This window comes from Lethenteron reissneri, chromosome 50 (genome assembly GCF_015708825.2).
Source record: "Lethenteron reissneri isolate LAM-NWPU_2019-01 chromosome 50, ASM1570882v1, whole genome shotgun sequence".
Lineage (NCBI taxonomy): Eukaryota > Metazoa > Chordata > Hyperoartia > Petromyzontiformes > Petromyzontidae > Lethenteron > Lethenteron reissneri.
In genome coordinates, this window is record NC_083828.1 from 10,412,996 (window position 1) to 10,474,962 (window position 61,967).

The 61,967-nt window shown below is 50.2% G+C and overlaps 1 protein-coding gene across 1 annotated transcript; it reads right to left on the reverse strand.

The window, feature by feature from the left end:
- Positions 1-3,754: 3,754 nt before the first annotated feature.
- LOC133355207 (3'-5' RNA helicase YTHDC2-like) lies at positions 3,755-59,184 on the reverse strand. Its single transcript, XM_061572568.1, has 31 exons — positions 59,114-59,184; positions 53,360-53,537; positions 52,492-52,582; positions 51,646-51,845; positions 51,010-51,212; positions 50,628-50,794; positions 49,496-49,598; positions 48,714-48,870; positions 47,791-47,898; positions 45,145-45,290; positions 43,919-44,054; positions 42,904-43,030; positions 40,887-40,952; positions 38,653-38,828; positions 37,503-37,599; positions 36,355-36,442; positions 35,010-35,090; positions 33,894-33,976; positions 32,915-33,020; positions 31,820-31,939; positions 30,759-31,031; positions 29,365-29,491; positions 27,737-27,942; positions 23,921-24,119; positions 21,072-21,181; positions 17,997-18,415; positions 17,150-17,321; positions 16,023-16,229; positions 15,228-15,410; positions 13,816-14,055; positions 3,755-11,120 (listed from the first exon to the last, which is right to left on the reverse strand). The coding sequence occupies exons 2-31, from the start codon at positions 53,526-53,528 to the stop codon at positions 11,061-11,063; spliced, it is 4,620 nt and encodes a 1,539-aa protein (XP_061428552.1). The 5' UTR covers positions 53,529-53,537; positions 59,114-59,184; the 3' UTR covers positions 3,755-11,060.
- Between the last annotated feature and the right edge of the window lie 2,783 nt (positions 59,185-61,967).

The window sequence follows — 61,967 nt, forward strand, 5'->3', positions numbered from 1 at the left end:
GAGAAAAATCCACGCGACCACGGGGAGAGACACACAAACTCCAAATATGCAGCAGGCGTCACGGTCAGGCTCGAACCCATGAGCTGTATGCCAGGTGAGGTAGTTAACATCTAGCCACCGTGATTAAGAGAGAGAGACACAAACTCCAAATATACAGCAGGCGTCACGGTCGGGATTGAACCCACGAGCTGTATGCCAGGTGAGGTAGTGAGGTAGCCAAGCAGGTGTGCAGCCTGGCTAGTGCCTGGAAGGGCGACCGTCCATACCAGGTGTTACAGGCTGCAGCGGAGACTTGACATTGTCATCAACAGTGCTGTGCAGCAAATGCAATTGCCTTGTACTGTACTATGCTACCGCGTCTATGCACCCCCACTTTCACCAACCCGCACCGATCAGCGCGGTGAAGTATGTTCAAATAACCCCCACGAACTAGCGCACATCCAGCAGTGGATGGACAAGAAGGGGGCTGCTTCGATCGTTTAAGTCGACGTGACCCAGAGACTTACGACTACTGTTGACTGTTTTTATTTTATTTTACCAGGTAAGGCCCCATTGAGCTATAGAGCTTTTTTCAGAAGCGATGTGTCTATCACATCATCATCAATCACGACCCTGACGCTTGTATATTTGGAGTGTGCATGTCTCTCTCCCCTGGTCTCGTGTATTTTTCTCTGGGTCCTCTGGTTTTTCCCTCCCCATTTAGAATCGACATCACGCTGCTATACATTTTGACGTGACAAGACATTTCCATGAGCTTTCATTTTTTTCTCTCAAAAAATAGCTGTAGAGCTCAGTGGGCCTTATCTGGTGAAATAAAAAAAGTTTTTAAAATAGTTTGTCGGATATTTTGTTTGCGCACGATCTTTCTCTGCCTTTGCAGACGGCGAGCGATGATGAAGGCGGACGGACAGACGAGGTCAGACTCGGCGGCGGATGCCAACGGGACCAGCGGCGACGACGGCGGCCCCGTCGACGGACACCCCAACGGCCTGGCCGCCGACCCCGCGTCTCCGGCCGGCACCGGGGCGGTGCCCGGCGGTGACGACGGGCCGGCCGAGGAGCGCACGCTGACCGACCACCTCAACAAGCGCCTGCTCGAGTCCTTCCTGGGCCGCCTGAACCGCGGCGAGGCTCGCACGAGCGCCGCTCGGGGCGGGGAGGAGGAGGGAGACGCGCAGGCCTCGGGGCCCTCCCACGAGTGGGACGACTGTCGGCCGTGATGGCGCACGGGGCCCCGATGGGCCCCTGCTGGCATGGATGTGTACGGGGGGATGGGGCCTTGGCGGTGTTGGCTGTGGCAGGTCCAAGGGAGATGCCCCCGCCACCCGCCACCCTTCCCCCCTCCACCGCCCCCCCCACCACCACCCTTCCCCTCCACCGCCAACCCCCCCCCCCAGAGCAAATACATTGAATGTTTTTTTTTTATTGAAGCAGGGCCCTATTTTAAAATCCTGACATTTTGGGTTAAATGTGGTAGTCAGGTGGGTGGACGCGTGGGTGGACGTGTAGGTGGGTTGTTGACTGGGTGTCTAGGTGGGTTGGTGACTGGGTGGGTTGGGGAGTGGGTGTCTAGGTGGGTGGGTGACTGGGTGTGTAGGTGGGTGGGTGACTGGGTGTGTAGTTAGGTGGGGGAGTGGGTGTGTAGTTAGGAGCTCGCTAAGAAGTCTTGCTCCAACCGTTTGGTAAATGCTCTACGGCAGGGGTGAGAAACCTTTTTTCTGCCAAGGACCATTTGGATATTTACAACATCATTCGTGGCCCATACATAATTATCAACTTAAAAGTTAGCCTGTTATATTTGGTCAAACATTTAATCAACTCACCCCTAATGTGATGGCTGGAACTGCTTCTCTTTGGCGAGGCGTGTGATGTTAGCTGGTACTGATGATGTTGCTACTCGCAACTGCTTTTCCAGGTTTGCTCCTAGGTTTATTGAATTTCGAGTCCCGCCTGCGGTTGCCTTGGCAGGGCCACACCAAATGATTTTGCGGGCCTCGTACGGCCCGCGGGCCGTACGTTCCCCACTCCTGCTGTACGGGGTTAGGGTTAGGAGGATAATTTTCTTTGTGTAGGTGGACAGGTAGGTGATTCGGTGTAGGTGGGTGGATAGGTACGTAGTTCTGATAAGCATATAGGTTAGTGCGTAGGTATATGGGTAGGCTTTTAGTTTGGGTTTGTAGGTCGGTTGGTAGGTAGATAGGTTAGTAGGTAGATAGGAAACTGGGAGTGTATAGGGGTTGGGGTGTAGGTAGGTGGGTAGGCTTTTAGTTTTGTGGGTGTGTCGGTATGTTGGTAGATAGGTAAGTTGGTTTTTATGTAGGTTGATGTGTAGGTAGGTGGATAGGCTTTTAGCTTGGTGGGTGTGTAAGAATGTGGGTTAGTGTGTAGGTAGGTTGATAGGCAAGTGGGTGTGTAGGTATGTGGGTTGGTGAGTGGTCGTGTCGTGGTTAGCGTGCTGCGCTATGAACCTGGCGACCCGAATTCGCTTCCCGCTCATAGCCAACACTAGTGACCATTATCTGAACCGTTCCTAGGCCTCCCCTCGGTTGACTCAGCCTCAAATGAGTACCTGGTGCGGTGTGTAAACATCACCACTGGGGAGACAAAGGTGGCCGGGTGTGGAGTTGGCCACCCACCCCCTCGTGTGCCGTGCCGGCCTTCATAGGTGCTCGCGAACAGCACTGGCCCCAACAGTCGGTTGAGCCTATATGGGGGATCTTTGCCTTTGTTGGTGTATATAGGTGTGTGGGTGTTGATGTACGATCACATTTGCTGAGTAAACGCCTGAAGGCCTGCAATGCAAAGTGTGAAGCTAGGTAGTGGGGTCAGTGGATAGGTGTGGAGGGAAATGGATACATGTATGGATAGGCAAGTTGATATATATGTGTAGGTAGGTGGGTAGGTGATTAGCGAGTTTTGCTTTGTAAGTAGGATGGACAAAGTGTCCCCCCTAAATTCACGACGCAATGCTGCATTGCCCCCAATTATGGTTCATAATTCCCTTCACAAATCAATGGTGTCTCGTACTTGTGCATGTAGAATCCACAGTATACAATGCACACGCCTTCGCGAATCTCAAACGGTTTCCACGCGCACGACTCAAGCCACGTGCCTCGATTGTTTTAATGGACGAACCATTATTCCCTCTATGTAGGTGGCTATCAGAATCGAAATATTTATTTACGCTGGAGGAGGAATCCGATGAGCTATAAGCTCGTTTTCACAGATGTGTCCAGTAGGGGCACAGGGCCAGAACGTGACAATGGGTAGTTTGGCAGCGTTAGCCTTCGTAGCCTGGAGAGAGACGTGTGGGATGATATTAAATGTCTTGCAAAGGGGACACCTTTAGTCAGGAAAGGAATGGTAATACAGTACAGGGTATGACTAGTGCGTAAAATAAGATTGGCATAAAGACTGCGAAATCAGTTTGATTATCTGCATTCATATGAGAGCAAAATGTGTCTTTTTAAACAGTTTGTAATGTGAATCCGAGGCAACCGAAATTTGATATCAGAAGTTAGCCCCAGGTAGAATTAGTTTTGCCCTTTGCGTCATGCCCAACATGCTGTCTAAATATTGTATTTAAGGGGCTTTAATGTCACACTGGGAGTTTTTACATGACAATGGGATGTCTGTAAGCGGAGACGATGTCGCTGTTCAACTCAATAACAGAGCGCAGTATGTGGAATAAAGAGATGAAAGGAAAGGAAGAGCTTAAAATGACGGTACGAATGAAATTCGAGTCGAGTGAAACTGCATGAAACTCGCTGTTTTATTTACACGCTTTGTCACAAGGAACAGCAGCAGCACGTGCCTTCATATCACGAAGCCTCATTCTCTTTTTAACTCGGAAACGGTGCCGAGGTGTTAACATTCTAAACACGCTTCAATAAAGGTGCAACGCTTGCGGTTTTTCAAACGGACAAGCTGTCTTAATGAGCATCCAATCAAACTGGTCCGTGGCTGCACCGTAAAGTGCTCCGTTTACATCGTGAGAATCGCTTTCTTATTAGGGAATGCTTAACGGTAGATGCTATCAACAAAGGGGGGGGGGGGGCAAAGTAGCTTGTCGACGAGAAAACTGAACACATTGGTCAACAGCACTGCTAGACAACGGGCGACGTTTGGGCAATGTGGCCCCGTCTGCACGGCGTACACACAACGAGCGGCAGAGTGGAGTTGAGGCGGCACTGAACGATAGCGCCGCACTATTGTTCAGCGCCGCTGATCCACTCTGCCTCTCCGAACCCCTCCACAGACACGACGGAGTCCGTCGCGGCGACGATGATACACTCCCCCGCTGCTCCTGACGCGGCTATCTGGCTAGACCACCTGAATTGTGGAATTGTCGTTTGTTGCTCAGCGTCGACATCGGCAGCCGAGCGACGAGAAGAGAGATGGAACCTCCGTGGGAAGACGAGCCGCTTCCCCCGACGACGACGCCTGTTGTACACACGCTTTAGGGCTGCAGTGTTACTGGCGGAGATTGTTGGGTTTGTTTTTGTTGAGTACAAATATATATGCGCTATTGATTGATTGCGCACCGCTGCCAATGCTCCTGGTTAGCACGGTCGGCTACGTACGGTGCAAAAGAATTCAACATACACACGTACGCACAATGCAGTATCAGCATAGTTTATCGATTCTTGGGTTGTTTAAATCGTTGTTTTTTCCCCGCAACAACCAGTAACCACGCGAAACGAACTGGATTACTGATCGAAACGTCCAGCAACAAACGTAGCGAATCAATCTCTGAACCGAGGAATGAAGGGCAGCGTAATGGTTGGCAGCGCACTGGACTTGCAATCCAGAACGTTGCGATGTTACCCCATCTCCAGGGCACACGTTGCCCACGGCGGTGACCGAGGCCGCCGTGCAGTTCGCATGTCCGTGCACGCGCGTGCCAGTCGGCGCGTGTTCGTTTTCCACCGTTCAATCTGGAAACGGACGCCGGTCGGTTCCCGAATTCACGAACTGGTAAACGATTCTCAAAATGGTGACCGGTTCTAACAAGCTACAGTTCAACAATCCTCGTCGACACGCATTGCATGCTGGTACTCGAGAAACTCTTGACTTTGGGCTGTTGGTAACAAGTAAATTTTTTTACGGTGGCTTCTGCCTTCTGTACCGTCTGTCAAAAACCAAGATCACAAAGATGCTGACGCGGATTGGTTTCTTTACAACGTCTTATTCAACGAAACATTTTAACAGGCCACATCGGAAAAAGTGTGGTGTCAAGAGGCAAAGACATCTTTGATCTGTGAGCACAAGGCTCTTCAACTGGAGGCCCATGGGCCACATCTGTGGCTGAAGGCTCTTGGAGTGACCTGCCTGGCTATGGCACCCCGAGATAATGTAAAAGTGGTCCAGATTAGTGAGCTCAAAGAGCTAAACAAGAGACACGGATGAGAGAGAGAGAGAGAGCTGTTGTAGACAAGAGATAAAGATGGAAGCGAAACAAGACTGGTGAGAGACCTAGAGGCAAGAGATAAAGACGAGTGAGATTAAGGCTAAGCAAGAGGGAGTAATTTAATGAGTACATCTGTATCGGCGCTATCATTCTTACAGCACTTTGCTATCATGAAGGCGCTGCTGTTTCGCGGACGCAGTCTGCAAGTGGTTTCACAGCGGGGAGCGGTGTCGTTCCAATGCGCTATTTGCGGTGTAAATTTTTTAAATTTGGACGCCTACGACGGTTTATGTGGCATAGCCAAAAGTCTGTCCTCCGATAAAGCGGTGGTAGTTGCGCTCCCGAAGAACACCGCGTGATGGCAAAATCGCCTTATAATACAACAAAATATAATAAAGGGGTAAAGCACAGTGCGCGATAACACGTGAGATGCGTACGCAGGCCACACAGACCGAGGCGCGTGGGTAGCATCGAGATTCTCGGAGCATCAAGCAGCGTCCTGCTTCGTGCGATGCTACGAGGCAGCCGTAACCGCCGCGTACTCTTACTGGAGCGGCGTCGTACCGTTCACTCGATCGCGTTACATCACACTTCGCATCCGCGTCGTCAAAAAAAGTCTTCCCCAATACATTCATCGCATTGTATAATCCAATTCACGTAATTAAAACCCGCGGCGTTCTAGAACAGACTGCATTAGGTTTAATACACAGACGCCGTATTAACCGGGGCGGCCTGGAGTCGAACCGCGTACCCCTCTTGCGGTGAGTGGCGAACGCGCCACTGCCGGATCACGTCGCCGAGATGAAAGGGGGAAAAAACGAGCGAGATGAGAATTGGAGAATAGAGATTAGTGACTTGACAAGAGGCTCAAGAACGGGAGGCAGCTGTCGGAGAGCTCTGGGCATGAGCTACAGACGAGACAGATGAAATCAGACCGAACAATTGCTGTTATTGATCACCTAAGTGGCCACGGAAAGATGCAATTGACAGCACTGTAAATCATCATTACGTTGTTAATTTTATTAAGTGGCCGGGCAGAAAATGAAGTTGAAGAACCCTGACTCGGCCCATTAAACAAGGAACACATTTTATTTGTGATACTATGCTGGGAGTGGCGCATAAAAGACAATGAAATGGGGCGACGTTGCAGGAAATAGCCCTTCTACGGCGAGGTGGTAGGCGGTTCGTCTGCTTATCGCGTTTCATTTCGGGGCAGCGTCGTTGACGGCCGTGTCGAGTCGTCCCGGGGAGACGCGGCGATTGTTGTTTTTCTGTTCGTGCGCCTTCGCCAACAGCGTCATTCATTAAAGTGCTCGCGGGAGAGAAGAGCAAACCACTTCGGCAATGGCAAAACACTTGAGGATACGTAAACGAAAGTTAAAATGTACATTTTCTTAAAGAGAACTTTGTTTTCAACAATTTTCACGAAGATAACAATTTTAAACAGGATTAAGGTTGAAAGCGCAGTCGATCGGCAGGTCACGTGTGGTGGTGGGGCAAAGTGTGGGTACTCCCACTGCTACATCAGGTCAGAGTGGAGGAGTAGGCCAGAGTAACCTCTTCTAGAGGGGCTGCCGAGCTCCTTCGAGTAGAGGCCCCTTCTGCCAGCAGTGGCGTGAGCCAAGAATTGCGGGGCTGCACCTTTTACGTCGTGAATTTAGCAAAGTGAGACGTTCGTAAAAAGAAATAGAACATCTCAATCAAAAATCGTTGGACTCTTGAGAGATTCTTGGAAACTTTATGACAGCGATACAACCTTGACTGAACATTTTTAATTTTGTCAAACTTCTCATCACACAACCACAACAGTTTTCATGCGGATAAAAGAAAAAAACGCAAACTTTGAGCGCTGTGTTTCAAACGCAACGCATTTCCAAAAGCAGCTTTCTGACGGAGACCTAAAAGACCAACAGTGGACACGACACACGCCTCAGGGTATGGCCACGTCCCTCTCTCCCCTTGCAATCAGAACAACGGCCGTCAAAACGATGGGGAGGTCACCATGCCTTTCGGGATTCACGTCTCCATTGTGATCGTAGAGGGCGGGGCACGGCGAATACGGCTGGTAGGCAACTGCGCACGCACGCGCCGGCGTTTATCCAATAACAACGCAAACACAACAACGCGCACTTATGTGTGTGTGTTAACCAAAGAGTATAACAAGGCCCTTGCAGCGACGGGAGTGGACTGGCTTTGATCTAAAGTTCTCGTTTTCCAGATTATCTTAAAGATAGATACCTTCAACTACTTAGTTTCGATCGGGGTGCGGCCGAGACGATCGCAGCGACGGTCAAATGTAACTTTGCGGGCCGTTCCAAGGGCGGCCGGGTAAAAGTCACGTGGTCGTATTCCACGTCCCTGACGGTCGCCCCTCAGCGGATGCGGGGATCGCGTGAACAGAATAATTTTAAAACACAATAACGGAACTTTAAAAGGGCGGTCAAACGCACAGCCCAGGCGCGTACGGTTCAGTTTCTCGCGTGTCTCTCGCATCTTACTCCGAGCGGCAATTACCGCAGAGTACAGAAACGTCGAGAAGCGGTTCGTCCGGAACGACGCGCCCCTCTCCCCGCCACTGGGACTAAGCTAGGGGGCGAGCCCAAAGCATAAGAGACGCAGCCGGCTCCAGGCTGCCGCTGCTGCGGAGCAGTGTGGTGGGCAGCAGAGGACGGTGGAGAAGATCCATAGCTGCGGAGCACCTGTCTGTCGTCGCGTCCCCTCGCCAACCTTGGCCGACCCGCACCAACGCGCGCGGCGAATGAGCATGGTGATAAAACCCCCACGCGCCGCGCACAGCGTGGGCAGACGACTCATCCGGCAGCGGATTTACCGGAGGGTGGGTTACACTGCGCACGTTCAATGCCGTGTGTTGACCCGCGAAGGTTTGTCTCTCCATCCGACGTGGGTACGCCTTTGTAAAATCGTGCTTATGATGATGAAAATGATGATTTACCAATCCAATGTCCAGTTGGTGGTGGTGGTGATGACAGTGGCTTGGTGTAGGGAGGCCCTCATCTGGCAGTGGATCGGCAAGAATGGAAGTGACGAAACACACGTACATGTCCGCAAGGACCGCCAATGTTGCTGCCTCCGGTTGCTAACGATGCGCACGCACGACGTGGACAACACAAGTTGGGCCGAACAAGAGAAGTGAACGGGAGTCCGAGCCAACTCAGATTTTAAATCGCGTGGGGGACAATAAAATAAACATTTACAGACCCCCCCCCCCCCTCAATGATTAAACCGAGGCAGCTCAATACGATTGAGGTCTCGCAAGAAGCAGCATCGACATCACGGCGGCGCCGAATGAGCGCGCAACCAACGCCGTGTTGAATAACGCCGCGGCATTTCGACCGCGGGAATTTAAAAAAACGAAACGAGGTTTCCCACTCTCAGTCCACCGCTGCGGCTCCTTTAAAGCCACGAAATAACAACAATGCGTGGCGCAGTAAACAACAAAACAAGCCGGCACCACGGCCTTGACGTTACGACAGCGGGAGACGGCGTCAATCGACGACGGCGCTCCCCGCCAGAATGAACAATCTGTGACCACTTCTTGGGCGAGCGTGGGAGGGCCGACGGGGCGAGCGGCACCCGCCGGCCGGCGCGAGCTGTGACGCCTCCCCGTTGGGTAGCGGCGATGCGACGTCGCGTTCCGTTTTGAGTCGGGGATTTCGCCCGCCACAAACCCTAAATGACAGCGGCCTACAGACTAGGACGCAATGTCCCCCGAAACACGCTTGGTGTAGATTCAAGGAAAACGTCGGACGTCTAAATGACTAACCTTGGCTGTGAGAGTTTGCTCTTCAACCTCAGCGGTGAGTAGGCTTAGACAATAACAATCGGCGTGCGTTGTTGAACGCTTGTAAACGTGACGATTTTATTTGTTTGGCTGTGTCGGGTGGTGGAGGGTCTTACGACAAATTTGGCCGGATCATTACGCGGCCTAACCCAACAAAAACTAAATCGTAACATTGGCTGAAAAAACGTACCGCTTACTACGTGTTACGTTCATTCAAGGATCTCACTTTTGAAGATCCTGAGGACTTTAAAAGCCAATGTGACGATGACAATGATTACATTTGCGGCTGAAGATTTGCAGGACGGCTTCTGGAAGCCACGCGATCGCCGGCCGCAACGAATCGGTGACCTCTCTGAAGGGACCCCTCGTTTCGGACGCTTATAGCCGCACTACCGTGGGATATAACCCAACAACTAAGCAGACAACAATGAGCCTCTGTCACGGATCTGTCCCTCCGCGTAAAATTATTTAGTTTTTTTTACACCTTGTAATGTTTAGCTTCAGATATAACAGCATCACCATTCATGCCAATTCCATCTCTCGAAATCGCCGAGTAGCCACAGAGAAGCGGGAAGGCAGCAGCCAGGTGCTGGGATGGCGATAACCAACAATTGTCCAAGCTCTGCGATGCACTATATATTAAGGTGTTTGTCAACCAGTTAAAGAGTATACGTGAGGAAACCAGAGCACCCGGGGTAAACCCACACGTGCAAGTGAGCATCATTCTACCCCCTACGGAAGGGACAGATGATATTAGTCGGCACTTTGCTGTACTGCCTTCTCATCAGCTGCACAGCCTCATGGGAGTGAATATAAACTTACTAACATGTTGTACATGGACGGGCAGATATGTGAATGAGGCGTACTATCCGCTTGGTCATTGTGTTACTCGCTTTCTCCACTCAAGACGCGAACGATTACGCCAGCGTGAGGTGTCACCGCAGGACGTCCCTCTGCTGCGCTCGGGCAAATGTTCAGACGGGGAAAGACGGCAAACAGCAACAGCCGCCGTTCCCCAGCAAGTGGCGGCGACGTCACCACGGCGCTTGCGCCAGGCCGGGTGCACTTCGAGGCCACGTGTCGGGGCTCGCAGGCAGGTCACGGGACAGAATTCGAGTGCAGTGGGTTTGACCGACCGCGATGACAGAAGCAGCACCGCCTGTGGCAACTCGCTGCGTTTCAGCAGCCCGACGCTCCGCTAGTTGTTGTGAGGAGTGGTGAGGAAGATGCGCGCGCATGTACGCACACGCACACATGCACACGCATGCACACGCATGCACAGGCACGCATGCGCACGCGTGCACAGGCATGCACAGGCACGCATGCCCACGGGCGTACACGACGTGGTTCGTACTTCACAGTTGAGACGAGGTGACACACACACCTTGATTGAGACAATACCAACACTCAGTAAGGCGTGGTGTTGTTTGTTTCGTATTAAATGCCCGGAAAATTTAAAACACCAGAGCACTCAAGTAATAAAAGACAAAGATCCCCCATATAGCCTTTAACAGACTGTTGGGACAAGTGCTGTGAGCGCGCAGCTATGAAGGTCGGCACGGCACACGAGGGGGTGGGTGGCCAGCACCACGCCCGGCCGCCTTTGTCTCCCTCGCGGCGATTTTTACACACCGCACCAGGAACTCATTTAAGGCTGAATCGACCCAGGGGAGGGCCCAGGACTGGTGCAGGCAAATCATCACTTGCTGTTGGCCATGAGCAGGAATCGAACTCGGGCCGCCGGGTTCATAGCGCAAGCGCGCTAACCGCTGCACCGCTGCTCCCCGTACCAGAGGACTCGCCCACGCACACACGGCGCGCGGTGTGTCCGCTCGGCAAGGCTGCTGGTTAGTACCTCGGCATCTGCAGAGGGGACTGACTTGCAGCGGCCTGCTGTTCCAAGTCTCGCTGGAAACAAAAAAACAAATAAAACAGTCAACAAAACCTCCTCACATCCGATTAGCACGGTTGGCTACGTATGGTGCGAAATAAGTTCAACATACATCCACGCGCACATGCGAGGTTACTTATTATGATGTTTGTTTATCCATGAAAGCTCTTTTTCAGGAGGGTTCCTTTCCCACGTTTTCGCTGGCAGGGAGCGATGTTGCTGCTGTGTATGATCCCAAATGTGTAATTTGCGAGTATTTTCTTTTAGATAGCATTGGGATGTATTGGCCAAATCCAGTTACATTGTGTAGGTTTTCGTTTAGCTATGGGAAAAAAACCAGAGAACCAGCAGGAAACCCATGCAGAACAGGGTGAGAACATACACCTGCACACAAAGACACACATCCCCCGTATAGCCTCAACAGACTGTTGGGGCAAGTGCTGTTAGCGAGCACCTATGAAGGCCGGCACGGCACACGAAGAGGTGGGTGGCCAGCACCACACCCGGTCACCTTTGTCTCCCCAGTAGCAATATTTACACACCGCACAAGGTACTCAATTAAGGCAGAGCCCACCTAGCGGAGGCACCACGACTGGTTCAGTAATCATCACTGGTGTTCGCCTTGAGCAAGAATCAAACTCGGGCTTTCGGGTTCGTAGCGCGGCGCTTTAACCGCTGTGCCACAGCTCCCCACTTGCATACACAACTTCTTTCACACTCTCACACACACACACACCCTTGCACCCATCCAAAGTGGAATACGTGCACACTTTCACTCACACTCTAACGCACGCACAATCATCACACGCTCACAATTACACACTCACTCTGCAGAAGCGGAGGAGAACGCACAAGCTCAACACGAAAACGCGCCCCAGTTGTCAATCGAACCCAGACACAGCTGCTGCGAGGCACAAATGTTAACCGCCACTGCGCCACCCAGTCGCACCAATGGACGCGTACATTGCCATACAGCAAAGCCACATGCAAGAAGGGGAAGAATGTGTCTGCAAGCAGTGGAGGCTAATGGAGTAAAACTATACACGTGTGTGTGTGGGGAGAACTACAAAAAGTCTCTGTTTATTTAGTGTAACTTTCAGTTCCGTTTGTGTTCAACACGAGAGCGGGCGGTGCTATTAACAGAAAGCTTACACGAGATAAAAAAAATAATTCCTTTGCTTTCATTCTAGCGCATCAATACTTTATTAAATGGAAGTGCTGCGTGCCAGTAAAACTGCTGAATGAGCCAATCGCGATAACTTACACCGCCGCTCGGATTTTATGACATTATAAAGGGTTTGCATTATCCGGGCTGATTGCTTTTCTCCCCTGCCTGTTTAAAAGACTATAATGATTCATGAGACTTCCTGGCTCAATTACCCAGCTTTGTAAAAAAAAGATAGTAAAAAATAATTTAAAATACCAGCGAAACATAAGCTGTCCCGTGACAAATAAAATAAACATTCACGGGACGCCCCGCGGGGACGAGCGTTCATGTCCCCGCTGTACCGTGCGGCGCTCGATCATCCCGACGTTTCGACTCACGAGCTAGGGAGCTTCGTCGAAGGGTCGAATAGGTAATGAGAGAGGGGCCCTTGCCCGTAAGATCGGCAGTTCACCAGCATTCGTTCAAGCAGAGCCTGACTCTGCTGACGAGACACTGCGTGCCGAAACCGGCCCAGAGTTGTGCCCGTCTTGAATCAATGCCGCTAAATTATGCACTGCCGGAAGAAGCTCCCACACGCATGCGGTGATGAGACACTGCGCGTCGAAACCGGCCCTGTTTTGAATCGATGCTGCTGAACGTACCCACTCTGTTGTGCGGAAGAAATGTTTTGTATTTCCTGCGTCGAGAGAGAGTTACGTGAAGGCGACATTCGTCTGCTCAATTACTGTTGTTATTTAGATACCTCGGCGACGACCCGCATGATTATGTTGAGCTACGTATCGCTGTATAACAATTAATCGAACTTTTTATGGTCACCGTAGCGGTAAGATCGGCAAATTCACCAGCATTGATTACAGCAAGCCTGACTGTGGCTGATGACGAGACTGCATGCCGAAACCCGGTCCAGAGTTTTGCCCGTCTTGGATCTATGCCGCTCAAATCTGTCGTCCTTCCCCCGCACCTCCGATTAGCACGGTTGGCTACGTACGGTGCAAAAGAAGTTCTACGTACAGACAGTACAAGTTACGCACTGCCGGGAGAAGCTCCCACCACGCGCGCTGAAACGTTGGGCATCACCGTGCACGCAAACGCACGGTGGGCACAGCCCCTAAACGTGCCGCAGAGACCCGCGTTTAGCCCAGCACGGATGATCTCCAGTGAGCGGAACGTGTACATGAATACGAGGGTGCATTTACATGCCATTCGCAGTTTGGATTTTTAAACAAGGTTATTTTGTCGTGTGATTTTCCAAAGTGAAGCAGGTTTGAAGCCTGGTTAATACTGGGGATGTGCCAGGTGCTGTGGGCTGGTGCCTGAGAGGCATTCAGGAGGTGACAGGACAGCGGTGTATTTAAACAACACACAAAAACCTTGCTGCTGAGATCTGAGAGTGTGACGCTCTCGTACGAATGGGTTGTCTCCGGCTTCTCCGGTTCTCCCCCCACGTGCCACAACTCGTCAACGGAATTCAATTTCCCAAGGAAAATAAATATTATCGTTTTCATCACTACTTATTTTGACGGGAATAAAAATGAAAATTTTACCACAGCCCTCGAGTAGAGGGGGTTCCCATCTGCCGGGGTGCGTGTTTCTCTGCTTCCAATTAGATCCGCCGTGTAGTCATCAGCACTGGCAGCGGCGCCAGTGGCACCCACGCCACCACCGCCACCACCACCGCCACCACCGCCGCCACCACCGCCACCACCGCCGCCGCCGCCGCCACCGGCACGGGGCCATCTGTCCCACAACTTGAGCAGCTGTTCTCCAACCTGAGTCTCAAGCTCCTGTAATGGACATCCCCAGAGTTGTAATTAGTCGGCCTCAGCAATAACGCCACGTCATGCCAATGTCACCGCCACGTGCCCTCCCACAACATCATCGCAAGCACAGAAATAAACCGCATGCACCGTGACGACCATCACAAGCACCGTTACCCATCATCACTGCCACACACGTGGCACCAACAAAGTATGGCTCACAGCTACACTATCGCTCCCCACGCGTGCCACCACCGTCTGTATCACGGGCACCGCCATCACAACAGTCATGCGCAGATTTAACCACAGAAAGGTGTGCACAACTGCATACAAAAACTCTCAGCCTTACCCAGACCACCAGCTCATAGTAATTGAATGTGTGCCAATTTTCCGTTTAAAACCACTGACTCAAGAGAGTTGAGAAAATGTGGCCGTCCCAACAGACAGCAGTGAAACAAGGACAACTGTAGACTGGTTTCATCGGCATGAGGAATCATCAGCACACCAGTAATCACTGTTCGCTGCTGCCATATTCCCCTGGGAGACCCATGTACGGAGAGGACTTGTACCTTGAAACACTTTGCATAAATGCAATTAGCACTCGCCTAGAGGCAACAATTTTGGGATGGCCATAATTTTCTCAAATGTCTGCGCCGGTGATCTAAATGACAAAAATGGCCACACATTCAGTGACTTTGTGCAACGCTGCGTGTGCCGCTGCAAAACCTATTTGTTTTCAGCCTGTATTGATGTTTCCGTTCTGATGTGTTTAACCCAGGGCACACTACCGGGAAGGGATGAAGAGTCAAGAATAGAATGTATGGAGTGTACAGTCAAGGATAAAGTGGGAAGGAGGTCCCTAAGACAGAAAAAGAGGCATGGCTCAAGATGAACAGCAGGAAGAGATGAGGGGGAAAGGCAGGAAGGGAGGGAGGAGGAGAAGGAATGACCAGGCCAAGATATCGGCGGCAAGAGGGTGATGATGATGATGAGAGTGGAGGGAAGAGAGAGAATGAGTGAGCCAAAGAGCTCTGTGTGTTGTCACAGAGGGCATGGAATGGTTTCAGAGAGAGGGGGGGACCACACATATCACGTAATTTACAGGAGGTCTGAGCTGGTGGAAATTCCTCCGGTACAGCCATGGAAAGCTTCTCGAACTCCATGGGGAGGGGGGGCGGCAGGGGGGGACGGAGGCTCACCTGCCCGTCGCGGCTGATCTGCACCCTCTTGTTGTCGTTCCACGGGTTGAGCAGGTGCTGCACCTGCTGGAAGGGGATGCCGCCCAAGTACAGCCACAGCACCCGAAACACTCCGCCCAGCGCGGGGGAGCCCCACTCCTGGCAACGCTCCTTGCCGATCTCCGACACCATGCGCGCGTAGCCCTGCGGACACAGCCACCGTCGCGCCCAACCCGGGACGCTCGCTCGTCCTGCATCGATTCTACGGCGCGTAGTATTTTTGTGGTTTGAAACATTTTTTTTTTATTTTACCAGGTGAGGCCCGCTGAGCTATAAAGCGCTTTTTCAGTAGCGACCCGGCCACAAATGAGTGCTCAACGAAATGGCTCATCGCGTGGGAATTTGCAGCAGCCAAATACTCTAAGCTTTTTCTAAACGTGGTGGGAAAAACCGGAGGACCCGGAAGAAAAATACAAACGACCACGGGAAGAGATAAAGAGACACGCAAACTCCAAATATACAGCAGCAGGCGTCAGGGTCGGGATGGAACCCACGACCTCCTGCGTATCAGGCGAGGGCCGTAACACGTTGCCTTCCTTCGTGATGGCCCTGCACTATGACAACAGCGCCAACAACACCAAACGTACCAAACAATTCAGAATCCAGAATCTTTATTTAGACTGCAGGAAGAGGAATCCGATGAGCTCTACGAAGCTCTGTCCAGTTACGGAGGGTCGTTTTGATCTACCTCCACCGCCCCCCCACCACCACCACCACCACCCCTGCCAAGCGCTGCCGGATGCCTCGGCAACAAACCTGGAAGTGTCCGGAGCCTTGCACGGAGAAGACGAGGTAGACGACGGGGCACGAGAGGAACGCGCGGTTCAGTTTCTGCTCGTTGGCAGGCGTCGTCGACCAGATGCCCCTCTGCTGCGACAGCTCCAGGTTGCGCATGTTGCTGCTCTTCATGACGAAGTAGCGCACGCTCGCCGGCGCCCGCCGCGGAGACGGAGGCTTCGGACCCTGGTCGCGGGGCCAAGCCGGCGAGAACGGACGGGCGGGAAAATTAACTGAACGGCACAGGAAGGGGGCCCCGCGAGGGGTTTGCGTCGATTGAAGGGGTTCGTTCGTGGGCATAGCACGCAGCGGATAAGCTAGGCGAGGGTAAGGATGTGGGATTGGGGTACATTCTCAGCGGTGCGGGCTGCAAGAAGGAAGTTCTGGAAGGAAGGGTTTTCTCCACAAATCTGTCCGCCGCCTGATGATGCCGTTTGTAATTACTGGCGAAACGTCGTACTCAGATTGTAAATGTTGTGGCTTTGCTCTCCAACACACCGGTAGGTGCTGTACCAGTAACGAATTGGCATGTTCTGTTTACGTGACACATCTTACTAATTGGCTGTGTCGGGTGGTGGCGAGTTTAAGGACACATTTATATATTTACGCGATCTGGTGATGTTACTGCGTGCGATGATGGTGTGTGTGTGACGACGACAATGACCCAGAAAGGGCTAAATACGTGCATTGGGCACTTTCTCAGAGGTGAGAGCTGGCTGAAGGAAGTTGTACGGATGCTGAACTTATTTTGCACCGTTCACAGCCAACCGCGCTAATCGGAAGTGCGGGGGAAGGACAAACAAACGAAACACAACGAGCAGTTCTAAATACATTTAAGTTTTCAAAATTCTAGAAGTGTCAGGGATGTTGGGGAAAGAGGCACTAACAAGATGCTGCTTGAAGACTCGAAGGAGGCAGGGAGGAAGAAAGCTAAATGGATCCGACAGGATGGAGGCGGCTGTGATTTTCCACCGCTGGGCAGAGGACTAAAGGGACGGCTGACGCAGTGCGTGGAGCTGACGCGACTCATCTCCGCGCGTGGACAAACTTAAAAAAAAAACCCAACACGTTATGTAAGCGGCACGCAGCACACGCGAGGGCGTCACCTTGGCGGAGGCGGGCGGTGAGGCGGCGACAGGGGGAGCGGCGGCGGCGGCAGCGATGGCGCCGTTGCCCCTGTGAGCGGCCGACCGACGATCGAGGAGCGGCGGGCCCTGCTGCTGCTGCTGCTGCGGCTTCAGCTGCTGGAACCCGGGCGGGGGGAGCACCACCCTGGACCTACGGACACGCCCAGCGGTTTCGCAGTGCATAATGGAGGGTTTTGGGTGAGATTGTTTCAATATAAATGTGTCGTTAAACCCGCCACCGCCCGACGCAGCCAATTAGTAAGGTTTGCCACGCAAACAAAACGTGCCAATTGTAGCATCAGCTGATGCTAGTTGTAATTACTGGCGAAACGTCACGATACTCGAATTGTAAATGTTGTAGTGGGTTTACTCTCCGACACACACCGGTGTGCAGTACTAGGAACGAATTGGCACGCTTTGTTTACGTGAAAAAACATACTAATTGGCTGCGTCGGGTGGTGGCGGATTTAACGGCACATGAATATTTATGCGATCTAACCTAAAAACCACTATTACGGAAAATATTGGTCGTGAAAGCATACTATGTGTTAAACTGGTTTCGGAGTGATCAGTCATCATTTTTTTTATTTCTCCTGACAGGCCACGGACGCGACGACCTCTCACATCCGTGCTGCAAGTCGAGCGAGTTGAAGATCAAAGCCAATGATGTACATAGAAGTCTGTTTACACTCACCTGGAGACCTACACACTTACGGGAAAAAGACCTATACATTCACACAGAGACCCACAGATTTGTGTTATCTACACAACAACTGCCACCGACCTCCCTGCCCGATAAATAAAAGAAAAATGATGAAGGCCTCACATCTCGGCCACCAGCAACTCCTCAGTCGTCTCGGCCCCACCACCACCACCGGCTCCACCACCACCACCGCCGCCATTGCCGCCACCACCGCCGCTCTTCCGGCTGCGATCGGCCCTCCACGAAGCCGCCGCCGCCGCCGCCGCCGCCACCGCGGGTGCCGGGGGCGAACACCTCGGCGCGGCCCCCCGCGCCGTCGTGGACGGCGCAAAGTGCGGCTCCTCGGGAACGACCGGCCGCGGCCGCTGGCCGATGCCGGTGGGCTGCTGCAGGCCGAGGGCCTCGTCCTCGCAGGCGAGCGCCGCGATGACGGCGCTCACCGTCGCCTCGTCCGCCTGCGACCAGGCGCGCGACGGCGCCCGCATGCGGCGCACGAACAGCGTGTGCCACTTCTGCCGCAGCTGCAGCAGCAGGTTCGCCGCCTGGCGGGGGGGGGGGGCGGAGGGGAGCGGAATTAAGTTCCAAAGGTCTGTTCGAAAGTCGATTTGTTCATAAGTCTAACTTTACTCCTGTTGATTCCAAACATGTTGTACGGCAAGTACACTAAACACCGGGGATGGATTTAAAAGTTGTATAATCTCCTGTAGATGTAGATGCCACTGGCTCTTCACGTTCTGCAGATGTAGATGCCACCACTGCCATCTATTGCCCGGCGGTTGAACTTACGACTCTCGGTCCAAACAGGCAACTGGATATACGGACAGGTTTGTTTGTATCTCGGAAAGTTCTTAAGTCGAGTCCCTGTTAGTATGTTGAACTTCTTTCGCACCGTACGTAGCCAACCTTGCTAATTGGAGGTGCAGGAGAAGGACAAAAAACTTTACACAAAAAGCAGTTTTAAAGAAAAACTTTTTGGTTGATCGCTGCGCTAATGTTCTATAACTCCCGGCCTGTAGGAGTCGGGGAGGAGCCGTATCCCTGGCACGCCACAAGGCAGTACAGCAAAGTGGACTAATCTCCATCTGTGTGGGGATAGAGCGTTGCCCCCTCGCGCAAGGCGCGGGTTTTCTTCGGGTGCTCCGGTTTCCTCTCACACGTGAATAATAAACACGACTCATCATTGATTGGCTACAAATATCTTAAAATAAAAACTCAATGCAGGAGCCTCCTGAAAAAGAGTCCTACAACTCCTGGATAAACAAGTAAATGATTCTTATAAATACATTTGTATTAATATGACGATGCTTGTTTCCCCAGGAAAGCCTCGCCAACTCTTCTGTAAATTAAAACTAAACTTTTTATTTTACCAGGTAAGGCCCACTGAGCTACATAGCTACTTTTCAGAAGGAACCTGGCCACAACTGATATCTCACCAAAGTGGCTTATCACGTGGACATTCATAGCAGCCAAATACTCGGCATGCATGTTAATTCTAAATGTGGAGGAAAAAACCAGACAACCCAGAGAAAAATCCACAAGACCAAGGGGGAAACACGCAAACTGCAAATATACAGCAGGCGTCCAGAGTCGGGATTGAACCCACGTCCTCCTGCAATACCAGGCGAGGTAGTTAACATTTCGTCACCGTGGCGCCCCACAGAGACAAGCACCTTCACATAGAGACCCATAGACTAGCAACAGAGACGGTTGTAATTAAGCCGGATGTAAAACTGATACCTCGATTGAGCCAAATGACATACAAAAACCACCAGGGTAAATATGATGGGGTATTTGTACGGCCATCGGTAGCCGGGCTGAAACCATCAAATCGCCACGCTTGTGCCCGCCCGGTGTAATCGCAGGCGGTCTAAAGAGCAGGTTGTGAACCCAGGATCTCAGCCGTCTCGATGAAGCGCTCCGTGCCATGCAGTCAACTCTTAAAAAGCAGTTTAACACGTAGGCTCTTAGGAAGCAAAAAAACCAACGTAACAGCCTCATCAGATTTTTGACTTCTTGTCGGATATTTTGGTATTCCTCGCCTCACTCGTGCTGGGAATTACACTGAGAGACGCACACGTGAACGAGAAAACACGCACAGGTTAATGACAAGTTTCACACGTAGTAGTAGGGATTCCGCGACCAATATTATACATAAAAGGTTGTTTTTGGGTTGGATCGCGTAAATATAAATGTGTCGTTAACCCACCCACCACCCGACGAGGCCAATTAGGAAGATTTGTGACGTAAACAAAAACGTGCCAATTGGTGACTACTTCGGCCCACTTCTGGCAAAATCGCCTGATGAAGCTGAATGTCATTCATATTCTTGGATCTTTCGGTAAAGTCACGTAGAAGGGAAATAGTAAAAATTTAACGTAATAAAATTCTCACGACGTTTCGGCCACAACACAAGCAGCCATTCTCAGGTGACTTTACCGAAAGATCCAAGAATATGAATCCCTGCAGTCACGAAAGCTTTAAATCGAAACCAGCGAAATGTCACAGTACTCAAATTGTGAATGTTGTGGATTTACTCTCCAACACACCGGTGGGCTGAAGCAGTAACTAACTTGCACGTTTTGTTCGACGTGACAAACCTTATTAAAATTGGCTGTCGGGTGCTGGTGGGTTAATGACACATTTATATTCAAGACAATCTAACCCCCAAAAAAAACCTTTATTGTGAGGTTTATGACATCAAACTAAACTGTTCGGAAAGCAGAGGGAGGGCTTGAGCAGGATGTGCCACGGTGAAGAAGCGAAGATGGACAACGGTCAGGAATTATAACGGAGCGGCAGCCAAGAGTGTACGTCCACCGCTGAGAGACCAGACACACACGCGCAGCTTGTAATGATGCCGTTCGCAGCGCAGCAATAAGGACGGGCAGAGGGCTTGGGAAGTACGCGCCACGAGAAGGGTTCGATACAGGCCGACGATCAGGAATAATAATGGAGCGGCAGCCAAGGGACGCGACGCGTCCGAGAGCACGTCCACCACGGAGACGGAGCGATGAGCGTTTGCGTCCAGGTGCTGGACGGGTTGTTGTTGTCGCACTGCACGATTGAGAGGTGGTGGCGGCGGTGGCGGCATGGGGAGGCTTTCATCCGGCAGTGACAAAAGCAACTCTACACATTCATCATCCAGCAGCGGATATGACCACGGCTGACGACGACGATGGCGGTGACGGCGTCCCTCACCTCGGGGTCCAACTTGAAGTTGATCCACTCGTCGAGATGCAAAACGGCCGTTTTCACCGACGGTATCTCCTCCATCTCGCTGTCGCTGCTGTCGTAGGGAATCCCCTCCACTGCACACGCACGCACGTTCAGGCAAGACACGGTCACCGTCGCAGCCGTGACCACCGGCCCGTGACCACCGGCCCGTGACCACCGGCCCGTGACCACCGGCCCGTGACCGCCGGCCCGTGACCGCCGGCCCGTGACCACCGGCCCGTAACCACCGGCCCGTGACCACCAGCCCGTGACCACCGGCCCGTGACCACCGGCCCGTGACCACCGGCCCGTGACCACCGGCCCGTGACCGCCGGCCCGTGACCACCGGCCCGTGACCACCGGCCCGTGACTGCCGGCCCACGACCACCGGCTCATAAACACCGAGCCGTGACCTGCACACGAGCCAATTTCAACGCTTCATCTATGTAAGCACTATCAATTGAAAACTAATTTCTTTAGAACTGCTTTTTGTGTTTAGTTTGTTGTCATTCCTCCACACCTCCGATTAAGCACGGTTGGCTACGTACAATGTGAAATAAGTTCAACATACATACATATATACTATTTTTATTTTAGCAGGTGTAAGGCCCACTGAGCTATGTAGCTCTTTTTCAGAAGCAACCTGGCCACAAATGATAGCTCAACAGCGGCTTAACATGTGGAAATTTACAGCAGCCAAATACTCTCAACGTATGATTCAAAATGTGGAGGGCAACCGGAGGACCCGGGGGAAAAAGCCACGCAAACACGGGGAGAGACACGCAAACTGAAACTATACAGCAGGCGTAACGGTCGGCATCGAACACACGACCTCCTGTATACTAGGCGGTGCCCCCTCTCCCTATAATGCTCATGCCTTGCGAGTGTGTTACCTCCTCTGACTGCCAATCCATCACCTGCCTCGGCTCTCGGAAATCACCTCTTATAGCGGTTTAACACGTCGGCTTTCACGACCTCATGATACGAGTTGTAATTACTGGCGAGATGTCGTTCTCAGATTGTAAATGTTGTGGATTTGCTGTCTAAGACACCGGTGTGATGTACTCGTGCCGAATTGGCATATTCTGTTTACGTGACAACCTTACTAATTGGCCGTGTCGGGTGGTGGCGGGTTACACGACACATTTATATTTCAGCGATCAATCCCAAAAATCCACTTAAAGCGGTTTAATGTGTAGGCTTTCGTGACAAATATTATCCATAATAAAGGATTCTTTTTGGGTTAGATCGCGGTTTAACAACACATTTATATTTACTCCGATCTAACCCCCAAAAAAAACCTAAATTATGGATCCCTTATAGCGATTAACTGGTCAATGCGGAGCCTATATATTGTCATGATCTGCTCATTTTACGCAGGAAAGCCTCGCCGAGTCTCAATACTCTTTTTCAGGAGGGTCCTGCCAAGTTTTTCACAGTAGGGGGAATGGGGGGGGGGGGGGGGGCGATGTTGCTGTGTGCAATCCAAATCGAGTTTAGAGATTGCTACTTTTAAAGGCACTTCGTAAAATTGAGTTTGCATTTTTTATATGATAATATGGAGGTATTTTTGTTTCGGCATTGGGGTGTTTGGTCGATGCCACTTACACTGCATGGTTTGTAATGTTTGATTTGTGTGTTTTCTGCGCACGTTCTCCAACCCAGGCGTCCGCCTCTCTCGCTCTCTGAGTAATTCACAGAAACAATTTTTCTCCATGCTTCTGTGCGCCTTCTTTCGGTTTCGTTAGATTTTTGTCATTCTCCGTGCTCTCGATTGAGTAAAATAAAATCCACCAGGGGGCATCCCATGACAGATAAACGATATGAGGTTCTTTCTGGCTGGTAAGATTTAAGAACTTTACCCGAGTCATTAACAACATCTAACAGGACAGCCCTGTTACCAACATTTGTGTAGAGTATTTGGCTGCTATAAACGCGCACCTTGCTACAAAACCCGGTAACCCGATTTCGATTCCCGCTCACAGCCAAACATCGGTGATGAATATCTGAACCAATCCTCGGACTCTTGTAGGGTCGACTCAGCCTGAAATGAGTGCCTGGTGCCGTGTGCAAACATCATCCAGGTGTGGTGGTGGCCACACCACCCCTTCGTGACCCATGTCAACCATAATTGACGATCGCTAACAGCACTTTCCACAACAGTTTCTGTAGAACACACGAGATGTTTATCTTAGGTGGTATTAGTGAGGAGCGGCAGTGGAGCGGTCAGCATTCTGCACTACAAACCCGGCGACCCGAGTTCGATTCTGGCTCACGGCCACCGGTGACGATCATCTGAACCGCTCCTGGGCCTCCCCTATGTCTCTCCTAGGTCGACTCAGCCTCAAAGGAGCACCCGGCGCAGTGTGTAAACATCACCACTGGGGAGAGAAAGGTGGCCTAACGCGGTGCTGGCCACCCACCCCCTTGTTAGCTGTGCCGGCCTTCATCGGTACTCGCTAATAACACTTGCCTCAAAGGTATCTTAAGGCTATACGGGGTATATTTGCCTTAGTCTTTGTTTGTGCTGCCAAGTGTTTACAGTGAAGGTGGGGCGGTGGCTATTGTTGGCAGCGGTGGTGAGTGGTGGTGTCTGTTGATGGTGGTGGCATTTGGTGGCTGGTATTGTTGGTAGTGGCAGTGGTGGTGAGTGATGGTGTCTGTTGATGGTGGTGTTATTTGGTATTGTTGGTAGTGGCAGTGGTGGTGAGTGGTGGTGTCTGTTGATGGTGGTGGCATTTGGTATTGTCGGTAGTGGCAGTGGTGGCGGTGACCGCAGAAGCGCCGGCTGCGTCGGCATCGTCGCCGGTGGCACCGGCCCGCAGCGTTCACACCGTGCGTCGATGACGGTCCCTGGAGGGCGGAGGCGGGCAGGCGAGAGGGGCCGGCGAACAGAGCCACCGCCACGGGGCTCACGGCGGTGACGCAGCGAGCGCTCGCCAGGCGGTGCATCCGCGTCATCTCGCCGAACACCAGCCAGTCCGTGGGAAGCGCCGCCACTCCCTCCGGAATGCCCTCCTCCGAGGGGGAGGACTGCCGTGCACGGTAAGGAGACACGGGAGGGGGGGAGGGCAGGGAGTGCGAAAGCAGAGACGCCGATGTTGAAAACATCACGTGTTCGCGAACCACGTTGTCTCATCGGTTACTCCAAAACTGTCTCATCCACTCGTTGACCTTTGTGCAGCAGCATCCTTGCAATAAATTCAAACAATGCTTCCATTTGGCACTCATCAACTTTGCGTGTCACTTTACTGAATGATGCCCCCGCTTGCGACGACTGTGCGCACCAATGTCTTAGCCGCTCCGCGTGTCTGCGTAAACGCTGAACCTGTATTTTTTTGGAAAACCTTAAAAAATGTAAGCATATCTGAGGTAATGTGTATAAAAAAGAATTCCCCAGTTACATCCCAACTGCTGTTAGCATCATGAATTGAGACAAAGAACCCGTTCGGACCTCTCGCAAAGTCTAACCTGTACAGAGTTATTGTGATGCGAGTCAAGTTCAGTTTGTGTAACCAGGTGAGGTCTAAGGTGACTCTCATTTGCAAGACCACCCTGGGTCACCAAAATGACAAATAGCAAAACCACACCAAAAAAAATGTAAGGTACAGCAATGATACAAAAATAAAGGCAGAGCTGCATCAACAACTGTGTCACGTGAGAAACCCAGAAACACTGCATGAACATAAATCAGTAGTAAACAAGAAAATCCACTCCTGTGTGTGTTTGTCGGTCGCCCGGTTTTCTCCCAAACAAAGCCCAACGCTCCGGTACAATAAAGGACAGACGACGATCGCGTGGGCCAACAGTGGGACCGGACAGTCTTCCCCCACCTTCAAATACCTGCAATGTCATCAGTGTGCGCTGAAGTATGGTCAAACCACCCCTATGACCAACATAATAGTGTATGTAGGTTTTCATCCAACAGGGGGCTGACAAAGGAGCTGTAAATTTAGTAATAGGTTTTTACCCTTTCAACTGGTACAATAACTGACACTTTTATACAAGGGATCATGTTTGCAATAACCACAACACAAGCAGTCAAAATGCAAACAAAAAGAAACAACTCTGATAATGATATGCACTGTCCTTGAAGTTGATTGGTCCACACCCGAGACAGCTTTTCTTATAGCGTCGTCTCCATTGGTGTTGGACCAGATGACGCCAAAAGGCATACAACTCAAAAACAGCGCACTATCAGAGTATTGAGAGCTCGGGGTAAGCATTTACACTATGAGACCTCCTTACCAGTGGCAAAATATAGTAATAGATTTTTACCCTTTCAACAAGTGTAAATGCTTACCCCGAGCTCTCAATACTCTGATAGTGCACTGTCTTTGAGTTGTTCGCCTTTTGGCGTCATCTGGTCCAACACCAATGGAGACGAGGCTCTAAGAAAAGCTGTCTCGGGTGTGGACCAATCAACTTCAAGGACAGTGCATATCATTATCAGAGTTGTTTCTTTTTGTTTGCATTTTGACTGCTTGTGTTGTGGTTATTGCAAACATGATCCCTTGTATAAAGGTGTCAATTTTTGTACCAGTTGAAAGGGTAAAAACCTATTACTATATTTTGCCACTGGTAAAGGAAGCCTTATAGTGTGAGCTGTAAATTATTAGCGTTAACTTAAATAATGGATCGTGGTCAGCGTGGCTGGTTAGCGCGCTGGCTGGCGTGCTGGTTAGCGCACCGGCATTGCACTCCAGAGGGTCGCCTGTTCGATTCCATATCCCAGGGGCGGGAATTGAAACAAAGTTCCTTTTATTCCCCCGCCCCACTGCTACCGCCCACCTCCGCCACCTGTGGGTGGGGTACAGTGTGGGTACTCCCACCTCTTCCAAGAACATAGTGGCCAGCGTGGAAGACAAGGCCAAAAATAGCCTTGACAAGAACCCTCGCGAGCTCCCTCTCGAGAAGGCCTCTTCCAAGGACGTGAACAAGCAATTGCAGGGCTGCACCTTTAACTTTCATAACAATAATAAGCGCTGCACTCTCCCGGACCAAAAAAACCATTACCAAAACAAATACTTCCAGATGAGTTAAGATAAAAACACACAAAGTGAAAAAAATCCCCATGGGGTCTCGAGAATCTACCACCCCCCATTCTCCGTCCACTTTTGACCCATCAATTTCCGCAAACGGCAATATTTATGTCTGCAGGGTAGTGCTGCCAACACGAGAATAAAAAAGCTCATCCTATTTAGGGCAAGTGGCTTGTGGCCATGCGCATATCACAAAAGTCACTCCAGACATAATACCATACAATAAGATTGGCTTTTAATCGATTCAACTGAACTATGTTTTATTTCACCAGGTAAGTCCCACTTAGCTAGATAGCTCTTTTGCAGAAGCGGCCTGGCCACAAATTAAAGCTAAACAAAGTGGCTATCATGTGAAAATGTATTGCAGCGACCACGGGGAGAACATGCAAACTCCAAATATACGTGTGTCAGGATCGAACCCACGACCTCCTGCATACCAGGTAAGGTAGTTACCATCACGCATATTGTACAGGCCATCATGTCAATCCACTGCTGGATGAGGGCCTCCCCACACCGTGCAGGTCGTGGGGGTTATATGACCATACTTCACCACGCTGGCCAGTGCACGGTTGGTTAGGCGGGGGAAGGGGTGGACAGGGCAGTTCATGATACATCACTCACCACGCATGTTAGTAGTTAGGCATGGCTTGGAACTGAATTCAGGTTGCTGCTGGGTTCATATCGAAGTGCGTTAACCACTGTGCCACTGCTTTACATGGTTATAAGGTCTGCTGCACCTCAGGATAACACCATGCCACCAGAACAATTGTAACGTAACCACGGAAATGTATCTTTCCTCACAAAGAAGACAAAGAAAAAAATTCCCCAAATAACCTGAACAGACTGATGGGCCAAGCGCTGTAAGTGACCGCCTTGAGGGGGTGGGTGGCCACCATCATGTCCAGCCGCCTTTGTCTCCCCAGTTCTGATGTTTACACACTGCACAAGGTACTCATTTGTAAGGCTGAGTTGACCTAGGGGAGGCCCAGGACCGGTTCAAATATTTGCCACTGATATTGGTGATGAGCGGGAATCGAACTCGGGTCGCCAGGTTCATAGCGCAGTGTGCTAACCACTACACTACTGCTCACTACACTACTGCTCCCTCCACTCATAATCACACACCTACACTCATACACAAACTTAGACAAAAAAAAAAGATCCCCATATAGCCTGAACAGACTGTTGGGACAAGTACTGTTAGCAAGCATCTATAAAGGCCGTAACGGCACACTAAGCAGTGGGTGGTCAAGACCACACCTTGTCACCTTTGTCTCCCTCGTGGCGATGTTTATACACCGCACCAGGTACTCATTTGAGGCTGGGTCGACCTTGGGGAGGCCCATGACCGGTTCAGATAATCGTCACTGGTGTTGGCCGTGAGCGGGAATCGAACTCGGGCAGCACAAACTCGACGCAACAGAAAGTCTCCCGAGTCGGGAATCAAACCCTTCTGGCTGCGAGATTCCAGCCTTATCCCCCCAACCGCGCCGCCCCGTCTTCCCCCCTGCCACGGACGGAGCTGCAGGGCGCGCACACACACATGCACGCACACACACGCCGCACACGCACGCACGCACGCACGCACGCACACACACACGGTGGTACCTTCTTGAAGCCGGGCTGGTCGAGCACGGAGGAAGGGTGGAGGCGCACCCTGCGCTCGAGCTGCGTGGTGAGCGTGTGGCTGGTGCGGTCCACGTGGATCACGTTGGGGTAGAGCCCCGCCACCAGCGCCGCCTTCACCACCGGCCAGTTCTCCGAGTTCGTGTTGAGGTCGCGGATGTCGCCCCCGCCTCTCGCCCGCACGAAACCTGACGCGCGATTATTATGATCATTATTAGTGGTATGACTGTCAGTGACGCTGGCTTACACAAGAAAGATTATTTTAAAACTTAACTGTAAAAAAAATTATTTTACCAGTTAAGGCCCCACTGAACTATATCGCTATTCTTCAGAAGCAACCTGGCCACAAATGATTGCGCAACAGTGGCTTACCATCATGCCGAAATTTATAGCAGTAGCCAAATACTCTAAGCGTGTGATATTGATGCTAAATGTGGAGAGAAAAACTGGAGGACCCGGAGAAAAATCCACAGGGAGAGAGACATGCAAACTCCAAATATACAGCAGCAGGCGTCAGGGTCGTAATCGAACCCACGACCTCCTGTATACCAGGCGAGGTAGTTAACATCTTGGCACCGTGGCACAGAAGGGCCTGCCAAGTTTTTTCAGTAGAGGTGCGATGATGTTGCTGCTGCTGTGTGATCCCAATTGAGTAATTTATAGGTAATTGTTTTACAGCATTGGCATGTTTGACCAATATCAGTTCAATTTTATGTTGATATTTATTTACTTACTATGGGAGGAAATCAGAGAAACCAGAGGAAACCGTACAAACATATAAACTGCACACAGAAAGTCGGCAAAACCAAGAATCGAACCCAGACCCTGTTTGCTGTGATGCACAAGTGTTGCCACTGTGCTGCTGCCACCCTGCCAGGAGAGTTAGTGCACATTTTCAACAATAAGAAGAAACGGACTACAAATATAGTCGGAGTTTTTTTCTAAAACCCATCCTCAATATCATTCCTATCGTGCTATAAGTATCGTGATATGAGATGCGTAATCCATTCAGAAGTCTCTCAACCTGTCGTGACGGAGAACGACCAACGGAGGCGGATATCACAGAGCTACTACAGAGCTCCATTTCAAGTGACCTCCGGTTCACACCCGCTCTGTCGTATGAGAGTAATATTCGTTGCAAGACGGTCAAACTGAAATGTTAAATTCTCAGAGCTGAAATTTTAGCCAAATAAAGTGCAGAAGCAAATTTAATGGATTTTTTTGTGCAGTCATTTGGAGACCAGGCTGAAACCATCAACTTGCTACACTTGAGCACCCGGTATCATTACAACAAAGTCTGTGTGAGACTATGGATCTCAATCTAATGTCTACGGGTCTCCGTAAATCTATGGGCCTCCATGTGAGTCTGAGCCCCTATGCGAGTCTATGGGTCTCTATGTGAGTCTGTGGATCTATGCGAGTCTATCGGTCTCTATGTTAGTCATTAGTAGCCGGGCAAAGACCAAGAACTCGCTACACTTGAGAAGCCAGTTTAATCACAGACAGGAAGCCGAAACCTGGATTGGAACCCCAGGATCACAGCGGCACCGGCTGGGCGCTCTGAAACTTTCCGAGCCACTCGGTCGCATCGACTATGCAGCTCGTCTTACCGGACGCACGCAGCTGACCCAACAGCTGCGACCTCATGCCGAAGATCATCTCCATGGTGCCCTGGCTCAGGAAGCTTCGCTCGCAGAACGAGCGCTCCCAGCCGTCGGCGCACGCCTTCTGCCACGCCTGGCAGGACGGAGACACAGAGACAGCGCACCGGAAATACACTTTTCAGTGACGGGGCAAGTTTGTTTTTCCCCACAAACAGTCTCTTTGTATTTAGCAAAGAGGCGGTGACGTGGCCCAGCGGGAGCGCGCCTGGCGCTTGTAGCAGAGGTTCACGGCTCAAATCTGGCAGGCCGCCCGCGGTTTTTGCTTGTGAGATGTTAACGACCTCGCCTGGTATACAGGATGTCGTGGGTTAGATCCTGACCCTGACGCCTGCTGCTGTATATTTGGAGTTTGCATGTTCTCCCCTTGGTCGTGTGGAGTTTTCTCCGTTTTTTCTCTCCACATTTAGAAACATGTATTTCGAGTATTTGGCTGCAATACATTTCCACATGATAGGCCACTTTATTGGGCTATCATTTGTGGCCAGGTCGCTTCTGAAAAAGAGCTATGTAGCTCAGTGGGCCTCACTTGGTAAAATATTTTTTTTTTTACTGCGGTGTGTATTAATTGTAAAATACACGCCACCTGCCTTTCAGTGAACGTTACAGATCCCCGGACGTCATAAAAAATGGGTAGGCCATTGTATCCCTGCGTCAAGCTGACTGCGTCATGCTCCAAAATGTGCCACTTTCAAAACATTACACCACAACTGGGATCACACGTACAGGAGCAAAATCGATGCCCACTATTGGCAGACTAATCCCGCTTGCCGGCACGGTGCCGAGCCACCTTGTGCTGCCACACAGGGGGTGCCCCCCCCCCCCTTTGTAGTGCGTTCAGGATGAGGTGTGATGTAAGTCGTCTATCAATTTAATACGCAGTAGGCTTTCGTGACAAATTATATCCAGAAAAAAGGGGTTTATTTGGGTTAGATCACGTAAATATAAATGTGTCGTTAAACCCACCACCACTCGACACAGCCAATTAGTAAGGTTTGTTAGTACTTGAATTGTAAATGTTGTGGGTATACTCTCCAACACACCGGTGTGCTGAAGACATAACTCATTTGCACGTTTTGTTTATGTGACAAACCTGACTAATTTCCTGTGTTGGGTGGTGGCGATTTAACAACACATTAATATTTACGCAATATAACTGACAAAAAACCCTTCATCCTGGATGTCGCTTATCACGTGGAAAGCGCTCTAAGAAATGCCACAGTTTAACAGAGGGCACTCAATAAAATGCAAATCACTATTATTGTTACTACCAGTCTAACAGTGCCCAACCAACCCCTCCCTCCCTGCCACCCACGCGACAACTGCTACCTGCGCCACCCCACCTGGAATGCCCGGAGCAGGGCCATGTGATCGCTGAACGTGGAAGCGGCGAGCTTCTTGCGCGAGAAGGCGGCGGCGCGTTTGTGCGCCGGCTGGCTGGGCAGCGTGAAGGGGTCGCGGTAGGCGAGCGAGCAGGCGATGGTGAGCACGGGGTCGAGGCACTTGAGCACGACGCCGTACAGCACCATCTTGCCTAGGTGAGGCTCCACGGGCAGGTCTGACAGGTGATGACCCAGCTCCGTCAAGTCCTCCCAGTTGTCCATCGCGTCGATCGCCTGCGCGCGTGCGTGCACGAACAATGCGCGTGTCTGAGTTAATGCCTGCGTGTCGTTAGCCATGGCACTTGGGTCTGTCCCGTGACTTCCTGCCACGTGGCCTTAAAGAGCACTTAGCCTGGCACAAGCACGGTGGTGATGTCACCGCCACTCGGTGGCGAACGGCGGTTGTTGTTGTCGTCATTAGTGGTAGCGCAGTGGTTATCGTGAAACCGGCGGCCCGAGTTTGATTCCCGCTCGCGGCCAACACCGCTGACGATTATCTGAACCGATCCTGAGCCTCCTCGAAATGGGCTAAAGTGAGCACCAGGTGCAGTGTGTAAACATTGCCACTCGGGAGCCAAAGATGGCCAGGTGTGGAGCTGGCAACCCACCCCCCCATGTGTGCAGTGCCGGCCTTCATGTATGCTTGCTAACAGCACTTGCCCCAAAATGTACGATAAGGCTATATGGGGGATCTTTGTCTCTGTGTCGTTAGCACACTTGCGTTACAAACCCAGCAACCCGGGTTTGTTTTCGACGTCGTATATTGCGACTCAATTGGTGTTTGGGTCAGGCCACGTGAATTTGCACACACACGGGGGACAATTATTTCGTTTGACCGTGTCAGGCGGTGGAGGGTTTTTAACGTCACAAACGTGGCCAGACCACGACGCGGCCTAAACCCAGACAACAAAGAAATCAATCGCGAACCAGCAACTCCTGGAAGGCGATGTTACAAACAGAGAGGCAACACAAGCGCCGTCGTCTGGGCGAGGCGTTGCGAAGGCCGCCCCTCCCCACCGCACCTTGAGGATCTGCAGGGCGTTGCGGACGATGAGATTGGGCGGGGGATCCGGAGCCTTGGCCAGGAACTCGGCGATCGGCATGCAGGTGGGCGCCAGCAGCTTGGTGTGCAGGCACAGCGCCTACAGCAGCAGCAGCAGCAACAGCAGCAGCAGCAGCAACAGCAGCAGGGGCAGCAGCAGCAGCAGCAGGGGCAGCAGGGGCAGCAGCAGGGGCAGAGGTGGTGCAAGTGATCCGCAAAACAAATATCACCATGACGGCACCACCCTCCCGTTTATCCTCTATTTTATTATTTAAAAGCATTATAATAATAACACTTTCGTTTTATATTAGCGTCATTCAAGCGGTTTGCACGGCTGCCTCGGCGCAGCATCGCTGCTGGAATAGCATATTGTGGCAAATCTATTCTGGCAAATCGCCCGATGATGCTGGACGTAATTATCAGCGAAACGTCGTACTACTCAAATTGTGAATGTTGTGGATTTACTCTCCAACACACCGGTCGGCTGAAGTAGTAAACTAATTGGCACGTTTTGTTTACGTGACAAACCTTACTGGCTGTGTCGGATGGAGGAGGGTGTACGACACGCATTGCTATTTTGCTCACGTGGCGCCCTGAACCCAAAAAAGTATCAATTATTAATTATCCCCACTGTACACAATGCAAACCGTTTCCTTCACCCACGTTACACGCATCATACTGTTTGCGTTAGTTTCCGCGATCTGACAATATTTGGCGCATTCCGGGCACTCTTGGTCAGAGGCTATGATGCTGCTGATGATGATGGCGATGATGGCGACGATGAAGATGGCGATGCTGCTGATGATCACGAAGATGGTGATGATGGCGATGATGAAGATGGCGATGATGGCGATGATGAAGATGGCGATGATGAACGTTTATCCCTGGGATGCTGCAGACAGGCACAGCGAGACGAGCGTCACGCCGCTGACCGTGTCCACCGGCCGTGGCTTCGTGAGGACTGTCGAAAAAGCTGTTTAGGATGGGGGCCAACGTCAGCCTGAAGGCCCTCTACGTCACGCGACGGCGTCCACCCCCCTGCCTTCTGGCTGCCTGTGGCCTGCGTCATTCGTACCTGCAGCGGCTCTCGAAGCAGCTCGGGGGTCTGGAACTCGAGCATGTTCTGGAAGCGCACCTTGCTGAACAGGTGGAAGCAGATGCCGGGGCGACACCTCCCAGCCCTGCCCGACAAAACATCAAGACAAAAATTCCACATTTTTAGCCCACACACTCATTGTTTCCACAAATCGTGCTGTGATGCGGTCTACGGGAGCGATACTTCCATCTCGTCCACGCTGTGTTCAACCACTCTCAAGTGCAGGTCACAACAACAACACAAAGATTCCCAATTGAGTCGCAATACACGGCGATGAAAACAAACCCGGGTTGCTCGATTCGTGGCGCACGTGTGCTAATGACAGAAACACAAAGATCCCCCGTATAGCCTTTAACAGACGGCAGGAGTAAGTGCTGTTAGCGAGCACCTATGAAGACCGGCATTGTGGCACAGGCGGAGGTGGGTGGTCAACACCACGCCCGGCCGCCTTTGCCTCCCCCAGTGGCGATGTTTACACACCGCATCACATACTCATTTGAGGCTGAGTCGACCTAGGGGAGGAGCAGGAACGGTTTAGATAATTGTCACTGCTGTTGACCATGAGCGGGAATCGAACCAGGGTCGTCAGGTTCGTAGCGCAGCACGCTAACCCCTACACTACAACACACTCACTCACCTACTCACCCACTAACAACACTCACCCACTTCGCTTCTTCCCTCGCACTTTTCCGCTTTGGAATTCACTCTCCCATCATCTCTTTTGCCCCGATGCGCTTACAGCCGGAACTATGCAAACAGTGGTGTTGCTGTGGCAACCGTCGCCCCACTCGGGAGCTACTGACAGCGCACTCGGTGATGAGTCACCTTGTACCAGATGAGATGACGTCCAAGACGATGCATTTATGTACGTATGTACGTTGACCTTCTTTCGCAGCGTACGCAGCCAACCATGCTAATCGGAGGTGCCGTGTTGATGTACACCTGTGTACACCCATACCTGCCCCTCCTCTGGAGGCTGCTGGCCTGGGAAATCCAGACCGTCTTGAGCATGGTGACCGAGGTGAGCGCGTCGTACGATTTCTGCGGACAGGACGGGCCGCACAGTCACCATGAGCAGCCAAACATTACCACCTCCGCTTTCTCTCCTAAAATATAGACATCATTTATTACTCAGGGAATCGTCACACAGTCTCAAAAACTCTTTCTCAGGAGGGTCCTGCTAAATATTTCGCAATCGGGGTGTGGGGGGGACGATATTGCTACCTGAAAATACTAATTTGAGTAGTTTAACATGTACGCTTTCACGAACAATATTATTCGTATTTACGCAATCTAACCCAACAAACCTTATTATGAACCCAATTGAGTAATAATCTGCGCGGGGAGGGTGATATAAAAAATTTTGCCGGTCAAGCCGGCACACAATGGCCTACTCATTGGGAATGACGTCACGGGGTCTTCAACATTCCACCGAAGCAGACGTCGCGTGGAATGTATCGGGTCGTTACACACCGCGGCGATGATAACCAGGGTGGCCTGCCGGATTCGAACCATGAACCTCTGCTACTAGCGGCGAATGAGCTCGCTAGCACCGGGCAGCGTGACCCCCCCCCAAGTGAAACGAGACCGATGATTAATGCGAGTGAAGTGGCGACGATCGAGCCGACGGGCGACTTTGATGCAGACGTCTGACAGCAAACAAGGGAAGAATAAGACATTTAAGGGCGCCATGTTATTCCACATCAGTGGATAGACCATGGCCGACGATAATAATAATTACATTTATATAGCGCTTTTAATTAAGGATCTCAAAGTGCTGTACAGGACACAGCAGCAGCAGACACTCAGCATAAAAAAAATATTATAAATATATTTAGAAAATCATTAACTAAATGAACAAAACATTTAATAAGCGGAAGCGTATAAATAAGTATTGAGGGGCATTTTTAAAATGTCCACAGATTCGAGATCCCTCATATCTCGTGGAACAGCGTTTCATCGCTGATGTGCGCGTGTGTGCGCGTGCGTGTGCGTGCATGTGTGTGTGTGTGCGTGTGCGTGTGTGTGCGTGTGCGTGTGCGTGCACGCGCTCTCTGCACATGTGGGTCAGCACCTCCTTCACTTTCCCCGAGTCGATCACGAACACCACATCGTTCACCGTGATGCTGCTCTCCGCTATATTCGTCGACAGGATCTTGCGGAAGGGTTCGGGGTTAAAACAAAAATGAAAAGAGACAGAGCGAGCTGTAACCACCTCTACACACACACACGTTCATCACCGTGAAAACAATCTTCTAAATCTAGACAGGATCGCACCGCTGAACGAAATAGTCCCGTGGTTCAGTTTGCAAGCGCGAGTTCACGTTTCAAGTCGGTGTTAGAAAAATGTATATTTCATGGAAGCTGATTCGTAAGTGCGGGTGTTCATAAGTAGGGTGTTCTAAAGTACGGGTGTTCGTAAGTCTGGTGTTCGTAAGTGTGGGTGTTTGTAAGTCGAGGACTTACTGTCATGAAAAAACTAAATGTTGAACTAAACTGTTGTTTTACACAGTATCTGTTGTTTTAAATCTAGATTGAATTCTAATTTTTTTTATAATCGCTTGTTGTGTTTAGTTTTTTGTCCTTCCCCGCACCTCCAATAGTGCGGTTGGCTACGTACGGCGTGAAAGAATTTCAACATACATGACACCTGTTAAAGAAGTCGGGAGTCAGGTGACACGGTTATTCTGACTTCCTGCATTTCGTTAAGACATCCTGGATTTGCATGTACAGGGCATTGCTTAGAAACCTCAGCAACTCAGAGTGGCTGACATCACATTTCATCTCAATCATTCCAATGCCCTGCTGAAATGTAGCCAAGGGAACCCCCGGTGGCAGCTGTCCATTTGTGGCTCAAGGTGTACGCTGGAGCGTACCGCAAACGGGAATTTGTCTGCAAGTAAGCGGCGATGTCGCTTCGCGTTCTTTATTCCCAAACTAAGTAGTGTGTGAGTTAATGCAACACCCCAACTGCACACACGCAAATAAAACAAATCAGTTCAACAAACTTGAACAGACTTTGAACATTCGAGCTCAATGTATTATTGCGCTACTTTACCCAGGAAAGCCTCACTGGGTTTCTCGACTATTGTTCATGAGCGTTTCTGCAGTAGGGGCACTATGTTGCCGCTGCTGTGTGTAATCCCAATTGAATCATTTGCAAGATACATTTTTGCAAGCATTTGGATGCTTGCCCAATACCGGTAACATGGTGTGCAGGTTGTTTTGTTTTGCTATGGGAGAAAAGCCTCCAACAACCCGGAGGATACCCAATGCACAACAGGGGGAGTCGGGAGTCGAACCCAGGCTCTTCTTGCTGCGAGGCACGCACGTTACCGCTGTGCTGCTGCTGCTGCCACCCTGGTGAACCAATATAGGAACGACCAAGGCTAGAGGAGAGAATATAATAAAATACGTACAATTTTGCGGGTTCCTGGCGGCACGCTCTTGAGAACTCTCCTCTGGTCACACGTCTGCATGTTGGAGTGGAGGGTGAACACGTGGAACCTGCCACAACAAGCGACGGAACTCTTTAGCTCCGCCCCGGCGGCCTCTGGATTCGAAACGTGAACCTCTGCAAACAAGCGGTGAACGCGCTACTGCTAGGCGACGTCTAAACTAAACTATTTGTATCTTACAAGGTAAGGACCACTGAGGTATGCAGCTTTTTTTTAAAAGCAATCTGGCCACAAATGATAGCTCAACAAAGTGGCTTATCGCGTGGAAACATATTGCAGCCAAATACTATAAACGCACGTTGATTTTAAATGTGGAGGGAAAAAACTTGAGGACCCGGAGAAAAATCCACGCAACCACGGGGAGAGAGACACACAAACTCCAAACACACAGCAGGCGTCAGGGTCGGCATCGAGCCCACGACCTCCTGCATACGAGGTCAGGGAGGTAACATCACGCCCTCCTACCCACTCCATCTTACTTCGTATGACGTGCAATTTGCTATGCAAGAAGCCGGGGAAGGCAGCGAATTAAGTGAGCAATTTACTCCTTTCGGTGGGGACCAGTCTGGTTTGGGGCAGCGGGTCTGCTCCCCATCTTTCTATCCTCTGCTTTTCATAACCGGTTTAGTTTATGTTGACGGTGTGTACGTGCGTCACAATGTGATATAATGGGCCCGTCCTTTGCCTCAATAAAAAAAGTACATGAGCAATTTGACCAATTGGATGCAACTAGGAGTATTTCAAGCATAGTTCTTGAGTAAATATCACAGGCAGAGCTAAATAGAAGGGTCATGATCACCGTAGCACAGAGCGAGAGAGTTAGAGAAAATATGTGTCTGCGTGCAAGATGGCAACCTTCACAAGGCGCTCAAAGTCAGAAAACAACAACGAGGATCGTCGTCAACCGGCTACCGGTCACCGACCCGCCGTACGCACGGTACGAGTGCCAATGGCTATGTGTGCAAACGGCGGCTAACAGGGACAAAAAACAACGCCACCAAGCTGAAGGACACGAGCCCTACCCCTTCGCAAACGGGTACACGCGTACACCCGCAGCAGCAGCAGCAGGTCACCCATCAGAGTCGGGAAGATGGGTAAAGCATACTCACTTGTGGCTCTGCTCCGCAAATCTTTTGTCATCGCAGAGAATGAGGTCCCGCAGGGTGATGATCTCATCGTAGCCCGGCAGAAAAATCAGCACAGCTCCTGAACAACAACAGCGGCACCAACAACAAACATCAAGAAAGCACTCAACGGTATTGTTTAAAGCTCTATCAGCTGAGGTTTAAAGCGTTGATGCACTAGTTCTCTCCGTCTGTCTGTCTGTCTGTCATTTGAAGGCATGATAACTCTTGAAAATATTATTCAGTATATGGCGATCAAACATAAAATAGGCAACGTTTCAGGCAACAGCTCTTCTCATTAGCACGTGAACATGAATTGATCAAAGTGCTGGGCAATATTTGGAGGAGAAGAAACCGGGGCTCAAAGAAGGCAAGCGCCTCCCTTTCCTCCCCCCTCCCCACGATGATGTCATGTACGCGCGACGTCGTAACCACGGGGAAAACACGCAAACCCCAAATATACAGGCGTCAGGATCGGGATGGAACCCACAACCTCCTGCATTAACCAGGCGAGGTATAAAGGAGGTTGATTGGTGGGCCCTAGACATTAATATAAACAACATTCAACGCATTTTCTATCAAACATCTATAACATACCAATTATTTAAATTGGTATGTGAATGGGGGTGGGGGGAAATCACCACCATCGCCCCCCCCCCCATCCCTTGGATCCGTTGCTGCCTCGAAAACCACAGCACTGCTTTCTCAAGCTATACAGCAGCCGAGGTTTGCAGTTTGAATCCAAGATCCTGTGACGTCATTCGCAAGTGCAGGCCCCTGCGGACCGGTGTTATAATAATTATTTGTAAAATAAAAAAAACCTGCAAATTACTTATCTGGGACTATACAAAGCAGCGATCATTGCCCCTTACTGGCAGACTCATGCCCCGCGTACAGGCCAGGTGCCGAGTCACCTTGTGGCGCGCAGGGACAGCTGCCACTGTGGGTGCCCTTCCAAATGTGTTGTTAGGACATGACCATTGAAAGGCGCAAATCGGGTGCAAATCACTCCGAGAAGCCGCGGCGTAAAGGAGGGCAGCTGTATCAACAACAAATCATTGACATCATAATAATAATAACGATCATCATCACCACCACCACCACCATCGACGACGTCGCGGTGGACGGCACCCACCATCGCTGGAGCCCTGGCAGATCTGGTTGAGGAGGTGCAGGATGAGATCGAGGTCCACCTTGTCGTCGTCGAAGGTGTGGTGGTAGACGCTGAGCAGCTCGCGCTCCTCGGGGCTCAGCTCCGTGCTGGCGTTGGCCAGCGTGCTCTCGTCAGGCCCCCCCTCGCCCACCGAGGCTCTGCGAGCCGGGGAAGACAAACAGGGTGAGAACTCAACTAAGACTATTTTACTTTAGCAGGTAAGGCCCTGCGAGCCCGGGGAGACAAACAGGGGGTGAACTCAACTCAGACTATTTTACTTTAGCAGGTAAGGCCCTGCGAGCCGGGGGAGACAAACAGGGTGAGAACTCAACTAAGACTATTTTACTTTAGCAGGTAAGGCCCTGCGAGCCCAGGGAGACAAACAGGGTGAGAACTCAACTAAAACTATTTTACTTTAGCAGGTAAGGCCCACTGAGCTACATTGCTCTCTTTCAGAAGTGACCTGGCCACAAATGATAGGTCAACGAAGCGGCTTATCAGATGGAAATGTACAGCAGCAAAATACTCCAAATGCATCATGGGACCTCCTTTGCCAGTGTCAAAATATAAGAATAGGTTTTCCCCTTTTTTTAGCAACAAAACAGGTGTTAAGATGTTAAAACACCAACTGAAACCTCTTGCAAGGAATCATGTCTGCATTAACCACATATACTTGCGGTGAAAATACAAAAAAAAACATGTTCTGACAGTATGTGCATTGTCTTTGAAACTGATTGGTCCACACCAGAGACAGCTTTCTTTAGAGCCTCGTCTCACACAGCATTCGCGTTTGGCACCCTCTGGTCTAACACTGTTTGAGACGAGGCTCCAAAAAAAGCTGTCTCTGGTGTGGACCAATCAGTTTCAAAGACAATGCATATACTGTTAGAGCATGTTTTTTATTTGTATTTCCACCGCAAGTATCTGTGGTTAATGCAGACATGATTCCTTGCAAGAGGTTTCAGTTTGGTGTTTTAACATCGTAACACCTGTTTGTTGCCAGAATAAATGAGGAAGACCTATTATTAAACTCTAAATGCATGTTTCTAAATGTGGAGGGAAAAACCGAAGGACTCTGAGAAAAATCCAGGTGACCACGGGGAGAGCATGCAGACTCCAAATATACGGCAGCAGGCGTCAGGGCCGGGATTGAATCCACGACCTCCTGTATATCAGGCGAGGTAGTTAACATCTCCTAGCCACCGTGGCGCCTCACACTGCTGGGTGGACAGGGGCAGTGAGAGATTTAAGAATGTTGGCCACATATTAGTAATAACCATTATAAGCCATGCTCAATCTACAGCTGGATCAGGGACTCCCCAAGCTGTCAACCATCACCTCACGCTCCTGCGATGCAAGAATCTATCCAGGCACCTGCACACGACTGATTTCATCTCCACGGTGGAAGTGTATCTTGGCCGGTCGTGTTCCCATCTTCGCTGTTACTTTAGAGTCCCAACCACCGGCCATCGTCCCTTCGCGCATCCTACCCAAGCCCACTCATTAAAAAAAGTCAAATCACGTCTCAAACTCGCGTATGCCTTTTTAACGACAAAAAATTATAACAATGATGTTCAGTGCCGGACGGAACATCCGATATGGCGTCAGTGTGGCGAAATTAGCCCTTGTGCAAGTGCCAGGCAGATCCCGACCCTGACGCCTGTATATCTGGAGTCTGCGTGTTCTCCCGGTGGTCACGGGAATTTTTCTCCGGGTAGATTGTTGAATCGTGAGATTGTGAGAGACGTGACTTATTGGGGAGGCATTCTTCCAGGGGATTGAAAATGGCTGATGACGATAATCTGTTTTGTGACTACTATTATGGTTGTTAAGTACGCAGGAAAGCCTCACTGAGTCTCAAGGCATTTTTTCATGAGGATGCTGCCAAGTTTTGTTTCAAAATAAGGGGAAATGTGTGATCCCATTTGAGCAATGTGCAGGATACATTTTCAGCACTGGAATGTGTGACCAATACAATTACATCGAATGTTTTTGTTGCTTTTAGCTTTGGGAGGAAACCAGAAAAGCTGGAGGAAAACCCATGAAAAACTGTGGAGAGAACATACAAACTCAACCCCACAGAAACAGAATCCCGAGTCGGGTATCGAATCCAGGCACCTTTTTGCTGTGGGGCGCAAGTGTCACCACTGCGCTGCCAGCTACGATGAATTACATTAAATCAGTGCCCGAATAAGGCGGTATATGCTGATACGTACACAAACGATTCCATCAGCTCCACCACTTCCAAGTGATTAAAATTCTTCGCCCAGTCGAAAGCGTTCCTGCGGGGAAAAAAACCATGGTAAGGGCATTGGGGGCTCGTCTCGACGGCGGCAACGAGCGCTTGCGCCGCACCCGAACATGAGCACGGGGCGGCACAATTTTCAGAGGGGGGGGGGGGGGGGGCGGCACCAGCACTGACGTACGCACGTGACTGTCGGACCCAAAAAACAAACACCAGGGAGAGAGGCAGATGTTGTTCACAATGTAAATGAGGACGAGATGGGCGTCAGGGATCACCAGACCGGATATCCGGCGACGGGGAAAACGGCGGAGACGCGGCCGAGCGGTCGGCCTCTGGCCACTTGCTGAAGGTTTGTCAATTCGCATCAGGGCAGACCACCCTGGTTACTACTGCCATGTGTGTTAACCGTAAAATACTATGCACTATCTGCTTGACTCACAGTGGACTTTCCGATGTCATTCCAAATTTGCTAAATTCAAACGTAACACCGGAAATTACACGACTGTGATCACGCACGGCAACCGTCGCCTCCAACTGGCAAAACACTAACGCGGCCCGGCACAAAGGAAGGTTGCCCGATCATAAACGGCTCATTCTGATCACCACTAAGAGTGGAGCGCATCTCCAGACAAGCCGAAAGAAAGTCGACTCAGAAGATTGTGGCGTAAGAAGGGAGGACAACCACACAGGAAGAATAAAGGCGATGAACATGGAAGCACGAGGGAGGAGGCCGAAGGTGGTTTTTAAGTGGTGGGACCAGGACTGCGGAGTGGATGTTGGAGGTGATGGCCCAGGACAGGAGTGAGCGGAGGAGTGAGGAGCAAGTTTGGAAAAATTCCAGGAAGGAGGAGACACTTTTGGCCCTCGCACACAGACGGCGCGAGGATGCCATCAGTTAAAGAATTTGCACAACGTGCCAAAAGTTGGCAACGTTTCAAACATGACCCCCACCCACCCCCTTGAAACAAAAGAGTATTGTGTGGCCGTTGCGCTGCACAATAACAACCGGTGACACTTTTTAAATTGTTCGGTGTGGCTCCCTCCCGCCCGCTTCGCTTGTAAATTCAACGTTGCAGCAGAAATGTAAATTTAGCACGACACCGGCGTGAACACTTTCAGCCACGCAGTTTTCCGTTTCGATTTTTCAAAAGGCCAAATATAGTTCAGCGATGCCAGGAATCCCAACGCCACGTGTTCTCACGGAGGGGATTTTTCTGTTTTGTTTTGTTCGTGTACTTGACTTTTCACGTTTGTGACTCACTCGGTAGAACACACGTGCACGGACGAGAGTCCGGCTAAATCAACAACACGCCGGTTCCCGCGGGGTCAGCGGTAGTACAGCAAGCGGGTTCATGAAATGGTCTTTATGGAATTTTTCAATGCTATCCCCTCGCAACTTTAAATATCTTTCATGGTAAATGCAATGTAATCCCTTATCAAGCAACACGCTCCTTAAACGAATGGCCAAACATCGCAGACGCAAGGTGACGTTGAAAGGTTCAGCCCTGCAATCGCTCGCTTACGCGACTGCTCACAGAAGAGAGCCCCCCCCCCCAGAGGGAATTTGGCCTACTCTTCCAAGCTGGTTAAACTTCTCAGAAGAGGTGGAAGTACGCAATAGTTCACAGGGGAGTGTAAGTCTGCCATTAGGGAGTGAAGTTGCAATTTGATTTAACCCAATTAAAAGTAAACAGTGGCTAATTTTTTTCCTTACAAATTTTGAACCGTCGCAGCGGTACAATGTTGCCTACTCACTTGAAGAACAGCGTCACGCGATCATTTAATGAGGAACGCGAAGCGGACGGCGCGCCGCAGCGTTTACGATCGACGTACCGGCAGTAACCGGGGAAGCCGTCCCGATTTGAAACGCGAAACCCCCACCCCCCCCACCTCCATAGCGACGAGCAGCCAACGTGCTTCCGCCAGGGCCGTGTCACCGCCCGATTGTGAGCGAGGGGGGATGGGGAGGGGGGTGCAGGTGCCCTCACATGCCGTTGGAGGCCTTCACGTTGACGTTGGCCCCCATCCGGAGCAGCTGCTCCACGATGCCAATGAAGCCATGTCCTGCGGCCACCATCAGCGGCGTGGCAGTCGTCTCGCTGTGCCTGTAGTCAACTGCCCGGTAGAGAGACGATCACCATCAGCAGTAGCGGCGGCGGCAGCAGTGGCGGTAGCAGCAGCGGCAGCAGAAGCAGCTTCAGCGGCAGGTGTGTAGCAACGCATTGATTAGAATATTCGAATTCTTACGCTAACACGTAGGGAGCTTCCGAGTTGTAATGGTTGGCAGTACTGGCCGTCCAATCTAGAGGTCACCGATTTGGCAGTTGAAACGATGAAGCAAGTTTAGTAAATCACAGCCCCCCTTTAGTGTAGGCTCTTTCAGCAACGGTGGCACGAGCGAGCAGGCCAGCAATAGAGGGGCAGCACCTCATCCTTTTAAATAAGAAACGAGGCCAAACCATGACTAGGGCCGCCATGCACGTGGGCCAGTCAAGGCATCCATCGCAAACCGTTCCACTGATAAAAAAAACGGTTTTCCGATTCCTGACTCTCGGAACAGGGAACAATATATATTTTTTACTATTTTATTTGATCAGGCAAGGCCTACTGAGCTGTTTAGCACTTTTTCAGAAGCGACCTGGTCACGAATTATCTCAGTAAAGTGACTTATCATCATGTGGAAATTTATAGCAGCCAAATACCCTAAACACACGTTGATTCCAAATGTGGAGGGAAAAGCCGGAGGACCCGGAGAAAAACCACGCGACCACGGGGAGAGAAAAAGAGACACCGCAAACTCCAAATATACAGCAGGCGTCAGGGTCGGGATCGAACCCACGACCTCCTGTATACCAGGCGAGGTAGTTAACATCTCGCCACCGAGGTGTTAACCGATTCAGAAAAGGGCTACCGGTTTAACAGGGGAAGAAGTGGGGAGGGGAGGAAGGGGGGAGGGTATTTCCCAGCCACCCTGTTCCAATGTCACGCTGGCCCGGCACGCACCACTGACGCGCTCGCTGAGCAGCAGGTGCAGCAGCTGCGTGAAGGCGTCCTCGTCCCTATTCATCCACAGGTTGCTGATGCACGCGTCCATCTCCTTGAGGAGCCACGGCTCCAGGTTGGAGCCATCGCGCTCCGCCTGTCCGCGCAAACACAAAGATCCCCGTCGTATAGCCGAAACAGACTGTTGGGGCAAGTGCTGAGGGGGTGGGTGGCCAGCACCACGCCCGGCCGCCTTTGTCTCCCGAGCGGCGATGTTTACACACCGCACCAGGTAATAGGAATTCAACTCGGGTTGCCGGGTTCTTTGCGCAGTGCACTAACCACTGCGCCAACACTCGCCACACAAACACACAAATACAATGATCCCCCATATAGCCTCGGGCTGTTGGGGCAAGGGCTGTGAGCGAGCACTGATGAAGGCTTGGCACGGCGGCCAGAATCCACGCCGGGCCGCTTCTGTCGCCCCAGCGTCGATGTTTACACACCGCGCCAGATACTCATTTCATGCCGAGTTGACTTAGGCGATGCCCTGTGAGTGGGAACCAAACTAGGGTTACCGGATTCACAGTGCGGCACACGAAACGCACAAAGACGCGTAACATGGACGCTCACGGAAACTTAGATACACACATAAAAGCTAGGGAACCCGAAACCAGAGGAAACCCATGAAGGACAGGGGGAGAACATACAAACCACTGCGCCACCCTGCCTGTCCATGAGTTTAACAATGTATTATTATTTTATTATTTATCATTGATGGGAGTGTCCTTCACGCAACGGCATTTCTCAGCCATGCAATAATAAAATGATAACAAAGCAATGACAAAAAAAACGTTACTTAAGAATGGGCTCAAATTACTGATAGGAAATTTGGGAACACAAAAAACCAAAACCCAAGAGAGGGGAGGGTTCCTTCCCCTAAACTAAACTATTTTTTATTTTACGAAGCGACCTGGCCAATGAATGATAGCGCAACGAAGTGGGGGCTCATCATCATGTGAAAATTTATAGCAGCCAAATACTCTAAAATGCGTGACGTTTATTCTAAATGTGGAGGGAAAAACTAGAGGACCCGGAGAAAAATTCACAAGACCACGGAGAGAGAGACACCGCAAACTCCAAATAAACAGCAGACATCAGGGTCAGGATCCAACCCATGACCTCCTGTATACCAGGCGAGGTAGTTAACATCCCCTGCCCCCACCCCAGCGTTCCACACGACATACCTCCTGTACGAAGGCGCTCTCCCCTTCGTCGTTGAGCATCTTGGTGTGATCCGGGAGGCATGCGGCGCTGGCACTGCGTACTGGCACGCTCGATCCCGTCTCCTTCGCCTCGTACCATTCGCTCAGCTTGTTCTGCTGGCTCTCCACTGCGCACACGCAAACACAAAGATCCCCCCCCCCCGGTATAGCCTCAACAGACTGTTGGGGCAAGTGCTGTTCGCGAGCGCATGTGAAGGCTGGCACGGCGCAAGAGGAGGTGGTGTCGCCTTTTGTCTATTCGCTGCACCAGGTACTCATTTAAGGCTGAGTCGACCGATTTAACAAAGAAAAACTACTTTTTTTTACCAGGTAAGGCCCACTGAGCTATGTAGCTATTTTTCAGAAGTGACCTGGCCACACAAATGATAGCTCAAGAAAGTGGCTCGTCATCAAGTGGAAATTTATAGCAGCAGCTAAATCCTCTAAATGCATGTTGATTATAAATGTAGAGGGTAAAACCAGAGGACCCGGAGAAAAATCCACACGAGCACAGAGAGAATATGCAAACTCCACGGGGAGAGAGACACGCTAACTCCAAATATACAGCAGATGTCTTGGTTGGGATTGAACCCACGGCCTCCTGTATACCAGGCGAGATAGTTAACATCTCCTAGCCACAATGATGATGAGAGAGAGACACGCAAACTCCAAATATACAGCAGATGTCTGGGTTGGCATTGAACCCACGGCCTCCTGAATACCAGGCGAGGTAGTTAACATCTCCTAGCCACAGTGGCGCCCACCGTGCCATACTGGACCTACGGCAGGTGCAGGACAGGACTGGTTTGGATAACCGCCACTGATATTGGCGATGAGGGTCACACACAAACACAGATGCAAGCAGAGACACATACACAGTGCACATGCCTTCACAAGTCATGGCAGCTAAGAAGAAGCCTGGTCAGGTGACGCGATTATTCGGACTTCCTGGGTATTGACCTGATAATGCTTGGTGTAGTTTCAAGCGAAACTTCGCGTATCTAATCGTTAAATCTGGCGATGGGAATTGTTCAACTCACCGGTGGGACAACTGAAACAATAACAATGAGCACATCGTTAAACACCTGTAGACCACGTGACGGTCTAATTAGTTTGGCTGCGTCAGGGTGGTGGAGGGTCTTAACTGCACAGATTTGACCAGATCGTTACATGGCCTAACCCAGCACTTTATTAGGAATTATTGACTGCGAAAACCTACGTAGCTATTTTTTGCCATTACGTGGCCCCGCCAGACATTAGCAGTAACAACACGGGCGCTACTTTATAAAACAACAACAAACAACAACAATAGCGAGAACATTCACAATGTTAATAATAATAACAACACGACTACGGTGGCGACGCGATTGCACAATCGTGAAGAAGAAGAGCGACAAAAGACTGCAGTTGACAGTGGCTGGTTGAGACGAGGAGTGGAGGGAGGGAGGGAGAAAGAGCTTTATAGCTCATCGGATTCCTCCAATATGAACATTCTCCTGACTATCTTCTTTGCCTGTCCAAGGACAGGTGTATATTGTAGTAAATCTGAAATATTCAATAGAAAAATTGTTCAGCTCATGATTATTAATGAGGGGGGGGTTGCCCCATGTGGAGTGACGTCACCCGCTAATGGTTATTGGGGAGAGGGGTGCGGCATGTGGAGTGACGTCACCCGCTCATGGTTATTGTGGAGGGGTGCAACATGTGGAGTGACGTCACCCGCTCATGATTATTAATGGAAGGGGTGCAGCATGTGTGACGTCACCCGCTCATGATCATTAATGAGGGGAGGGGTGCGGCATGTGGAGTGACGTCACCCCCTCATGATTATTAATGAGGGGAGGGGTGCAGCATGTGTGACGTCACCCGCTCATGATTATTAATGAGGGGAGGGGTGCGGCATGTGGAGTGACGTCACCCGCTCATGATTATTAATGAGGGGAGGGGTGCGGCATGTGGAGTGCGCGACCTTCTTGTGCGTTAGTGTAAATTTCCACGCGGACATGAATATTAATGAGGGGGGGGCTCTTTTGCAGTGACGTCACGCACGGATGTAGCACTGTGCTGCGTAGATTTATTTCTTACCGTCACTTTCTGTAAAGAAACGTCGTCATATTTGAAGCGACTTTGCGTAATAAATTATTTAATTCGGCTCGACCTTCCTCTGCGTTAGTGTAAAAATCCACCCACTCATGAATATTAATGAGGGGGGTGGGCCTCATGTGGAGGGACGTCACGCGGGGGGGGGCGGCCCTCATGTGGAGTGACGTCACGCGCGGGACGGACGGACAGACATTTCTGGGTGATTATAGGAGGTAATTCCGATACATACTCTTTAGTTCTTTCGGTAAATTCACGTAGGCAGAAAAAATAATAGATCGCGACGTTTCGATCGCCACACAAGCAACCGACTTCAGGTGAGAGAGAAGAGACAGAAGACGATTGCTTGTGTGGCGATCGAAACTTTCTACCCACGTGACTTTACCGAAATAACTAAAGAGTATGAATTCCTGCAGTCCCGAAAGCTTCAAATCAAGATGAATTCCGATACAGTTGTAGAACGCCGCGTCAGCACAATGGGAGGCTCTCTCAAGCAATGAGGGGGGTGGTTTTGCCGGCTGTGCGTACGTTTATCTTTCTCCTTCTGGTATCTCTCCATCTCCTTGGACTTGTAACCCGTGGTGCGCAGGATGTCCTCCAGAAAGAGCCGCTTCACCTCAAACAGCCTCCCGGGCACTGGCTCACGGACCAGAGGCAACACGCCGTGCACACCGCCACGTTCAACACCGCCACGTTCAACGCCGCCATGTTCCACACCGCCACGTTCAACATCGCCGTCACGGGTACCCGCGGGGGCGGCGTTGCCGCCACCGCTGTTGCCGCCGCACGGATGAATTTCCAGAATAGAGGTTTTTGGGTGAGATCGAGTGAATATAAATGTGTCGTTAAAACCGCCATCACCCAACACAGCCAATTAGTAAGGTTTGTCACGAACAAAAAATTTCGAAGGAACAAAGAATATGAATCCCTGCAGTCACGAAAGCTTTAAATCGAAAAAAAAATGCCATGTTTAAATGACAAACCTGACTTCAGTGTTAAATATTAAATACGGTACTTGATACACTACATATGAAGATGTTTTTGGGTTAGATCGCGTAAATATAAATGTTCGTTAAACCCGCCACCACCCAACACAGCCAATTAGTAAGGTTTGTCAAGTAAACAAAACATGCCAACGAGTTACTAATTCAGCACACCGGTGTGTTGGAGAGTAAACCTACAACATTTACCATTCGGTAATTACAACCAGAAAATGTCGTACTCTAGTGGTAAATGTTGTGGGTTTACCCTCCAACACAACGGTGCGCTGTACTAGTAATGAATTGTCATATTTTGTTAACGTGACAAATCTTACAAATTGGCTGTGTCGGGTTTAACAGCACATTTATATTGACGCGGTCTAACCCAAAAACCTCTATCATGGATAATATTTGTCGCGAAAGCCTGCTACGTGTTAGTGAAACTGACGGATGGATTTAGCGATCTCTCACAGCGGATGATGGGGCAGCCGCCAAAGTACTTGGAGAAGAGCGAGACGTTGAGGGAGGCGCTCATCAGCACGACGCGCAGGTTGCACTGCCGCTCCAGAATATCGCGCAGCTTGATGAGCAGGAAGTCGCAGAAGCGGTCGCGTTCATGGACCTCGTCCTAGTGGATACATCACCACCAATGCTGCTGCCATCATCGTCATCTATTTAACCACCACTACCACCGCCATCATCACCATTATCAATTTCACCACCACCACCAGTTAAAAAATGTATCATGACTACCTAACAAGACAAAGATCCCCCGTATAGCCTTAACAGACCTTTTGGGGCAAATGCTGTTAGCGAGTAGCTCCTATGAAGGCCGGCACGGTACACAAGGTGGTGGGTGGCCAGCACCACCCTTCAAGAACCACCACCAGCACCACTACCAGAACCAACACCAGCACTACCACCATCATCACCACCCGTAACCACCACCACCATTATCACTACCATCATCCCCACCCTTAACCATCACCACCACCAGCAGAACCATCACCATCAATAACCACCACCCTTAGCAGCAGCAACATCAGCATCACCACCATCATCACCTTTAACCATCAGCAGCATCAGCACCAGCTTCATATAGTTTAATTTCACCATGTACAGCCCGTTGTCAATCCAATGATTAAAAAACTAAACTGAACAAAAACTCAGAAACCGGAACTGGCCACATCTTGGGTTTGACCCAATCAACTTTTGAGCACCGGTGTGGAGGGCGACGGTAGCTTGGCACGCACCACGATGATGTGCGTGACGGTCGACATGGCGCTGTCTCCGGACATGAGGGTCCTCAGCAGCACGCCGTTGGTGCAGAACGTGAGAAGTGTCTTTGGCGAGACCCTGCACAACGCCACATGCAGAACGCAACGGTAAAAGGGATTCATCTTCTTGGTTCTTTCGGTAAAGTCACGTAGAATATTATTTCCATTCTACGTGACTTTACCGAAAGAACCAAGAAGATGAATCCCTGCAGTCACGAAAGCTTTACATCGCAAGGTAAAAGGGATCTCAAATAGATCAATTGTGTTTTCCTGTTAACCTAACATCTAGGTTGTCATAGCCAATATTGTGATTCGTAATTTAACGTACGTATGCAAGTTGAACTTCTTTCGCACCGTACGTAACCAACCTTGCTACGTGGTCGAATGTGTCGTAAGTAACTCCCACCAGCCGACATAGCCAAAGCATTTAAATTATCACATGGTGGAAAGTGTTTAACTATGCGCCAAACAAGATTGTTTCAGCTCACCCACAGTTGAGTTGAAGAACAATTCTATCAACAGAAATTCAGCAATCATATACAATGCCTATAAGCGATATGCTAAATTTGGTTGTGACAATTGTTCTGTACCCTACCCATACCCATGGCAAATTGTTATTTGGCGACATCGTGCAGAGGAAGGATTTTATGACAGGTATTTTGTCAGATGTTTTTGTCGCCTAACCAAAAAATGTGCTATATATATTGTAGCGAGTAGGCTTTCGTAGAGTTGTGTCACTGTAGAGCTCAAACAGGAAGGAGAAACGCAATTGAACACAACCGAAAAATGACACGACAACTCAACGAAAGGACACGGCACAGGTCAGGGAGAAACACAACAAAACACAGTGATAAAAGTACAAATGTATGTATGCGTGTATGTTGAACTTCTTTCACACCGTACATAGACAACCATGCTAATCGGAGGTGCGACTCGCACAGTTGGAATGAAATGACGAGAAAAATACAATAGCCCATGGTACAGAGGGAAAACACAACAACAAAAACAACAGAAAACACACACTCAACAGAAGAACAACACGAGCTGGCGATGGCACGCCGGAGCAGTGCCGTTGCGCCAACACGCAAGTGCCCGGAGCGCTACACACCTGCTCTCCAACCGGATTTGGTAGCCGACGGTCTGGCCGATGCCCTCCCCTCGCTCCGCCGCCACCCTCTCGGCCACGGCGACAGCAGAGATTCGGCGCGGCTGCGTGCAGAGCACGCGGCACGGCCACCCCAGGCGGGTGCTCTCGTCCAGGATGTACTGAGGGATCTGCCGGGGGGGGGGGGGGGGGGGGGGGGGGGGTGGGGGGGACACGGGTGGCGGTACACGCCGAGTTAAGCGGTGATCAGAGGCAGTTCTTAAGATCGCAATTCGAGTAAAAATCCATGTTCCCGCTCGTGGTCCTCACATCAGGTGGGCCAATGAGCCCAATTCTTTCCCTCCTCTAAATAAAGGAGCACCAAGTTGTAGGACTGTGCAAGCACCTGCGTGGTTTTGCCAGAGCCCGTCTCGCCCAGCACCAGCAGGATGTTGGACTTAGCGATGGTGCCCAGCAGCTGCTCCTGGAACTCGGCCACGGGGAGGGTCTGGCGGAACGCCTCCAGCTCCGAGCGCCCCCGCGGCGGCGGGACCTGAGGGATCCCGTTGTTGAGCCGCCCGCTCAGCCTGCTCATCTCGTGCCTCACCCCTGCGAGCGACATGACAAATTAGATCAGCATCACGGGTGCAAATGGTGGCGAGATGTTAACTCCCTCGCCCGGTATACAGGAGGTCGTGGGTTCGATCCCAACCCAGACATCTGCTGGATATTTGGAGTTTGCGTGTCTCTCAACCCCGTGCTCGCGCAAAGTTTTCTGCGGGTCCGCTGGTGTTTCCCTCCACATTAAGAATCAACGTGCGTTTAGTGTATTTGGCTGCTATGAATGTCCACATGATAAGCCACTTCATTTGTGGCCAGGTCGCTTCTGATAAAGAGCTATACAGCTCAGTGGGCCTTACCTGGTGAAATGAAAAATAGTGTTAGCTAAAAAAATGCCTAAATAGATTAGTTTAAGTTGATAAAGGGCACTAATAGAGCACTACAAAAAAACGTCACTGCCAACTCCAAAGCGGGAACAAACCTGGGTCGGAGCCGACACCAGACGGCGCTCGGTCCGTGCGGGGCAGCAGCTCGGTGCGCTCCTTGCTGGTGACGGGGAAGCGCTGCAGCAGCGCATGGGCGGCGTGGCGCGCCGGGTGCGACAGCACAAATGACATCTCGGCGCCCGCCGCCTCCGCACTCTCCTTCTTGCGCACGGTCAGGCACCGCATCGGCCCCTTGCTACCGAACGCAGCGAGTACGTGGGCGCAGCGTGAATTACCAGTGGGCGGGCGGGCGGGTTAGATAGGTGGGTGGGTGGGCGAGTGGCTAGATGGATAGGTGTGCATGCAGACACAGGGGTAGGTGTATAGGTAGGCAAGTAGATGAGTGGGTTCGCGAATGCATGATGAGGCATGCAGATAGGTAGGCATGTAGGTGGACATGCATGTGGGCAGACAGGTGTATAGGTAGATATGGGGAGCGGTACTGTAGCGGTCAGCATGCTGCGCTATGAACCCGTTGACTGAAGTTCGATTCCCACTGACGGCCAACACCAGTGACAATTATCTGAACCGATCATACGCCTCTCCTAGGTCGACTCAGCCTCAAATGAGTACCGAATGCGGTATGTAAACATCGCCACTCGGGAGACAAAGGCGATCAGGCTTGGTGCTGGCTTTCATAGGTACTCGCGAACAGCACTTGCTCCAACAGTCTGTTAAGACTATATGGGGGATCTTTGTCTTGTATTGTTGGTAAGCGGGTGGGTGGGTCGGTGAGCGGGTACATAGGTTAGTGCATGAATCACAAGCTTATGAATCAAAATTCATTAATACTTTGCAGTTACACCCCAACTAATTAAACCCGATAGCTGAGCCTCACTGACTTCCGACTCCTGGAGATGAGTCCCATCGACTGGCAGAGGCGGTGGACGAAGGCGCGCTCCGTTTTAGTCAGCGAGGAAGGGAACTCCAGCTCTGCAGGCGAATCGCACGTCAGGAGGACAGACTTTCACGAACGTACACGCACCTCAGTACATTTAGTATCCGCGCAATTCCCACAGCGCAAGGCAATCTTGCATGCTCTGTGTATTCCAGAGTCCGCTGTAGTATCGCAGTATGGAGCGATGTTACAATGCTTAAAATCTAGACTCAATTGGATATTTTGCGGGTAGATTATAAATTGTGGATCATGACGGCACTAACAGCATGCAAAGCAAGGACAGTGTGTGGCTGTGTGGCTGAATTGGTGAGCGGTTGTATGGATGTGTAGCTGTGTGGTTGGGCAGTTGTGTGGGTGAGTGGTTGGGCAGTTGTGTGATTGTACAGTTTGTGTGGCTCTGTGGTTGTGCGGTTGATTAGTCATGCAGTCGGGTGGTCGTGTATAGTATTCCCTCGTTATTCGCGAGTGATACTTTCCGGAGATGCTCGTGAATATAGAATTTCGCGGATAAAAATATTAGATAATAAATTACCTAAAATTCATAAATAAGCTGTTAAATACATGGAAATAATCTCATCACTTTATCGTATCCCATTCTCTCTCATCACTTTCTTTCTCTCTCTCTCAACGAGTCGTGTACAGTTCCAGATGTGACTCACGGATAGCCAAAATCGAAGATATCCAGAATGTAAATAACGAGGTACCACTGTATTCACGTGACCGTGTCGTTGTGCGATGTTCACTGTGGTTGTGAGTTGTGCGGTTGGGTGGTGGTTGTGGCGTTGAGTGGTTGCGGTGGGTGACCGGCTCACCTTTATCGTCGCTGTAGCGGAAGCGCTCCATCGCGACGTTCACTGCGATCTTCACCTCCTCGCTCACCTTGATGTTCTGTAGACCTTTGCTGCGGCCGCCACTTTGGTTCCCTCTGCCGCCGCGGGGAGTTCCTACGGGCTGCATGGAGGCTGCGCGTGGGCACGACATGGCGTCCTGCTAAAAAAAAATCGACAGCCACGATTGGACCACTGCTGGATGACGGCCTCCCCAAGCCATCGCCATCTCTCACGGATCTCACGACGCAACGATCTTGCTCTTACACACAAGCTGAGTAGTCCGTGCTCTCCAGTTGCCTGGGTGAAAAGTTGATCCACGTTTTGCCCAACCCTGGCCAGCTGGCTCCAAAAAACGTAATCAATTAATGAGCCGATTTCAATGCTCCATCTCAGCAGTGGATGGTCTCAGGCGCGTTTTCTCCTTTGGCTGCCACTGTGCGATTAGTACGGTTGGCTTCGTGCAGTGCAAAAGAAGTTCAACATACATGCACACTTACATTCTGACATTATCTTTGACCGTCCCTTAGAACGACAATGTCCTGCACAATCCCACTTACCTCTATTGACAATGTCTCTTATTTTTGTACGTTCTCTAATCAATGTGTTTTCTATGTTTAAAACAAACGTCTTTAAAACATATTTTGTGTGAAGTTTGTTGTCCTTCCCTCACACCTCTGATTAGCACGGTTGGCTACGTACGGTGCGAAAGACGCTCAACATACATACGTTCCTGTTCCTTGAGTTTAATTCAGAATTTGTTGCATTACAAAGACAAAGACCCCCCGTATAGCCTGTAATAGACTGTCGGGGCAAGTGCTGTTAGGGAGCACCTATGAAGGCCGGCACAGCAAATAAGGGGGTGGGTGGCCAACACCACGCCCAGCCACCTTTGTCTCCCTCGTGGCAATGTTTCCGCATCACACCAGGTACTCATTTGAGGTTCAGTCGACCTAGGGGAGGCCCAGGACCAGTTCAAATAATCGTCACTGCAGCACGCTAACCGCTACACTAACCGCTCTCCACAGGCACTCCTTGGCATACGCGATAGATGCGTTCCTGGAAAAGCACGCGTATCTCAAAATCGCGTATGTCAAAAGCAATGTTCCCATAAGTAATAATGGTAAAGGAGGGGGTTAGGGGATTTCACTCACACTCGCAGAGATAGTCGCCGATATTATCCTAGCCTATATCAATACAATACACGTACACACAATATAATACGGGTGCCTCAAAAAAATGTTAACACTTATATGGGACTATCGCTTTTATTGAAAAAAGAACGGTTAAAACACTGTCACATGATAACAAATGTTTGTTAATAGCTTTAAAAAGTCAAAGAGTCTCCCGTTGTTCGCCATCATCGTCAACACGTGGCTGGAATCTTCTCCAGGTAGTCTCCAGAGCCCGGAGGCATGTGGTGCCACAACGACGGGGCCGCTCTGCCGAACCAGGGAGCCGCCCGGCTTCCCCCACCGCACTGCCCCCCATCACCCGCCCCACATAAGCACACACCCGCACGCATTCCCCCCCCCCCATAGAGCTGGAAGGGAAGGTCACCTGATCGACCGGTTTTTATCCGAGAGACCCTTATCGGGATTAATTCTCACGGTTTCCGGCGATCAGGGAATTGGATGACCTCCCCGTGCTACGTGGCACCGCGGCGCTGCGGCCGGCCTTAATATGGTATGGTCGCGGCGTAGGGCATTCGGGCACCGCGGTAGAGGCGCATTTCCCCCCACACACACCCCCACGAGTCGACGGGGCAAGCAGGGGAGGCACGAGACAGCATGAATAGCGGGGTCACAGGGGCTGTTGCGCATAGTCATGGAGGGTTGGGATAATTGCGCTTGAGCGCGCAGGCCCCATTGTTAGGGAGGGTAAGGGATTAATTAGGATTTACGCCTTGCACGCAGCACACTGATTAGCATATCAACAGCGCCTGGGGACTGCCGTGCGCGGGCTTGGGGTGCACGAGCCCATTGTTCAGCGCAGCATCCCCTTTGGAGGTAGGGAGGATAAATAGAGGAGCGCAGAGGGGAAATCGCTCTCTTACTCCAGCGCCAGGCGACCAGACGCAGCTCGAGCCAGCGACCCGGACGTCCGTGCGACGCACCGAGGCACGCGGTTAACACAAGGATCAGCGGACCGCCGTGGACACTTAACAGTGAGTAAGAAGGTGAAATTAGAATCATAGCCGATAAATAGGGAATAGGTACAGGTTTAGTGGAATAGGCCAGCCTCGTCGACTCACTGATTCAACATCAATTCGCAGGTGGCATATAATAAATCATTAATAGCGAAGCGTGGTCTCGCGTGATCTTGTCGTGCAGTGTGAGCGTGTGGGTGCGCTGTGTGCACAGTGGTTCGCCACGTGAGTGAGCGCTGCGCGGAGCTGAGCACGCGGGTTGCGTGTGGGAACGCGTGTGGTACTGTGTGTGCGTAAGCTCGCGGCGTGCGTAATAGGCGTACCCCAGGTGCGCGATCATAACGCAAGCGGCCAGCAGACGGCGAGCGCTGCGCAGAGCGGCGCAAGAGTGGGTGTCGCGTGTGTTCACTCCGTGTGTGATACAGGTGCGCGATCATAACTTGCGTAGTTGGTGTGGAGTTGGAGTGTACGGAGCGGCGTGTGTGTGTGTGCATACGTTCGTTACATGTCGGATACGGATGCGCATTGGTAACGTGCCGCACAGGGCTATACTGCGAGCACGGCGTTTGATTGACGATGATGTGCGCACGTATGCTCGCAGCGTGGGAGCGCGGCGCGAGGCTGTAACAGTAGGGGCGTCGCGTTCGAATGTCGGCGAAACCGCAGCGGGTAATAGGGAGGTGGGGTAACGTAAACGGAATAGGGGATGCAGGCGGGAGGGACCCCGGGGGCCAACGGCCCCCACAGGCACATTTCTTGTGATATTGTTGCACATTCTCACAAGTGTTAACACTTTTTTAAGGACCCCGTACTTTAAATTAAAAAGAAAATCATGGTAACTCTAATATACTTCCCATAAAATAAAGAAATACAGTAAGGAATACAAAAGCGATGAACACAAGTAAACATGACAACGTACGATCACAACGCGAGACAAAGGGGAGTGCTGGGGTACACACTGAGAGATGCTGTCCATACTCTTAGTTCTTTCGGTAAAGTCACGTAGGTAAAAAATGAGATTAAAATTAATAAAAATAAAACAATAAAAATCACGACGTTTCGGCCACAACGCAGGTGAAGACCAGGTCTGTCGGGGAGACAGCGTCTGAATGAAACAATACCATCTTCACCTGAGGACGGTTGCTTGCATTGTGGCCGAAACGTCGTGATTTTTATTGTTTTATTTTTATTATTTTAATTTCATTTTTTACCTACGTGACTTTACCGAAAGAACTAAGAATATGAATCCTTGCAGTCACGAAAGCTTCAAATCTAGATGCTGTCCAGTCCAGCACACGAGTTGATATAAGTAATATTTAAAAATACTTTTTTTTCCAACACGCTTTAATGAAATGTACCGTTCTCGTAATGGCAGAACTCCACGACTCTAGGAAATGGCCCCGAAGCGTGCCATAACGTAAGGGACCGTGGTGATTTACAACCAACGTCAGTTCGGCGTGAGCAATTAGACCCAAGCCGAAACATAACATATTAAAAAGATTATTTTAAAATATATTTATAATATGATAGAATATAATATTGTCATCAGTATGACATAAGTATACCAAGTTTGCAGTCGATACCACATTGGGAAGTGGGTTAAAATGGAGTTACAAGATTTGAGGATACAACATTGTGAGTTAAATAAAAGCGTGTAATAAAATATAAATTATTAGTATTAGTGATCGTAGCGAACTGGCTGCTGGCAAGGCCATTGGGTCGCGTTATTATGAAATTTGCCTCTGGCGTGTCAATGTCTAAATACAAAGCGCGCGTTAAATATCGATTTAAAGCTTTCGTGACTGCAGGGATTCATCTTCTTGGTTCTTTCGGTAAAGTCACGTAGAAGGGAAATAATAAAATAATAAAATTAAAACATAATAAAATGACGCTGTCTTCCCGACAGACCTGTTCTTCACCTGAGGACGGCTGCTTGCGTTGTGGCCGAAACGTCGTGATAATTATTTGATGTTTTATTTTTATTATTTCCTTCTACGCGACTTTACCGAAAGAACCAAGAAGAAAACGCGAAATGTCGTGCCACAAAATCGCGTGAACCGAGGATTGCCAGAATTCGAATTGTCCACCACGTTCCGAAATAAAAGTGTGAACAGGTCTCCCACTCACCCCCCATCCCCATTCACCAACGCGCACTCACCTGGCTGGACTACGGCCAAACAACTTGCACAACACGTGGAGACAATTATTTATTCCCATACTCAGGCGGTCTATAGACCGCTTGTTAAAGTGGCACGTTACATAAATTCAACAGCCTGAGGGAAGATGGCAATTCCACGTTGATACGATCATTGTCAATACACAAACACACCGAGGTAACACAAGCGGTCGTATGTTTTGCCTTGTAAACGTAACATGTTTTGTCCAAGATGGACGTGAATATTAGAAACGCAACTTCGTTATGAATTCTAGATTTGAAGCTTTCGTGACTGCAAGGATTCATACTCTTATGTTTTGTCGGTAAAGTCAATTTAGCTGTGACGGTCCCACCTGATGACGGAGACTTGTGTTGCCTCCGAAACGTCGTGATTTATCATTTTATTTATATTATTTATCATTTATTTTTACGTTCGTTATGAATCTCCCCACACGGCGATGGCGAAGTGATATCTGAACAAAGTCCTGGGGTCCCGCCAGATTCTCACCAACGCACGCTGAACAATCTAATTGTATATTCACATACAAGCACCTTCACTCGAGGCGCTTGACATTGTTTAAAAAATGAAATAGGTGACAATTTAATCATTTAGAGGGCAGTGAAGAGAACCAAAAATATGTATTTATACTGCAGGAGGAATCCGATTAGCTATAAAGCTCTTTGTCACACAGGATCAGAACGTTACAATACAAAACAAAAACAAGGGGTGCAAAGTCTAGGAAAGGTAAGCAAATCACCAAATATATACAACTAAACTATGTTACTTTACCAGCTAAAACTCACTGAGTTTAATATTTAAAGCAGCGACCCGGCCACAATTGATGGTCTCGACGAGGCGGCGAAGTCGTCTAGTTGTGGACATTTCCACGTCCACAGCCACGGCGGGCTGACGACCTAAGAGCCGATAATCATTACATTTATCAGCTAAATCGATAACCCCCTCACCAAGCCCGCCGGTGATTTCCCCGCTAAAATCGAGCACGGGTCGCTCAGATCTCCTCCCCGAGGCGGATGGAAATTCCACATTCCGATGGCGGGGGGTTGATGGGTTGTTCATCCACTGCACAACCAATGTTGAGGGGAACACAAGCGGTTGTTTGTGTGTTTGTTTGTGTGTTTGTTTGTGTGTTTGTTTGTGTGTTTGTTTGTGTGTTTGTTTGTGTGTTTGTTTGTGTGTGTGGTGAATATAGCATGGAGTGTTCATGTCCACGCGAACGTGAAATACATCATCACGAGTTCACTCGACTGAAGGGAAGAAACCGGCTAAAGCCTGACGTAGGCCCGAGCTGCCTTCAGACTTTAGTTTAGATCGATTTTACTCATTTCCGTGGTAAAACGAGGGGAACCGATTAATCTCGGTCGATACATTTTGATTTTAGATGTAAGAGCGCGGGTGAAGTGGAGTACAACTCACTCTGTGCCACTCCGAGCCGCCGAGGATTCAAACTGAACGTGGAATCACAAACATGACGCTCACGGGAGAAACCAATTGAGCACAGGGTGAGGGGGCGCGCGGAAATTATTACTAATTAAAGCAGCTATTTATTACGTTATTTACCAGTTTAAAATAATCATTAATCTCTTTTTATATATTAAACTTTTATCGATGTTTTTATTAAGCCACGTAAGACGTTTTAATCTATATACAGAACGCTTTAACCCCTACTCCCCACACACATTAATGGACTCACCTTGGCGCCTTTAATATCGTCAGTAACGATTCGGTTAACTTATCGATTGCAAATTTATTATTTTACATTTTATCAGTTAATTCATTTGAATTCCATTAAAACCCCCATGTAAGTAAAACATAAGTATAATATTATAAATAGTACTAAAGTTATCATTCAACAATAAAAAAAACTGGTGATACCTTAGTCGATCATTGCAGGGTGATCGATTCATTAATCGATATAACCTGCTGCCTAAAAGTTGGCCTGAACAATTTGGGGACAATATCTAATTTATTTTTCTGACAGATATTGCGATTTGATTTGAGATTAAAACTTTTTAAGTCAAGCTGTGTAATAGATTTAAAACATGTGATGGAGCATTGCCACACGATACCATCAAAATATGAACTGCTCTAGATATATTCTAATGCAAGAATGAGAACTTAAAATGTATTGCTTCCAACATGTATTTATTAAAATGTTTTAATTGAGATAGAACAATAAAAGGTAGAACAATTGTTAAGTTAAATAAATAAAGTTATAATAATAAAAATAAAACAATTCCAATCAGAAAGTAATAGGACTTTTTCAAATCTCAAATAATCGCAGCCTTTGCGATTTGCTAATCGCTTTGCTTCAAATTGCGATTTCGATTTGAAATCGATTAGTCGTTCAGCCCGACTTGGAAGTGCGCTACCCATTCGAGAAGGAATCGACAACTGGAATCGATTTCGCCACCCAGAATCATGATACTGGTAGGAACCTCCTGGTTACACCAGCCCACATGGGATTATTGTGTCCGTCCGTCCGTCGTGCAGGGAGGGGCTGGGTGGGGAGGGAGGGGCTGGGTGGGGAGGGAGGGGCTGGGTGGGGAGGGAGGGGAGGGGCTGGGTGGGAGGGGTGGGGCTGGGTGGGGAGGGGCTGGGTGCGGAGGTTGGGGAGGGGCTGTGTGGGGAGGGGGGACTGGGTGGGGGGTGGGAGGGGCTGGGTGGGGAGGGTGGGGAGGGGCTGTGTGGGGAGGGTGGGGCTGGGTGGGGAGGGAGGGGCTGGGTGGGGAGGGAGGGGCTGGGTGGGAGGGAGGGGCTGGGTGGGGAGGGAGGGGAGGGGCTGGGTGGGAGGGGTGGGGCTGGGTGGGGAGGGGCTGGGTGCGGAGGTTGGGGAGGGGCTGTGTGGGGAGGGTGGGGCTGGGTGGGGGGTGGGAGGGGCTGGGTGGGGAGGGGCTGGTCACCCCGTGGTGCCCTTATAAAACTCAACGTTTAACCTACTCACGCCGGCTTGTGCCTGCCCTCACAGTCGGGCATATTTGCGGAATACACCACGCCGCCGTTGACCCTGCAGGCCATTGACCGAGCAACCCGACGTTCCTACCAGCTCCCTCCGCAGGAATGTGTTTGTTTAGACTCCAGGAGCAATCCGATGAGCTATGAAGCTCTTCGTCACGGGTCTCACATTTAAAGGTACCGCTTGTAGCGTGGCCTCCCTGTTTGGATCTCTTATTTGTGGGTGATTATAAGACGCACCTAGCGTCTTGTGTGTTATTGTAAGCGTCTTATAATCCGGTAGGATGTGTGTGCGTGCAAATATTTAACAAAAACGCAAAGGTGCGCAGTTCAACATCGCACGCACAACAGCGCTCAGCCTTGCCCAGACCACCAACTCAACGTGAATGAATGTGTGGCCGAAATGTGTCGTTGAGAAAGAACCGATCCAAATAGTTGGTCAAATGTGACCATCATTGCTGATTGACACCGGGCACTGGGTCTTATAATCCCGAGAATATCGTAATATCCAGAATCACGATATTTATTTACACTGGAGGAATAATCCGATAGGCGATAAAGCTCTTTTAATCACATGTCCAGTAGGGGCACGAAGTCAGAGCACTACAGCAACAGTACAGAAACACGATAACAGTGCAAAGTATAAGAAAGCTCAACATATCAGCCGTGAAGTCCTCCGGGGTTTTCCCCTCTAAATTTAGAATCAACATCGCGCGTTTAGAGTTATTTAGCTCCTGCTATAAATGTCCACGTGATGGCTGACACCACACCGTGTCACCCCACACGGGTTTCCCGTATTCTTGTACAGGGAAATTGAGTTTTCAGGTCAAATACGGGCAAAACGTGTTTTTGTTTGTGTTTCTCCCTCGTGATGGGACTTTGTAAGATGAACGTCGAGATTTATAACAAAACCACCATTCGCCACTAAGTGGCGGTGACGTCACCACGACGCTTGTGCCAGGCCACGTGCACCTTGAGGCCACGTGAAGAGGGCATGAGGTGACCAACACGGTCTGAGTTGGTCTGCAATCAGGTCTACACTCATAAGGGGTTGACAGGTTTGTGATGATGATGATCCCACTGAAAAATAAGTAATATTTAAAAGTCATTTCTTAAAATTAACCCGTAAAAACAAAGTTTTTCACTATAAATCCTTTATATGCGTGGCATCGGTTTTATTTTATTATTCATTTCTGTTTTTCTTGAGTAAGAGTTTCATTTTTATCACATTGGTATTTTAAATAAAATATGAAAAAAAAAATCCTAAAAAGTATAAAATTTTGGAAAACATTTTTCACGAAAATAAATTGTCACG

What these genes read in the sequence shown, in the direction of transcription:
- LOC133355207 (XM_061572568.1), bottom strand. Translation starts at nt 53,528, where the DNA reads ATGTCGTGCCCACGCGCAGCCTCCATGCAGCCCGTAGGAACTCCCCGC. An exon ending in CCGCTACAGCGACGATAAAG is followed by an intron (nt 52,583 to 53,359) that starts GTGAGCCGGTCA and finishes ATTCGCCTGCAG; the next exon opens with AGCTGGAGTTCCCTTCCTCG. An exon ending in GGGTCAGCTGCGTGCGTCCG is followed by an intron (nt 27,943 to 29,364) that starts GTAAGACGAGCT and finishes ATCGCGCGTCAG; the next exon opens with GTTTCGTGCGGGCGAGAGGC.